Below are 70,457 nucleotides of genomic sequence, written 5' to 3' on the forward strand. Positions count from 1 at the left end.
TGGTTCCATTTGCTTTTCTGTTTATACTTCTTAAAAGAACACAAGGATTATTTACTAACAAACAATGGAGACTCGGAGTGCACTCAGACGGCTATCACTAGGATGATAAGTAGACTCACAGCTTGCCTCCAACAGTCAGCACTCGGATCATGGTAATAGGAGATCTTTCTCCAGCCTTGCTCCACGAAGCTCCGCCCCCGTTGTCAAAGAGACGCGTCCGATGTGTTACTATAGGAACGGACTTGTTTGACAGCCTGAGGGATTGCGTGGTGGAGTCCGTGGGTTAGTTGGTCAGATCTTATCCCAGCGAGGTCCGTCAGGTAAGTGAATGTTTTCTATGCCAACCATTATTGTATTTAATCTCAGAGCAGATATAACGATAATTAATTGGCGGGATAATATTTCTACAATTATTATGATTATTATAAAAGGAGCTGCCAGGCTAGAGAATTAAGGATCTTTCGTGATCTCTTTTGGCTTTTAGGGCCATTAAGGAATTATAACACCCACAGGGGCTAGCATTAATATTCAGGAGCCGGTGTCAGGCCCTTGTTGCTTATCCAGTCCTGTTTGGATGTATATTATACAAATAAACCCTAAACTTATTACATTTCACAAAAACATCTCAACATATTCTCTTTTACAACAAACAAGTACTCACCCCCAGTATACACAGCACCATCCCCTTTAATTTATTAGCTTGTGTTTTAGGACTGAGCTATAATAAAAGCTTAAACAGGGAAAGGGGATTTATCAAGTGGTGTATATATTATTTTGGAACCATTGATACTTATATGATGTAATGTATATAAAAGAAACACAGTTTATATGTACCTTATTGAGACATTGCATGATCCTAGAAAAAAACAGGGACAAAAGAGAGATTCGGGTCCCAAAAAGGGACTGTCACTCCTGAAGAGGGACACTTAGAAGGTATGAAGCTGCACTTTGTGCTTGGTAATGAGTCTTGCCCTTTCGTTTATTGTTTTTTGATCGTTTGACACAAATGCAACCCTTGGAGTCCAGCTAATCCCATTTAAAAGAGTAATACATTCTCAATCCCTTTGCGAGAAAACCAATCTAGCTCTTGTAAGCTTGCGAGCCGCACTCTCGTTACTTAATTTATCAGTTAGTCTTAGTCTGTCTTTAGTCTTTGAATGTATGGACTGTAAGAAGCGTTGCATCTCTGCAAAGCGTCTTCTCACATTGAATTATGCATTATACAGGGCCAGTTAACCCCTCCTTGCTGGAAAAACCTGCCAGCGTCGGCCCTTCATAATAACTAGTGACGTGATGGAGCTGAATCCAAAACAGACCCCAGAGCCACGGGATACTGTAATAAATATATGGAATTAAGGATGCTATTAAATTATACAGCGCTACGGAACTTGATGGCGCTATATAAAACAATAAATAATAATTATTATTATTAACCAATATCTTTTACTTAAACAAAGTTTGGATTACTGACTACTTATCTCTGCTACACATCGCAGTCCTCAGCCGGATCGTGACATTGGCTCACACTGCCTGTCGCCTGTATATAATATGATGTGATGTATACATATGAAGTTATCTTCTTCACGCCCCGCGCCGGTAGACTACAGTATGTATTTATAAACAATACTTTTTCTTTCCATTTCAGGTAGAAAATGGCCAGACTAGTACAACTTCCACCAAAGTTCCTTCCCAATGAGTGGACTCTTGAGAACAAGACCCGCTATACTAACGCTGAGTCTCAGAGGTCCAGGTCGGAAAGACTCATTGCTGAAAGTCAGAGACTAGTTGATGAGATTGAGAAGAGAACTCAAAAGTCTCAGCAGGATGTCAACAAAAAACTAGGTATCCATTGTTTTGTATATCTGAAGGAATGGTTCAGTCAGTAGCCTTTATCAGTCCAAAAGAGGTCTCTTCTTCTATTGCGAACAATCTGACAAAGAGACCTCAGAGGATCCTGAAAGCTTGTAGGACTGTGCATTATTTTCTATGTTGGCTCAATAAAAGGTATTCATTTTGATTAAAGACTCAGTTTTCCCATGGACTAATATCGCTATATCATTTTACTTTATTTATGTATCTAACAATATAATCCACACTGTAACAACAGAGTTGGTAGCAGCGCACCATGCTTTGTTACAGTGAATGTTAAGCTGGTGTGCTGGCGGGCAGGATAAAACTTAACATATATAGCCTGGGAGAAAGATGAGGATATCATAGAAACATTTAAATACATAAAGAGAATCAACACGATAAGGAGTATATTTAAAAGAAAAAAAAAACGACCACAACAAGAAGACAGTCTTAAGTTAGACTAAAATATCAGAAAGTATTACTTTACTGAGATGGTCATGGATGCGTGGAATAGCCTTGCAACAGAAGTAGTAGAGGTTAATATAGTGAAGGAGTTTAAGCATGCATGGGACAGGCATAAGGCTCTCCTAGATATACAATAAGGCCTGGGACTAATTATTATTATTACTTTTATTTATTATGTACCAACAAATTATGCAGCGCTGTACAATTCAAATGGGACAGTTAACATATACATAAGAAATATACATTATACATCTAGACACATCAGGAGCTGAGAACCCTGTCCCTGAGCTGCCATCTAGCCTTATGGTACTTTATATAAAGTTCCACTAATGAAAGGATTCAGAAAATGAGCAGACTAGATGGGCTGAATGGTTCTTACCTGCCGACACATTCTATAAGCAGAAAATTCCCTAAAGGTTTGTTTGGGTTTATTTATTTTTTTGCCAAGTAAGAATATTGTTTTTTATCTGCTGTAAATAAAGATGTTGGGATGTGAATAACAGTACTAGTGATTTGTTACCGAATTTATTGAAATCAATAACACTTCGTTTTAGGATATTGCAGACTTTCTAAAATATGGTTTTCAGAAGCATCAGCAGTACAGATTTCTATGAATGGTTCAACTGAACACTTTGATTTCTTTTGATCTTCTGAGGACCAATTCCAAAAGACAACATGTACTACTGTATAAATTAGAACACTTACCTTCATGGGTGGGTTCAAATTAGGACCACAGATATGGAATACATGGAATGATTTATATGACATATTGCATTTAATGTCGGCATATTTCACGTAGAGCAAAGATTGGAGGACGTTGAGTTCTGGAAAAAAGAGTTGGATATCAAGCTTGAAGAAACGGTTAATGAGATAGAACAGCTGTTGGCATATAAAATCCGGCTGGAGAAAGCTCTGGAGAGCTGCAAGGAACCGTTGTCCATCGCACAGCAGTGTTTAATGGAAAGGTAAGGATACAGAAGATGAATGATATAGATATATATATATATATACTATATATTATAGTGTGTGTATATATATATATATAATCTTATATATATATATATATATATATATATATATATAATCTTTCTTTAAAAAAATCCCTTTGGGTTGGTAGGTGACCATCATCTTCCCTGGTCAGTGTGTTGGGCTACTGCTGTCTACTACTACAGGGTCTCATAATAAGCATCATGCACCCGCAGCACCCCTCCTCTTGATATATTGGTAAAAAAGCTGTTCATTTTACAGAAAAAATAGCTAAAATTAAAACTAATAGTATGTTGAACTTCCACAGTTGGAGCCATTTTGGAAAATCACACCCACAGCATTACTGTGTGGTCTTCTATCATTTTCATAGGTAGGATGGATCCACACTGAGAAAGTAGTTCTAAATTGGCCTCTGAAACTATCACAGAAAAAAAGTTGAAGTGATTAAAATTATTGTACTGGAAATAGCATCAGTTGCAGGTGGTAAATTTCCTTTTAAGAGGGAGTAAGTAAATTATGTTGCCTTAGGGAAGTTATTGATTAAATTGCTATATATTTAGGGTATGGGTTTGAAATACTCCTAGTATTTAAAGTTAAGCATGAGAGATTGAAATTTCGATGAGCATGTTAAGGGTAGGGTAATAAGAGAGAATATGTCTTCTGGGTTACAGAGAGAAGAGAGTTGGGATAGATCTGGTCCATGATGAAGTGGAACGAGAACTCATTAAGGAGGTGGAGGTCGTTCAAGGAGTGATGGCTCTGCTGGAACGCACATTAGAACAAATGACTGAGCAGATCAGGTGAGTGCTACTACAAGGAAGCTCTCTTTCTAGCAACACATCAAAATATTTATTCCGTGGAATCCCTACATCAGTCTTGATGAGGCTTGATGGGGCATGGCTGGTTTGTCTGTCCTGTAACTGCTGTTCTCGGTAACTGCTGGACAGCATGAGATGTTACTCTGTGGCACAGATCTGTTTTTTTTGTTGTTATCTTGTGGACCACTTACACCCACACCATCAGTGACAGCATGTGTAGCCCACAAGGTATCAAAGACAAGAGATATGTGCTATGAAGGTAAAAGTCTCTCGTTCCCTTCATTTGACACAAGACAGAAAAGGGCCTCCTCTTCCCTAGACAGGTTTGTGTGAAGGTCCTAGGGACAGAGACATTTGGCCTGCACGTACCCTCAGCTATGGCTTAGTTACTTAATCTAAATTTAACAATGTACAAGCATATATACTGCAACAACCAGTAATAAAACATACACACATGTGCACATCCATGCTCACACACACAAGTACACATCCATGCTCACATACACAATTACACATCTATGCTCACATACACAATTACACATCTATGCTCACACACACACACCTGGTGCGACCCCTTGTTCCTGTCTGCCCGTACCGGTTCAAAATTGCTGACAGGTAGTGGCGTAACTACAGGGATCCCAGCGGTACCATCTAGTCTGCCCATTTTTTCCTAATTTAAAGGCTCCTCCACAATGTTAACCTCTACCACTTCTGCTGGGAGGCTCTTCCATTTATTTATCTCGTTCTCAGTGAATTAAATGCTTCACAGAACCCTGGATACTTGTCAATTCCATCAGCTGTTATGGCTAACCTTAGAGACCTGCTTTAATTTCCCTCTGGAAAAATAGGCATAACAAGTAATTACTATCTGAATGGAGAACGGTAAATGGGTATTTCACCAACAACCAAATAAAATACATTGCTGCTTTGTAATTCAAAAAGTATCATATATCCGATTTGAACACTTTTTTGAGGCAGAATGTTTGTAATGTTTCTGTATATAATCCTATAAGAATTCCTATTCAGCTCACATTTTCTTTTTTTTGACATTCATAGGTTGAACCGTTCTGCAAAATATGCACTGGAGAAGGATCTGAAAGACAAATTTGATGCCATAAAAATTGATAGCCACTGCAGTACCCTGACAAACAATACTCCAGAGATTGGCTACGCTAATAATGCTGTCAGGATTCAAGGGAAGTAAGTTGACTCTCAGACATGGAATATAGAATTGAATTAGTGGTTTGGGTATTAATAAATCTCAACTTGAGGATACTCAACTTTCAACTCAGATTGAGCCCCTAAATAGAAGCTGTTGTGTTTAAGTAGAATATTTTAAGGCAAAGCTAAATCAGTAGCCGAAGACGATAGGGGAGAAAGATGAATCCATAGTCAAAAATCAGTAAACTTGTAATAATGGCAATTGAGAGTATTGGAATAACCGTACAAGTAACTACAGTGCGCTTTAAATGATTTAAATCCATAATTGGCAATCTGAAAATTTGGAAAAAAAAAGGAATACGTAGAATGAAAGATTAGGAATACTAGCCACATAGGTGTCCCTGAAGAATGGCACTATGAAAGAGGACTAAATGAGTAAAATCCAAAATGGCCCTGGGGGTATTGGATAAATCCCCACTGGGGAGGTGCCCAACAAAGCTCTCGCTTACCATTGTCACTAGCAAAGGTCTAGGTGGGCGCACGTATCCAGCAGGCTGTGCACGTCATTTATCAGCCACCCTAACGAGCCACCTAAATGATCACCTTAGATATGTTCAGGGGAGCACTGACACCTTCTGGTCTTTGTGGACAGGTACAGCCTTTGCCTCCCAGGTAAGTCACACATATTTACACACACACACTTACACAAAGTGCTAACACACATACTGTGTTAACACACGCCCACACACTCATTCTAACACACACATTTATGTTAACACACACTCCCCCTCACACACCCTTTTACAGTCATGCTAACACTCACACATACACATACACATTCATGCTAACAAACACACACATATACACTCTATACATACATATATATTCCCTGACCCCCCTACATCGATTGCAACTTTTTGTCTGGCTGTTCGCACACTGTGAGTAAAAGAGATATTTCACCTTCCTATATAAATGGCTGTATAATGTACTTTTTCTGATAATACTGTGACCACATACTTTTGAGGGCAAATCCTATTTATATAACAAACACAATCACGCTTCCATAGAAAATTTATTGAGCTGCCTTGAATTTCATTTGAAAGATCGGATTTCAAACAGACTTGGCACCATGTCTATTTCTTCTGGATTACTAGATATGGGCTTTTTTGTCATTGCTATGTTCTAACTAGACACTTACAACTATGGGGTCTATTCACTAAATATAATGTTGGCAGGAGAGCTTGCAGGAGAGTCATAGTTTCAATTCCTTCACATCACTGTTCATTGTAGGACATAATTTTCACATTTCTCCAGGAAGAAGGGCTGAAGTGGCCCTCTTTAATATGCAATTAATTGCAATTGAGGAATAATTGAAGCCTCTGATTTAACTATACATTATATAGGGTTACTCAAGCTCCTGCAGCAGAAGATCATTGGGTTGGACCTTCATCATGTAAAGTGAAATCAAGGCATTGAAACCTTTTCGTGTTGTACATCTATTATTGGCGAAATACCTGCTGGGTATCTCCTATATTTAAATGGGGGTTTGATGAGTTGTTAATTAGTGAAGATCTTAGCCAGAATCTAGAAGTTATTCGAAAAGTCAAAATAAAGATTTAACCAGTCTTTTGCATGTTGCTGTCAGTTCTGTAACACCCGATGATTGGGAAGAATTCACCAACACAAACATCTTAAATGCTGAGAAGCAGCGGAATAATGCATTGGCACTGCGAGCATTGACTGACAGCATCTTATCTGAGACGGCCAGTGACATGCGCAAACAGTGTGACACGGTGAATTTTGCCCTAAAAACCCGTGTGGAAGATACTAAGGATGCCAAAAACAAATTGGAAGTGCATCTGGCTAAGGTACGAACGGGAAATATTACCTACAGCCCACATGAACACCACCGATGCAAATAACATGCAAAAGTCTTTCATTACCTGGATCATCTGGTAATTGGCCCACTCCCATGAAATAAGAATCATTCGGCCCATTTAGTCTGCCCATTGTTCCTGATTTAAGGGCTTTAACGCCTATCAGTCCTTGGCAGGTCCCATGCCTGTTTAAATCCCTTTACTGTTTTAGCCTTCAACACGTGTGCTGGAAGACTGTTTATCTACTACCCTCTTGATAAAGTAGAACTCCCTTACGTTACATCTATGCCTCTGACCCTCTAGTATTAGACTATGGCCTCTTGTGCTAACATTGCTCCTGAGTGTATGCCCCCAAGTGCATTATGTTACATTTATCAACATTAAACTCCAGCTGCCCCAGTCTTGACCATTCTAAGTCCTTTGCCATTTGAGTTGTTTCACCGGGAATGTCTGCTCTGTTGCAGATCTTTGTATCATCTGCAAAAAACTTACCTTAGGGTAGACAGGAGGGGTTTATACTGCTATATCTATTTTTTTTTTCACTTTTATACGACACATTGAGAAGAATATTAACTCTTTTTTCTTCTGTCATTATAGAGACAAGGTTAAAAAAATTTAGTTGCATTGAATTTTTTGACTTTTAGGTAATGGATGAAATCAGTTCTCAAGAAGAGAACATAGAACGTTTAAAGAAAGCCATTGCTGATAAGGAGGGACCCATCAAAGTAGCTCATACACGACTAGAAACAAGAACCTTGCGTCCCAACGTGGAACTTTGCCGCGACCCTGCACAGTACAGGCTCATCAGCGAGGTCCAGGAGATCACAGCCAACGTGGAGAGGTAAAAATTACAACAGTTCAGTTCAGTATAGAAGGGAAAATGTGCATTATCCTTGTTGTTGCAAGTACAATTTATATAGTCAAACTTTGCAATGTTAAGCGCTGAAAAGATTAAGGACACATTTTATTTATTTTAAAGAGACACTTCACCCATCATATGCACTTGTATATAGTCTGTTTTGCAAATACATAGGGGTTCTGCATTTGCCCATTTGGACACTCCCAGCTTAATACCATGCAGGGCATGTGGTGTTCACAGTGGTATATTTATCTTTGGGGCTGCCATAGGACCAACCTAGGGCAATGCCCACAGTCTCCTCCACCTCTATGAAGCCTGTACAGCGTGCACAACGTAAATAGGCTGGTTGGAGAGATCAAAGAGCTCCCTTGTAATCAGCCCATTGTGGGTCGGGACAAGAGGGGCATCTGTCCCCCGATTTTGTAACAGGGGGTCGGGATACGTCACTGGGTTTACAGCCGAACACATGCAATACTTGTGATATACTCACCTTCTGCTGCTTTAAGCACGTTCAAGATGGAAGAGAAAGAAGAGGGGGCAGCTGGCCAACACATGGAAACGAAGGGGATGGGACATGGCTAAATGCAAAGGCAGCGTGATGGTGATACGTTTGCTTGTATCCCTTTTAGGTTACATGAAACTCTGAGGCTTGCGGAGAGTGAGCTAAAAGGTCTGGTGCGTAACCAACTGTCTCTAGAAGAGGAGATCCAGGTTAAAGAGAACACATTATACATTGATGAGGTGATATGTATGCAAATGAGAGAAGCCATATCCATCAACAATTTCTAATGTAGCAGCTTCTCCCGTTCAGATTACTGAAATGTATTTGTTGTGATTCCTGTCTCAAAATAAAGTAATGAAAAAGTAAAGTGAATTGTGTGCTGAGTAAACTGGCTTAATTTTATTCCAATTGTTGGAATATTGATGTGCGACGCAGATAGATACAGTCACCACAGCGTGGACGTAGATGCAAGGGTGTATTACTTTATTACCATTTTCATAATTCGGGCATAATCATAGAAACACATAAGACATAATAATTAGTGCTAATATGTAAAGAAAGCTATACCAAAATAGAATTTGTTGTTGGAATTCCTTGTACACATTAGGTCAGGGGCGTCCAAACTGTGGCCCTCCAGCTGCTGCAGGACTACATCTCCTCAGCCAGCCCCTTAGCTGAGGGCCGCAGGTTGGATGTCCCTGCATTAGGTGCTCTTGCAGAACAACAACTCAATTTATGTTCGACAACATTATGTTTTTATGTTATAGACGACCATGCGCATTCTTTAAATATCACCCTTTATTGTAAGTTTTTAATACCAGATTAAGGGCTTTGGGGAGAAGTGAAGTTTTTTGCTTGGCTTTTTAACACTGCAACATTTTTGAGGACATCTCTTATATTTTACCAAGAGAGTGAACCAAAATGATGCAGTCATACATGTCTTTTTTCATAAAAAAACCTCTGCAAGGCTGCTCAGAAACAATTTAGAACAAGGTAGAACAGTAAAGGTAATGTGTTTGTCGGTCACAACTAATAGGCAGTTTTAATGAGAAGACCTAAAAAATAAAATAAAGTGTTATTTTAAGCATTAAATAAAGAGTTGCTTGATTGCTTCACAAGAAGGTATAGTAATCCTCCTTATACCTTAACTGTAGAAGGTTATCTTCTGTATTAAGATATGCATTCCATTCCTTATAACAATGAAGTGTGACAATGACTTGTACAGTAAATCAGATGTAAGTTTTATAGAATAAAGCAAGCATATAACAAAACCTATTGTATAGAACATTTTTAGAATTTAATATTTGCAGTAGGCAGATTATATACGTTATACACTTCAATCAAGAAAGCACACCTTTCACTTAAAAAAATGACCATGACTTTTGGTAAATGCAGCTTCTTAAGAACAGGGAATAAAGCAAATTGTGAATGAGAAACTTAATATGGCGTTGAAAAGTGTTACTGTGTCACCCAGGCCCAATTGTGACAGATGCACATTAAAAACATTAATATAAAGTAAATAAATAAATAGAACAAAAAATACAAATAAATAATATTAAATAACACTGTGTTAACCGTCTTGCCAGCGAAGATATAATAACGAAAGTCAGCATTTGGACCGTAATAATTATTTGATTTCAACACCCAGAGCTAGTTCTTGTGTTTTGTGAATAGATTTAGACCTGGCAGCAGTATTTCAATGCTAGGATGAAGTGCAATTAGGCCCATACTCCCCAACATTTCCAGACCAAGACCCCTCTCTAGCAAGTGAAGCTGAACACCAGGATGTGGCGGGATATGATGTCCTGCAAGAGCTGTGATTAAGGTCTGTTAGGACTGCATCTCAGAAAACGGGACACTTGGGAGGTAAGTGGGACTTATTAAACCTGAAGAGAAAGTCTGGTAGAAGCTTGCCATGCCTAATCCAGTGCCCATATCTATGGTCATATAATTTCATCAGTCTTTTCTTCCCCATTTTAAAAGATTGACTTTATTTTTGCATCACCTGATTGCATAGTAACGGAACCATTTGGCCCATCTGGTCTGCTTTTTCCTGCTATAAAAACATCAAACCTTGATTAGTCTTTGGTCTTGTCTTAAATTTAGGATAGCCTTAAGCTCATGCTATGAATGCTCACTGTATTAACCCCTATCATTTCTGCTGCAAGGTGATTCCACTTATCTACCACCCTCTCAATGATGTAAAACTCCCTTACATTATATTTAAGTCTCTGACGCTCTTGAGTCCTTATTTTTGTTTGTGAATAGACACAATCATTTAAACGTGCCTGCGCAGAATTAACACTGCTTTTAGTTTCCAGGACTTCAGTAAGAGTTTTTTTCAAATGCTTTGTGTCTTATTAGCAAGTAGCAACCAAAGATAAACTACGCAGCTTTGACCGAAATTGATTGAATCAATCAATTCTTTAATCCACTCAAAATGTGTGGGTAGATACCATTTATCCAATTTAATTGTAAGACACCAAATTTTTACTTGGTCCATCTTCTTGAAGTATATATATATATATATATATATAATTAATTTTATTTTTATTATATATATATATATATAAACCCTTTAAATATTTGAACACTATGAATTACTCTTTCCTTAATCTGCAGTTTCCACCAAAGCACTGGCGATTCCTAATCACACACCACCACTTAATTTCAATGCAGGTTCTATATGGCTGAGCTTTATTATTAGTTGGTTCCATTTTCTGGTGCTTGACTCACACCATGGGGTAGGCGATTACGAAATAATTGATCCTCGGAATTATGATGTCCATGTACTTCAGGAAGATGGCATGAAGTGCCCCATCTTCTTCAGCCGTGTCATATCTTTGTGTGTAAACTCTGACCTGTAACATAAACATACAGAAAACGGAACAGAATGTAACGCAATGCAAATGGATTTACATCTAAATCAAAATGTATATGAATATATTAACCCAAGAGAAAAGTGTTTCATTGAAGTTGACACATTTTATTGTGCCAACAGAGAAAAAAGATATTGGAGTTAAGTGAGCTTTCGGGATCTCAATGTAACTTTATATATTTTTATAATTGCCCCTATAAGAGGTCTCTAAGTCAACTAAATGTAATAATGTATACTTAATACTTAATGTATAGAAATACACCAATGTCTGATTTCCATAATTGCACTAAACAGAATTACCACCCTTTATGGATACTTATTTTGCGGATGGAATACCACAACATTGCATGTGGCAGAGTTTTATTGTACAAATATTAATACTTGAGATACGTTACTCTATATGGGTTTTCCGGTTGCCTTTTTTATTCACAAATCTAATTTTTTGTGTGTTTTTTCGCTGTTGCATTCAGAAAAAAAATAATTGCCACTAAACAGTTTATTAATTTAACACATTTTACTTTTTTGTTTAACAGTTTTTGCTCCTTCTTTGTGAAAACCCCTCATTGATCATTACAGTTACACCATGTGACAGTCGTCACATACTCCCTATTGTTTCCACTTTATAAATGTTATAAATGTTGCCTGATGGGTACATGATATGGTGGGCTCTTATGATCAGGGGAGATCATAAGATCCCTTCAAATGGTTCATAATCCCCACTGCCTGAAAATCAGGACTGTCCCTCGAAAACCAGGACACTTAGGATGTATGCAAATGGAATGTATTGTCTCTTATCTTTGTTAAAGTCTAAACTCATTCTGTAGTAGCTATTACTTATTAAAAATTAAGGTCAATAATTTCTAAAAAGTCCCGGTAAAAAAAAAAAATCTTAACTAATATTCACACAAGTTCCTTCGCTAAAACCAATAAGGTGTAAGGGAAGGAACTTTTGTAAATATTAGTTAAGATTTTTTTTAACAGAGAGAACCCCTTTGAGGATTTGATGTTTTTTAGAAATTATTTTCCTTAATTAATTTTTGAACTAAAATAAATACAAAATTCAGAGTAGATGTCATGTGACTGTGATAATGCTTTCCTGTTAAACTCTAATTAATACGCACAAATAAATATTTCTTCCTGACTATATTTAGCACTTAAACCATTATTCCCACCCCCCATATTTACTGCCCACCTAATCATGATTTATCAGCATCTCACCTTGAATGTCGTCAGACAGCATTTGCCTTCCATTTGCTTCTGCAAAATGATTTCCACAAAGCTGACATCTAGAAAGGCCCATACTTTAAGATAATGAAGCTTCTTACATTCAAGAACCAGTTCAATCAGCACCTCGTCCAGAGATTCATGGATGTCATTATACTCCAGAGTCAGCATCTTAAGAACAGAAAATAAAGTACATTTCTTAATATTATGAGTGTGATTTTATGATTTGAGATTTGGGGGACTCCCACATTGAATATCTTATTGTGGAAATGTAGAACATTTTATTACTAAAATATTTTGCTTCAAGTATATAACATTTTTCACCCCTTAGAAGTGGAGAACCAAAGTAGTAACATGAGACAAGTTTAACTCATCCAAATCATGCACCGTTAAAAACATGGATGATTGGCAGCTGTGGGGAACCAACTAACATCTCATCATAAGACCATAGCAAAGTATTGCACCCAGTTCAAATTGAATAACTGTTAAACTCTAGCAGAATTCTACCCTCAATGACCATTTATCTGTTCTGGACATGGAATACAACAAACGGCATAGAGCAGTGTGTACATACACCAGCCTACCTGTATAGTTTACTACATACATTTGTTATTCTGAAATGCATGGTCCATATTACATTCTCTACCTTAGACCATTGGACCTCCTCTTTGTGAGTGATTTTTCTCTTTACATGTCTTCAAATATTTTCAAGATAAGTTAGAACTAATCTATATCTGACTAGCATACAATAGTACTGTGAATAAAATAACTAAACCGTACCTGTAAAGTGTTTCTGTAATTTGGAAGAAGGTCAGTAAGTGTAGGCTTCACAAACCAGTCTGGGTCATGGAAGTAACAGCTTGTTAGGCTAATGCTTCCCATAGGGATCTCTGGAAGGAGTATAGCAGACAGGCGGCTGAATAACAACACTCTTTCAAAAAAAAAGTTGACCTTCAGATCTTTGGCTTCTTTGGCGAGTTTCTTCCAGGAAATACCCTTCACTACATGCATATGTGGGTCATAAATATGGCACTTAATGTTGAGCGATGTCAAAGAATGGCTACAGTTCTCGTGTAGCATGTCTAGCAACTTATCTGAAACACAGTTGTAATTGAGACTGAGAGTTTTTAGATTTTGGAAGGCAGACATGGTTTGTTGGAAGAAATCACTGTTGTAAGCAGATATATGGTGGCTGAATAGATCTTCAATGCTGAGCACAGATGCATAGGCCACATTTCTCGTGGAGCTCAAAGATTTAAGAATGCTGCAACCATGTTCCAAAGTCATTCTGGCTCCTCTTACGTTGAAGCTTTCCAAGTGTCTCCCTTTTTTTCTCAGAAAATGACTAAGGCTGTGGACGAATGCATTCTTAACTTTGGATTTCCAAACCATCCTTTCCAATTCTAGGTGTGGAATTGAGAGAGATTTAAGGCACTTGTTGGTTCTGGATAAACGTAACAATATTGTCTTCATTGCAATCTGGAACTTTCGGGTTAGGAAAAAACTATAGGAGTTCAGAAATCTGATTTCCAGATGTTCCAAAAGTCTCCCAAATTTCTTGATGTACCATATCGCAGACTGGTATTCTGTGGTATGAGACAAAGATGATCTCCCTCTGAAAATGATTGTCCTGGACTTCCAAAGAACAGCAGAGTACATTATTTTATTCCATTTTTTACACACCAAAGCAGCATTAAATCTGTTGCGATCCCCGAGATACATAAACACCTTCTCTAGACACACATCAGGTAAACTGACCCAACAGCTTTCGGAATCCTGATCCATTGGCCTGTGTTACCTATGCATAGAAAATGTGGGTTACTTTAAACACAACCAAATAAAGGGTCCATGGTCAATATATTGCGTCGATTCTGGAGAGTTCCCAGGTACGACATGGGTGGAAAAATGTAATTTGGTTTTATCCCAGTAAATAGGGAGAAGTGAAAGAAAGGTGGGGGATAGATGGGAATAAAAGATGGAATAATGACGGGAAAAGGAAAAAGGACTTTGCAGTAATTTATACTCTTACCTTTGCAGCTCTTCACATCCAGTGACCTTCTCATCTGTTGATTTAAGTGTAAGAGGGTGACTCCACAGTCAAGGTAGCTGCTTTTGTGATGTCACCAGATTCTTACAATGTCAGTTTTATGATCCCCTGTTTCAATTGAACCAGTACTGAACCTACACTGAATAGTTAGTTAGGAGACACCAAGCTTGCCACTTTGGTTATTGATGTGCTGGCATTTGTAGGAAACTTCCCATTATATTTTTATTATTAAAATTGCTTAATAAAACAGGGATATCTAAAGGTTGAATTTAGTACCTCTGAATAAGAGTTGCAGACACTATATACACAATGTAAAAAGGTAAGCTTGACACAGGTATAAAGCTAATAATGCATCAACAAACATGACATCTACATGGTTATCGGTATCACAGTGGTAAGCTCGGTGGGACATCCAGGAGACATTCAAGAGAACTTTGTCAATGGATACCTAACAGTTGTGCTATGGGCCAGGGGCGTAGATGTGCGTCACGGGTACTTACCCTAGTCACTCAGCTGTTTTACTGGGTTTATGTGTTTTCTTTTGTGAACCTGCATGATGTGATATCAAGCTTTGTACTTTTCCCTACCCAAAACTTAATAAAAAAAAATTGATCAGTGTATTTCTTAGTGTTGTCATGCTGCATTAGTTCCAGAAAAGACATAATCTGTAGAACGTAGTGATACTTTTTTAGTGGTTGGGCATATAATAAAACATAACCTTATAGAATAAGGTGGAGGGTTTGTAAGATCTCGGAAGGCCCCCCCCCCGCCACCCCCCCGTTTGCAGCTATAACAGCTCCCACTCTTCTGGTAAGACTTTTCACAAGATTTTGGAGTGTTTCTGTGGGAATTTTTGGCCATTCATCCAGTAAAGCATTTCTGAGGTCAGGCACTGATGTTGGACGAGAAGGTCTGGCTCGCAATCTCCATTCCAGTTCATCCCAAAGGTGTTCGAGGGGGTTGTGGTCAGGGCTCTGTGCGGCCGGTCAAGTTCTTCCACGCCAAACTCATCCAACCATGTTTTTATGGGCCTTGCTTTGTGCGCTGGGGCACAGTCATGGTGGAATTGAAAAGGTTCTTCCTCAAACTGTTCCAACAAAGTTGTCAGCATAGCATTGCCCAAAATGTCTTGGTACATCCCCTTCAGCATACCAAGACAATTTAGACAATGCTATGCTTCTAATTTATCCGGAATATCTACTCATTTTAACAACCTAACAGTATGACAGATCGCACTGTTTTTAGGGCACACCAGCTGTTTGAGACTCTTGCCCTTGGTTACTGTTTGCTCCCATTAGTGCCCTCTGTACCCTTCTGTTTAAAGGGTATTTTAAAAGCAACTCTGCTTTTGCTTTAAACATTATTAAATCGAAAAAGAAAAAAATCATTCTCTCTCACCAGCCAAATAGTTTTATTTAATATAACAGTTTAACAATATATAATTTAATGATGAATCAATGTGTTATAATTGCAAACATTATGTCAATTTGTGAAGATGTAATGTTGTTGTGGTATATATATATATATATATATATATATATATATATATATATATATATATATATATATATATATATATATATATACACCTTAATCTGGCTAGTCTATCATAAATATAATTTAGCTCCTTATTTCCCATTACACCGCAATCTCTAGCAAAAAGAGAGATGTAGTTTCTTCAAATAGAAACAGATACCAGCTATTATCTCTATAGTTCCGCTGGAAATGTAAAATAGTACTCTAAGTAAACTGTGAAAAGTTGATGCTACAGGACGACGGTAGAGGTTCACCGTTATCCCGCCGCGCGTTCTGATTGGCTGTAACACCGCAACGGGCTCTTAGAAACCACGGTAGCCGAACGCACGATCGAAGATGCGTGTCATTTCCGAAGACAGATTGTCGACGGATGTGACGCAGCCTGCTCACGGCTCCCGCAAAAGAGAGTTAAAACCAGAACGGGTTCCAGTGTACATTTAAAAGAGAGGAACAGGCGGGCTTTTTTTGCCCGTTGCCAGGATACACGGGATGTGACGCATCTTGCGTGCGCGGGGCAGGCTGGGTATTTAAGGCCTTGCCGGGCGCGCTGCCGGTCATGTGTCCGTCGGAAGGGCACAGGGGAGGGCTTGGTTACTGGCTTTTGCTGTTGTTCTGGGACCCTTCTCGGCGGAAGCTGCAGCCGGTGGCCAAGCTTCTGGCTGTGTCGTTCTTGCTGTGTGTCTTTGCGTACTGTTTCCCGCTGCTCAGCGCGTGCGGACTGTGTCTGTTTGGGTGTTGGGTATATAAGAGCTCTGGGAGGCAGATATGGAGGCTAGCTAAGTGGAGGCAGCTCTTAGGCATAACTGAAGTTCCCGCTAAACGGTTAAAGCACATTCAGCCCAGAAGGCAGAGAGAGACCGCCGCATTTAAGTGGAGCCCGGCAGACCTCCTCCTACTCATGGGGAGTTATATGGGAAAGCAAGAGCCCCCGCCAAGGGCGCTGGGCAGAGGGGGCAAGGAGATCAAGGCGATGCTGACAAGGCCTAATCCAGATGTGGTTACCCCAGCCAGACGCCTCTCCTTCAGGTAATCGGCAGCACGTTTAAAAGCTGATGCTCCTAATCGTCCTGTATTGTGTAACCACCTTAACTGGCAGCTGCATGGTGCCGAGACCCTGGGATCTCATGTACTCTTTAAAATGTTTCAATTTAATGTATGCCAAAAACCATACAACTCGTGGTTAATGCCATGATTCTCATGGTTCTGCGTATGGTCAGGCTTATAGGCGATGCATGTTGCGTTTCCATATGTGATGCCACCGATTTCCTATCCATGCCGGGGTACATCGAGTACACGATATGTCTGCATAGTGATGAATGAGATATTGGAGCACGATAGAGTTTCATTTTGAAAATGTCTAACTCACGCTTATAGGGACAGCTTAGCCTTAGACAGCCCTTCTAAAGGACAATATGTATTCCAAAAGCTTGGCATCTCTTCTCTCAAACTCCCTGCTTCTCAAGGGAAGAAAAAGGTCTGTGCTCTGTGACCCAGGGGCTGGATGCAGACCCCCCAGATCAGGTAAGTGGCACTCAAGATTCTGTAAGCTTTGCTATGATATGGTTCTGGTACACTGAGCCAGATTATGATATACGTTTAATAAATCAGACCGTTATCATAGCAAAGATTATATAATTTGAGTGCCACGTAACTGTAGCTTATTTATTTATAAAGAAAAAACAAATCTCATACATGGGGTGCTTCTGTAGAATCCCCCACCTCTTTTCAATGGGCCCCACACACTTAAAAAATGATTCTGCTTGTCCCCAGTCTCAGAGAGGACCCCCCCCCCCAAATCAGCTTAAGCAGGCTAGCGGTGAATATGTGTGAATTAGATCAAATGCATATTCTCATATATCGCTGTTTGAATTTGCGAGGGAAAAGGGACAAAAGCCATCCGTGCTTTTAACTTTACTGATGGTAAATGCTAGCAGTTTGTTTTCTATTTATAACCTAATATTTGCATATTGAATGTTAAATGTTAGTGGTAGTATGTAAAAATGACTAATGGGCTGTAATGCCGGAATCATTTCTTATTGTAGGGATTACCAATGGATGTGTATGTAAAATTCCGTCTGTATTCTAGGGAGACGCCTGTTGTGACTAACCGTGCCTATATGAGCCCACGGCGGCGTTACCCTATTCACCAGCCGCAGTACAATATGGCAGGGTCGCTACCCATGGTATGCTTGGATGGCTATCAGCGGAAGACCCTGTTGTCCCCAAGAAATCATGGCTTTCGCAGCCCTGTCACAGTAAAAATAGCCCGTCCGGATGCCAGCACTGCCCACTCTCCTGTGTAAGTAATGTCCTGTTTGCAGTCATTGCTTGCTGTAGCTGAATTATGTGGAAAACATAATATGGAACCCCTCTTCTATTTTCTCAGCCTCAATTTACTTTCTCCAAGCCCAGCGTCGCCTTCTACTCAGTGTCCTCCAGATCCCTGTGCGAAGGAGACCGTGTTGAATGCCATAAGAGAAAGCAAGAAGAGGCTAAACAAAGATGACGACAACACTGTGTTTGGTGGCATAGTGAACAAGAGGAGGTTAGAATTTAACTGTGGAGCAATTACAGTTCGTGCGTATGTGCGTTTGCATGCTGGCATTACCACTGATTGCCATCAAAACATCTTACACCAGACAGGCTTTCCTATAAACTGTTGTATGCAGAAGTTAAAGTGAAATGAGAAACTTTTTTTTTCTTTTTTTTTTTCTTCATGTAGTAAAGTCTAATAAGTATGTGTTGAAATTGGTTAGTTTCAATTCTAGCACTACTGTGCTGTAATCGAGACCTAAAACAGTCCAGTGTGACTTTATAGCGGTTCACGTTGCGGACTCCCAGAGTTCTACTGAGTCACTACTAAGTGAATCACTGTTTAGAACAACTCGATAGTGAATCCTGAGTTTGTCTGCATAAAGCATCTCGTGTGATCCTGTACAGATTTGGGTAAGCGTCCCACCTGCTTTAAGACCCTGTCAAATCACACCTAGTTTATATTTTAGTTGCTCTCTGTATAGCGATAAATGAGCACATCAGATCTGTTTGTATCAGACTATTGAAATCTAGTTAATTATTGCTTAATGTAGCAGTCAAGTGAGGCTTTAATGGCTTTAAATACGTGTTTTGTCTGATGTGGTAGATGGGATATTCATTGGCGCAAAGACTGGGTTCAGTGAATATCTTTAAAAGGCTTTACTGAAATTACTGAATTTCTTCTACAGGAGACACGGCAGCAGAGGGAGTGGTGCTGGATTTGAGCCGCTAGTGACCAATGGACTCCAATCATATCCACTTTCAAAGTAATGCTTCTACTTGGTGCTTTAAACCTCTGCTAGTTAAAGTTGTATAGACACAAAAAATATTGTGAATACCTTGTCCAGGTTCTAAGGGTTTGTCCCTGGCTAATATGATGAAACTGAATTTTGGCAGGCCAGACAGTATGAAGAGAGGGCAAAACATGCAGGCTGTGGATGAGACCGCGAGTAAACGTTCCCGCACATCCTCCAACAGTTCTTTGAGCAACGCCACTATGAGCGGCGTTCCAATGTCTGCCCATAACGCTATTTCCAGCTCCTACAGCTCCACCAAAGACCTTCTGCAGGTACCTTATCAAGTGCAGCTTTTACAGTTATTGTTGGTGATGGCTTTGGCGAGGTTCTTTTATTCTCAAACGTTGAATAATTTCAAGAATTGACACTGATTTATTTGGATGCAATTTAATAGAACGTTAAATATGAATTACCTGTTCCTAATGTTCTGCATGAAAGGGATAGCTTAGTGTCTGACACCCTACCATAGAATAATTCATATTTAAGTACTCGGAGTGCTTTAATATGCCAAAACAGGAAAAACTTCATAGTTGTCTGCATTCAAATATTCACATCTGATTTTTCTGTGGGAGGACTGACCTTTGGTTTGTTGGATAAAATAATTTGCTTATTGGCTTTTAGCAAATCCTTAGAACCTTTTTTTGTATCTCTATTTCAGAAAAGAAAAAGATCAATGCTGAATAACTCTATAGTTTCAAGCACAGCTTCTTCCAGATGCCAGACGCCAGAGTGGCCTGTTAAGAAAGCAAAGTATGTAAATGGCTTCCACTGGGGTGTATTTTATTCTGGCCCTTGTAGTTGATTCTCTGACACAAAGCTGCTGTTCATTGAGTCACGCTCTTGAATACTTGATGGTTTTAGTGATGGCGATATTGCCTGAGTTCTATGCTAAACAAACATTTGGTCTGTCAAACCATTTTAACCCATTAACATGACAGCCAGAACTATTGTCCTGTTGCACACAACTAAAGGATTCAACCCTGCACAAGACAAACCCACACAATTATAGGATTTAACTGGTGATGTTGACTTAAAAATTATAGCCGAAGAGAAGTTAACCCAATATTCTGTTTGCTGGGTGTATGGCTTCGGTTACATATGGGTGATATATATTGTGCTAGATTTTGTTGTCTAATTATTCAATAGCTGTAGGCTTTCAAATTTGTCTTATCTTTCAGGGGGGACATGCATGAAGATACAAGTCAGTCCACTCCTGTGAAGTCTGATAGTAGCAATAACTCATCTGGACAAGGTAAAGCAGTGTTTTATGGTCAAGTTAGTTGTGCTTTTACCTGATCTATGGACCACAGACCAATGCTGTACCGTATATCCACCGTATGACAAGTATGCAATAAACAGAATACAGAAAATATCCCCAAAGTCTTGCGTAAGCCAGCATTATGTACAGGCGAATGTTTTAATGTAATTATAAGATACTTAAAACCTAGGCATTGTCCTTTTTCTATAAGAAGCTACACATAAGGTATTGCATTATAACCTCATTTTTAATCTTAATGTTAGATTTAAATGGAGTTTGTTGTAAATTTAGATGTGGAAATGCTAATGAGCTGTGTGATATTACACTGAAAGTATATGCATGCCCCTGCTGATTGTATTTAGGTGTTTTAGCCACATCTATTTTTAGCAGGTGTATAAACTAAAGCCCCATAGGCCTGCCATCTCCATAGACAAATATTGACAGGGTAAAGAGATCAGTCACTAAGCATGGCACGGTCATAGGTTGCCACCTTTGTCACAATTCAGTATCCATAATTTCTGTCCTAGTCCATTAAGTGCTATTATTGAGATGTGGAAGCATCTAGGAGGAATCCAGAAAGCAGTAGACCACACTTAGAGGCGTGTGCACAAAAATCACCTGTCCCCTGTAGTGTAGCTCACTACAGTGAGTTATTGCTTCTGGAAGGAACGGCACAAGAACTGTCAGGAAGTTCATGAACTGGGTTCCTGTGGCTGAGCAGCTTCATACAAACTGAAGATCATCATGCGTGATGCTGCACATTGGATGGAGGGATGTAAAGCGCACAGCCACTGGAGTAGCGGAAATGTAATCTTTGCGGTGATGAATCACACTTCACTATCTGGGTTGGCCGATGCCAGGAGATCTGGCATGATGGTCAAATAGTGTAAATATGAATAATAAAAATATTCTAATCTTCTCTCAGTTTCTGACACGCCCATCTCCAAATGGTCCTCTGCTATAAATACAACTTCTGAGAGTGGTGGTGTGACTGGCGGCAGGAAATGCAAACTGTTACCTGTCAGTTCAGGGCGAGGCGATCAGTATCAGTTGGTAAGTTTTATATATAATTACTGCTGTAGGGGCTGCCTTCTGCAGAAAAGTCAATCAAGTGTTTGTAATCTGTCTTCAGCTGCCGCCACCTCTTGTAAGATACAACATAAATTCAAAGGAGTTTGATTCTGAGCGACAGACTGCTATTCAGAAGTTGAACAAGGCAGTTGAAGATGAAATGGGTGAGCAAGCATGTTCTAAACTTTACATATAAAATGTGCTTACCTTTTATGTGAAGATCTGCCCATGATGTGTGTGTTTACAGATGGGCCTCCTAGCAGTACGATGCCGGCATCTACAGCTTCCTCTGTATCCTTCACACAACCGACCACACAGATCACTCCCGGATTGCAGAGTATCACTGCCAGCAGCAACTCTCTGCTACAGATGCCTAAGATGCAAAGCCAGAGTCCTCCAGGTAAGATATCGGACCATCCCCACACATGTATTGTACTTCCAGGTCTGCAGGCTGGTATTGACTTTTTTTTCCCCCCTTCTTTTATAGCACCTGCAGCAACTGTTACTCTGGAACAGAGTACAAACAAAGCAACTGCCGCTGTTCCAAATGTTACTCTAACTTTTGGTGTCAATGCAAGCTCTGCTGCATCTCAGTTCTCTTTATCCAATGCTACACCAAGTATTTCTGCTCCTCTAATGTCTACATCCTGTAGCACCACCTTTCCTCAGCCACTGGGGTTAACTCAATCCAAACCCCAATCTCCAAAAAGTGGTCTTCTCCTCCAAATGCTTACAAAGCCAGAGGAAAAGAGCTCCCAGCCTGCTTTTAAACCTATCTTTGGTGCACCACCGACTGTTTCATCCTCTACTGTTCCGCCAGCCACTTCAAGTTCTGAAACTGCTCCGACCTTTAAACCAGTGTTTGGGGAGAGCCTTAACCAGCCTGCTGCTACTTCAGCAGCCATGTTTAAGCCCATATTTGGGGATTCAAGTAGCAAGCCACCCGCCTCGTCTTCTTTTACTTTACAGACGGTATCCAGTAATGCTACCCCAAGCTTTCCCAATCTCAGCAGCACGGGAGCTGCCACAGGGCTTGCAACAGGTAACTCATCAAAATCAATTGCTGCCCTGCCTGTGTCAACAAGCAATACAGTTGTCTCCAATCCAGTTCCCTCATTCCCGTTTGGTGGACCATCTCAGAGCCTTCCTACAGCCACATCCAGCACGTCTTCAGTTTTTGGAGGCAGTATGGTCAATGCCCCCCAAACATCTGCTGCTCAGTTTGTGCAGACTCCTAATTCACAGGCCAGCACTGGCTTCACCATGTTTGGCAGTTCATCAAGCACATCAACCCAACCCAAGTCATCCAACATGTTTGGATCTGCCACCTCTGCTTTCACTGCCACATTTGGTTCAAAAACCAACTCTTTCCCTAGTAACAACGGCACTGCTGCCTTTAATAGTAGTACTGGTGGTGAATTACAGGCAAACAAATCTACAGCCAACCCCACCTTTGGAGGATCAGGTGTTCAATCTGCTTTTGGATCCAGCAGTAGTCAAACCACTTTTGGTAGTACCTCACAGCCAGCGTTTGGGACAACAAATACCACTTTGACTTTTGGAAATGCTACCCCTGCTTCTACAAAAGCTGCTACATTCAGCAATATGAATAGTACACAAACAAGCAGTAGCACACCAAATACTAATGCGTTTGTGAGTAGTAATCCTACCCCATTTGGGTTTGGGAGCACAACAAACAGTGCAGGATCTTTTGGTGGTGGAGGTCAGAGCAGCACGACTGGTAACAATGGCTTCAACTTTGGTGCAGCATCAACAGCGCCTTCTGCATCAGTTTTTGGAAACACTGCTACAAACCAGAATAACATTGCCTCGCCAAACACCACCTTTGCGTTTGGGACCCCTGGTGCAACAGAGCAAAAGATGCCATTTGGTAAGTATTCTATTTCTGTGTTTGAACAAAGATTTCATGTATGGTCCTTTAAAACATCCCAGTGCCTAAACCAAAGCGTGCTCCCCAAATAGTACTTACAATTAAAGTAACTCCCATCCCAACTTGTATGCCCAGGGAGCTCGTATTTCATACTTTGTACTTGGTATGAAAATAACTGAACTTGCACAAATGATATGTGGTATCTGCTTAATGTTGGCCTAGTGCACAAGACTCTGTCCATAGACAGAGGGTGAAACACCCTCTTAATCCACTGAGGACCCCTGGGACAAAGGATTGAATGTTGTAAAAAAAATTTATTTATTTAATTTATTCATTCATTCATTCATTCCTCCCTTCCCATAAAATCTTCCAGGAACATCTACTCCAGCATTTGGCCAGGCTGCTTCTACACCACTTGTACCTTTTGGGTCTCCGGCTCCAGGCTTTCAAAATGCTAATCCCTCATTCAGTAAGTTGACCTGGTTAATGAGTAATTTATTGTAGTCATATAATCAGAGTGCTGTATGAAAATAGTCAAACAATGGCATAATCTTCATTTCAATCTCTTCACTGAATCATGTCTTTCTCTTTAAGGTCCAGCAACTCCCTCCTTCTCGATTGGTTCTGGATCAAAGCCTTCAGCAGTTCGTCAGCGACTTATGGCACGGCGTCAACATACACGCAAGAAGTAACAGTGTTACGGTGCTCCTTATATTGTTTACGCCTCCCATTGTTCAGTCGATAGACATTCTCGCCATTCTGCAGCATCTTCATTGCAGCCAGCGTGATCTGTTAGATTAGCGTGCAATGCTCCAAGCAGCACATTGAATGCTGAAGATTTATTGGATTTTAGACTGCGTTTGGGGGTGTCTAGTTCCACATGGCAGCGTTGGCTTCAGAAAACCTGGAACCCTATATATTGCCAGACTTTTATCTGAGAATCCTCGTCTCTGAATGTTTTGTATTTGGCAATGTGCACTTTCAGATCAGAGAATGTGTTCATATGGCTAGGAGTCAAAAGGTCTCAAGCAAGAACTTTAATGCATACAGCAGGTAAATTACTCATTAGGCATTTATTTAATGGAAGGCAAGTTGCTGTGACATGTGTTTGTCTCAACACTAGCTATGCCTTCTGGGAGGCACTTCGTCTCACCTGCAGCTCCCTGTTTGGACAAGCAGCCCATCAGTATTACGGCAGTTTAGCAGGCAGCTTTGCTTGCCAATGCTGGAGGAGGCCTCCCCATGTTTTGCAATGAGCCACTTGCTGAAGTCATGTGTTCTGCCTGCTTGAGGTACTCGTACTGGATAGACTGCCTTTTGCACAATGGTATTGTACTTGTTTAACACACGTGTGCAACCTATTAAAACTTAATGTCTTCAGAGCTCTAGGCATTGCCTGTCTGCAAAAGTATACGTTCCCAAATTCACTTTATTGGTATCCATAAAGTGGATTGTGTCTTTACAAAAAGTGACTTGGGCACGAGGAGCTAGCAGTCCAATCTCTACTATAAGAAGCCACTGTGCAAACTTGTAATGTAAACTGATCTTAATTTATCAATAGGTGGTGGGGTGACCAATGAGCACCCCGAGGTCTAGAACTGCTACCTTTGCTAAAAGCAGATTCTTTAATGTGAGTAATGCAAACATGAAAGCAAAAGTATCGATGCAGGAAGGCCTGTCTTGATGTATAAAATGTATTTGTAAGCTACCTCTAATGAGAGACTGGTATGCATGGTAGAGTACATCAGGCTGTAGTAAGTAATAAATATTAATGTATATGTGTGGAAACCTGAGTGATGACCATTAGGCTAATGCTGTATATGTAGGCCAGCCTTTCACATTTTCATTGCAGTACAGACACAACTTACAACAGAGTTCTTCTTCATTAGTAAGTAGGGTGAGGACTTTTTTGTGCCACAAAATGCTCTTGGATTACCAAACTTGAATATGGCTAAGAGGAGAGGCTTGTTTTGATGGCCGTTGGTCCTATTTATTGTTCTCTTGCTCGTCTCAAATTATATTTTTTATGATTTTTGAAGAGGTCTAGATGGAGGATAGAAGTATCTGAGCTAAACTCATCTGTACGTCAACACGGCAGTCTGCAGCAATCAGATGGTTAGAATGGGTTTATGTATGTTTGAGTGTGTAGTGGATAACAGTTGACTGGCTGAACTTGGTTTGGGATGTGTTTTCTAAACTTTTTATATATTGTCTTCTGTCTTTAAAATTTGATTTTAAATAAAAAAAAAAAAATCAAGAAACTGCTAAGTGTTGTGTTTTCAAACTACTTTTCACTTTGATTCAGAATAGAGATAATTAACTTGCTACCAGGGGCGTAACTAGAAACCTCAGGGCCCCGGTGCGAGAATCTGTTAAGGGCCTACCCCCCCTTCTCACAATCTACCCTCCCCCTTCTCACGATCTATCCACTCCCTCCCTACCCCCCTTTTGTAGGTCACTTACCTGTGGTGGGGGCATGAGGCCTCTGTCTCACTGTGCACGGCTTCACTGAGCGCCAGCACCCGAGACAGACTCCTCACACTCCCCACACTGCAGTGTGGGCAGCGCTGAGGCCGGCGGGGAGCAGAGGAGTCCTGGAATTCTGTCAGGGGGGCCCAAGAGGTGCCAAGCGGTCGTTTTCAGCAACCGCTCGGCACCCCCTGGGCCCCCCTGACTGGCAGAACGCCAGGGCCCAGTCGCAGTCGCGACCCCGGTAGCTCTGCCATTGCTTGCTACTGGGTAAGCTGTTCCTGACCAGGCAGGTGCCAAAGAAGAAAGGCATGGTAACCCCTGAGGGTATGTGTGTGTTTGGGTGGGGGGCACTGGTGCATTCCTGGGGATACTCCCTACCTGCCCAGTCCCCTCTTATGCCTAAGTAACCCTGTGCTCTTGGGGGGGTGAGAACCCCATCTGGCCAGAACTAGACGGCTATGAGGGGGGCTCTACAATCCAGGAAGTGCTCGATGTGCCGGACTGCGATGATGCCCGCCAACAATTGGAACTGTCGCTACGGATGTGCGTTGTCTTGCCGTGTCGCTCTTTTGGGGTTACATTAAGCTTGTGGTGGTTGTGGAGAGGGAGCCCAAGTTTTATTACAGATCTTTAGGACTGGGGTTTACCCAGCCGTGGCTATGGAACCCTGATCCGGCTACTTCTCGTACTATTCCCGGGGAAGTTTACAACACTGTCGCTCAGGGTCATGTCTCTTTCTGGACCAAAATATCCTCGGACCCTGAGCCCTCCATTGGTACCCTGGGACTGAAGCCGATTCCTCTGGATCACCCAGAAATGGTGACTGTCAGGTGGGCATTAATGGCCACCCTGACAGCCACCACATAACTGTATGGAGGTGCTGGGCTATCTGGTAATCCTATCATGTCTAAATATGTATAGATATGTATTCTGTCTTCCATAAACTGAGTTCTATTTGTACCCTACATTAAGTCTCTGGGAATACAAAGGGTTAATTCCTTGAGCAATTGAGCTTTCAGTGGTAAGGAAGATCTTTACAGGGGAGTAACTCAGTCTGAGTACAGGTCTCCGTCTCAATTACTATGCCGGAATAAGTTTAGAAGAACCTCCTGGAGGTCTCTGTTGAAAGCGTATTGCAAAGTCTATGAGCTGAAACACTTCTCTCCTCTACGTGAACTTTTATTACCGTTGAACTTTTCTAACTGGACCGCGCGTTCTATCTACTCGGGGTGAGTGTGACTCGGTACTGTAGCATCTTAAACAGCAAAAAATGGATGATACGCCATAAATGGTGATTGAGCTGGACCCGCTATGAAGTATTCTGGTGCTTTGCAGCGGTTTCCATAAACATTCATAGTTGGCTATTTCTGCCTAATGTGCAACGCTGCAAAAATAAACAGCATCTTGTAAACTGCCACACAACTTCGTCCCATACAACGGATAACTATTGTGCCCCCTCAGTGTATGTTGTTTACTATAGTAGTCTTCTAGTTCAACTGGGTTCAATATGGGTTTTTGGTTATTCTCCCCCTCCTACATTAACTGATCATAAAACAGAAAGCCCCAATAATGCCTAATTACTACTTTATCCTACACACCATTGTGGTAATCCTATAAACATTCACAAGCAGCATGGAATTTTTTACCAGCCCTGCTGGACATTGGCATGTTCTTGCTTTGCTACTTCATTAGAGCCTTCAAGTATCACCCCGGGTTATTTGCAGAAATTAAAAGAATCTGCTGTAACCTTTTGTACATTTATTTCATATGTACCCATGTAGGGACCACATCAAAGTGCTAAGACTCAAATATTTGGAAAGATGAGTACGTGAAACACCCTTTAAAGTCTTTCATTTTTTTAATTACATAAAACTAGACAAACTTTATTCAAGGAGCATTTTCTTTGCTTTCTCCAGAAGAAACCTATTTTTTTGCAGCATATGCTACAAATAAGGCACAAATTAACACAATTAAAGAATTCATTTTGTTTGGTCATTCAGTAGCAGTAGGAATTGTTTCTATTGCTGATTTCAGTTATAAATCGTTTTAGGAGTAGCGGTACCTTTTAACATCAGGGCTCTCATAACCCCACTATTCTTGCGAGGGAGCTTGTATGAAAGTGCTAAAAAGGCAAAGTTGTAAACTCACAAGAAAAAGTCCTTAACTGCTGTTGGATCTTTGTTTCTTTTTTTTTTTTTTTTTAAATTGTACGGCTCTGCAGAATTTTTGTGTTTAATAAAGAACAATGTTAATTCTATGAATCTCATCTGAATACGTGAATCATTTTGTGAAATGGCCTCCAGGTTCAAGACAAATACCCAGGCAACAAATACAGGAAGAAACGGAATCATAGGAGCAGCTAGCATTCCATAGTGTTCTAGTATGTTAAACACTTCATAGGACTCTTCTGTAAAACACTCCAACATAACCAATGTTACCAAATGAAATGCAAACTGTACTACACTAATTGGCAAGTTCACATTGAAGCCACAGCCACTATTTCAATTCCATGTTTTGTTTCAGATCTTTTACTTGTGTACAGTAATTTCTCTGCATTTTTGGAATCTGCGCAGACTGTTCATAAAGCCAGTCTGGCAATTATCCTACACTACTTTCCATAAGCCATGATTGATGTTGCTGTTGTGAGAAGCATTTGTCATACCATGCATGAGGCATGGTATGACATGACTTGTAAGACAAATGCTTCCAAACATTTTCACTAGGTTCCTAAAGACAAAGAGGGAAGGGTTGTATATGTTTCTTCATTGTTTTTTTTTTAATCTCCCCCATAAAATGTACATAAAGGTAGTAGCACCTTACAAATCCAGACATGTACTCCCTATCATCAGCCCTGCTTTTCTGAAAGACAGCATGGACCGGGTCTGAAGGTGCCGCTGGTCTCCCAATAATGTGGAAAACAAGAAGCTACTTTGGTTCAGCAACTCTTTTACGCACCTAAAGCCTTCAGATGTATCTCAACCTACTCCTAGGGCACCGGCGTTTACTTGCAAAACTCCTTACCAATCTATTACGGTAACTTAAAGAATAAATATTAGGTAAGAAGAAGGAATGAGTTCGATAATTAAAACATTTCAGGTGTTTTATTTACTGAGGAGCAGTCTTATTTTTCTTCTTTCTACGTTTTTTCTTTGCGCAGCTTTCTTGTTGAGTCGTCTGAACCTTCTTTTTTTCCTTCTGCCGTGGGATACTGGGATTGTTTACTAACCCACACTCTGTATTCTCTTCCTCTTCATTTTTTTCTTCTTTAGGGCAACTTTCTCTTGTCATCAAGATGGGGCTGCAAACGTACCAAAGAAATTTGACACATAAAACATACTAGCTATCAACAGCGCTTCAGTTTCTCTCACCCATGTGCTTTTTTTTTTGTGTATATAACTATTGGACACACATTTAATTAGGACTATAACCAAACGGTTTATATGTGCCTGTCTAATTGTATGCTTCAGAAACAAGGTCACCAACCTTTCATTTTGTTGGGGTTTGCGCTCAAAAACAGCTACAAAGAAGCCATTTGTGAGAGTGTCTGACATTGACGCGCGAAGACAGCATCTGGAGTCTGGGAAGGTGTCCAATCCTCGTAATGGCCACAAAGGGAGAGCATTGACCAATCTGCAAGAGAATACAAAGGAACAAGGCAACATCTCATTCTAGATGCACTTGACAAATGCAGCAAGCTACCTAATAACCTCTTACTCCAACATTCTGCGCTAAACATTTGAGATAATATATATATTTAACCTTTTTTTTTTTTTTTTTTTTTTTCTTTTCAAATTTTAACATCAGGTCATCTGGAGCCCATGTTATATTTGGGACATCTTTGAAGCCAGCAAATTCAATTTACCCCCATCAACCTCATTACTTTTGAAAACTAGAATTCCCAGGGTATTTAAATGCTATTTTAACATTTTCTGTGCCAGGAGTTTTGGGAAGATACAGTGACAATTTTAGGACTTTTGTGGAACTGGATGCTTCCCCTTATGATGGTGACATCCCTGGAGCATTGTTTTTAAATGTTACTAAATGTTTATTAATCAACCTGCAAGAGGAGCACAGAGGTCTCAGGATGGTCTTGACCCCAACCCTTTTTTTGCGATGTTGCTGAATGCTGCGATATTTAAGAATTTTAGCAGCACCGGCTGAACGAAGAAAGTGATCTTTGATCTAATTCTAAGCTCGTTTAAACACATAACATGCCAGGCACGTAAATGGTCTCGAACTGCATGCATTTCCATGACATGCCTGGCGCGTCAGTTGTTGTCAAGGAGTTAAAAACACCAGAAAGCTTTCCGCACCTCCGCTTTCTACTCAAGAGATTCAGATAGATAATAAAGTCGTTCCTGATGTTCATACAGAACATGCGTATCATGTTTGGTATGGCATTGGTATTTCTTTATCTCATGCTATATGTTACATATTTTAGCCATGTTGTGTTTAACAAGAGAGACAAGTTCTCAAGAGTTTCCTACCTGAAATCTGGGTTTTGTTCGAGGGTGCTCCACACTACATCTTCATTTTCCTGTTGGTGGACAGAGCAAGTCGAGTACACAACACGCTGCACGGATGGAAAACGAAGGGCATGGGACACAGCACGGCACTGGAATCTTGAAAGAGCCTGCAGACGCATAACCTGATCGGGCTCTGCCTCATCAGTAAGCAACCTCACCAAGTCTGGCATCCCTGGCAAGTGAGATTTACGACAAATCACAAAGCTGTCTCATGAAGCTCCCAAACTAAAGATGTCAGTGCAAACTGTTACAATAATGGTCGTGTTTAGATTCAACAGAGAACTCAATCAAGGAACACATTATATATATTTGGAGCAAAAAACTCGTCCTTGAGGACCAAGGATGTACCCCCCTACGTCATGGGGTTACAGCACTGAGATCACGCTGTCAGATTTGACAGCTGGGGCCAAAATTTGTGGCCCTGAGCTGTCAGATCCAATGTGACAGTGCTCTAATTGAGCACAGTTACGTTCTACAGGGATTCCTTTTGACGCAGCAGGGATTCGTAGGGTCTTCTGCCACAGTATTACACCTACTGATCACACAATGTGTGGTTCCCCTGAGCTAACAGAGATCACATGGGTCATAAAAGAATCTAACAGACAGCAGTGTAGAAAGAGAAAATAATGTAATAGAAAAAGTTTATATATTATAAAAACACACACACATATATATATATATACACATTATATATATATATATATATATATATATATATATATATATATATATATATATATATATATACACACACATATACACACACACACACAAAAAAACTTGAAAATTGCTTTTGTTGTGTACTGTAAAAGTTAATGGGGTTAACGACCAAAACACTAAGGACTGTAATTTTGCAGGGGGGGGCTGTGCACACTTTATTAACAGATGCGTTTTTACACGTTAACCTTGATAGGGCTGCAGGCATTCAGGTGATTGAATATATAATATTAAAAAAAAGACAGAACAGAACATAGTACTGTAATTTTCAGACAAGTGGTAATTCTCCTTGCCCATAGCTAGTGTCCAGGCCACGGGTTCTCCGGTTTACCTGATCCACTACACGATGGGTCTACAAGGATGTGGCTCACTTTCTGAAATTTGGGGTCATCTGGATTGACTGTAAGGAAGTCCTGATTGGCTAGCTCCTGGCACGTTACCCCAGCTCGTAGCAGAAGCGTGCTCATTGTGGCTAAACGTTTGGTGTCCAAGTCAAAGGCAAACACCTTCCTATAAATACGAATGGAACAGGTCAGAGGACTTTCTAGCAATGCATCAACTAAAAAGATAATTTCTTGTTCTGACAATGATTGGAAAAACGAGAGAGAGGCAGAGGGCATCTATTTCAAGTTTACATCATTGTAACAACTGGAGTTTTATGCAACCTGGCATAATCTTGCCGACACATAGGTCTCATTACATGACAACCTCACTATGCATTGTAATGGGCTATCCCTGTAAGGCTTCTGACCTGGTCCTGAATAAAGCAAAAGTTCAATCAATGAGAGGATAGAGGGGATGATTTTCCACTAGACAAATGCCCCAAAAACAACATAAAACACTTTTCACAGGGTAATTATCAATTATCGGAGTGAACTAACATTTATTGACTTGACTTTCCGACCTACAACCCCATGTTATTCTGCATCGCACAAAATCAAGACTATGAAGAAGCAGCACAGTATAATACAATTGGAACAGCACCAAATTTGGAACTAAACCGTTGTATGTCATAAATCATTCCATCAATATGGTGTGCTGCGATGCTTACCCCTTGTTCTGCAAAAAGGAAGCCAGCTGGCTTGTCTTATTCCCAGGAGCAGCGCAGGCATCAATTACAAAGGAACCCACTGGAGGAGCCAAAAGTAAAGCTGGGAGGCAGCTTGCCTACGGAAAATGGAACCACTTCATAAGTATGTAATGCTTTATGGGGATTTGCTCAACATTTGGGAAAAGCTCACTTTGTCCTGCAGTATAAGGTGGCCCGCTGTATATAAGGAATCATTATGGAAATCTGTGTCCGGAGGAAATGCCAGTAGATCTGGAACATGAAGGTCCTGCAGGAACTTCTTCCCTGGTTTCCGCCAAAGTTCTTTAAGCTCTTCTATACTACAACATAAAAGATTGTTTCCTAATAGTGACATCAGCAATTTAAACTGTAACTAAGACCAAATTAATAAAATAGTTACCTGCGTGCTTTGCCTAGGTAGGTGTAGCCTTGACGCTTAAAATAAGCAACAACATCAGAGATGCAAGTCTTCAGCGTGTTGACACGGACATAACGTGGCACCACAGCACCTGAAATCACATGGATGTTAAATGAATCAGGCATCAAGAATCACTAATATTGGATGCACTGTAGTCCATAACACGTACCGACAGCCGCACCGCCTGCAGGAGTCACCAGATCCTTATCGCTGCTGACCTTCTTTTTCACTTTCAGACGTGCAAGTTCTGCCCTCAACCTGGTCCGGTGTGCGAGGACAACCGCTTTCAACCGGCCCCCACACTGCACTCCCTTTCCAAATAGTAAGTCATAAACCACCACCTTAGGGGGCAAAAGACAGGGTTTGGGATGTGCTTGACCTGTAGAACATTTTGTTCTGCCAATGACAGCATGCAATTTCTAGCGATGTACAACAAGCACACACAGGATCTTTTGTCAAAAAATAACTACCGTATTTGCTCGATTATAAGACGAGGTTTTTTTCAGAGCAAATGCTCTGAAAAATACCCCTCGTCTTATAATCGGGGTCATCTTCTAATCAGACCTCAAATAGAGGTCTGATTAGGAGACTAAGATCCAGATCCCCCGCACCGCTGCAGGGGACCTGGATCCTCCTATCGTCGCCCCCCCCCGCACGCACGCACTTACGCACTTACCGGTGCTTCCGGAGGTGAAGTTGGCAGCGGGGGTTTGTATGCGTCCGTCGCAAATACCTTCCCCGACTGTCAGAGATCAGAGTTCCAGAGTTCCTGATCGCTGACAGCCGGGGAAGGTATTTGCGACGGACGCATACAAACCCCCGCTGCCAACTCCACCTCCTCCCGGCTGCCGCGGAATGAGACGTCAACCCGCTGCCCCGGCAATACAGCAGGAAATTGGAAGCACCGGTAAGTAAGTGTGTGTGTGTGTGTGTGTGTGTGTGTGTGTGTGTGTGTGTGTGTGTGTGTGTGTGTGTGTGTGTGTGTGTGTGTAGGGCATTTCTGGAATGCCTTACACCCCTATATGCCACTCTGGCACTTAGGGGGTTAAAAGGCATATTATGGGGCAGAGTGGCATATAGGGAGGTATAAGGCATTTCAGGAGGCAGAGTGGCGTTAAGGGGGCATTTAATAGAGCACTCTGCCTCCTGAAATGCCTTATACCTCCCTATATGCCACTCTGCCCCATAATATGCCTTTTAACCCCCTAAATGCCAGAGTGGCATATAGGGGTATAAGGCATTTCTGGAGGCAGAGTGCTCTATATAATGCCTTTTAACTCCCTTAATGCCACTCTGCCTCCTGGAATGCCTTATACCTCCCTATATGCCACTCTGCCCCATAATATGCATTTTAACCCCCTAAATGCCAGAATGGGATATAGGGGTATAAGGCATTTCTGGAGGCAGAGTGGCACATAGGGGGTCAAAAGGCATACCATGGGGCACAGTGGCATATAGAGGGTTAAAAGGCATATCATGGGCCACAGTGCCATATTGGTGTGGCAAGCCTGGGGGCAGATGTGCGTAACTGGGGGCAGGTTGGAAAATACAAGGAAATAAAAACAAAAAAAATATTTTTCTCAATCATAGCTTTTATTAAAAAAAATAGTTTACATGAATTAACATTTACTGGTAAAACTTTTTTCCTTTAGGGTCGTCTTATATTCAGGCTTTTTCTTTTTTTCCTAAGTTAATATTCAGATTTTGGGGGGTCGTCTTATAATCAGGGTCGTCTTATAATCGAGCAAATACGGTATATTCTGGGAACCAATACATCAACTATTTACACAAAAATATTTTACACCAGAATTTTATAGTTTCATGTAGCTGAACCTCTACATGGCTTACTTCTACTTTGAGTATCAGACATGCGGACACCCATTAAGTGGTTAATTCCCTACTGTCAACGCTGCAACGTGCTAAAGGTTTACGCAGTTCGAGTGAGAGAAACCATAGACGTATAGTATAAGAAATATTGTTGCCCTGCTTACCTTGGCCAGGTTGGGGGTCATCTTCACTTGCCCTCCGAGAAAGCCTGAGCTGGTGATAATTTCCTCCAGTATGGCAGAGTAGCGGAGGGTCTCACAGAGCAGTGCGTACAGCTGACGGACATTCTGAAGACCCCAAAGGAATATATCAATAGCAGAGGTGGCAAAAAAAACCTTAATGCTCAAATTATATATATATATATATATATATATATATATATATATATATATATATATATATATATATATATATATATATATATATATATATAGGCGGGATTATCTATTAATTCTCCACACCCATTATTATTATTAATATGAATGCATACTGTGAGCGGAAGTGACATGCCGCGATTAGGACTGTATGTACACAGTAATCACTATAAAGCCATAACACACACCTTGTATTTGCTGTCATATACAAGCGTCTTCAGAGCCCCCTCCTTTCGATGCAGTTTATCCAGGATCTTGGCCGCCACCAGGTACACCGACATCATCCTCGATAGCTGTTTCCTTTGCCCCGTGCCCACGTGTTTCCCTTCCGGGAGACAGCCGCAAAGCAGAACGCTCACGACACTATGGCCGAGCTCGTTTTACGGTGCGCGTTCTCAGCAATAAAGCGCGAGTTCCGTGTTACATGTAAGGCGAGTGTGGTAAGCTTCGCGCGCTTTTATCCTGAGGGAAGAGTTTTGTTAACGATTTTGGAACGGAATTCAAGCGCGGCTAGAGAAGTGTGGCTAGCGGGATACGGTATTTATCACATACACTGCAGGCTCCCGTATGTCCCATTTACCTGGCTGGAGTTCTAGAATTCATCCTATAGGGTTTACTGCAGCAAAACAAAGCGTATTTTCCGTGGGATTAGTAAAACTATATTTCCAAATTTCTGGCATGGAAGTTATCTGATCGTTTTGTGTTTTTGGCAGAGGCCGCAGTGAGATAGAGGTGATGCTGAACTTACAGCAGCTTCTAACGTCTTAGCCACTGGCTGAAGTTGGCTTCTTACTGATATACTTGGTTATTATATATATAATATTATCAGTCCTACAACACGTCACTGGATACCGAGAAAAAGGCATATGTGACCAAGTAAAAATAAATTTGAATTCTACCAGAATAAGCCAGTATCCAACCTCATTGTGAGTCCCATTAGGTATGAAACGGCAGGTCTGGTTTCCACAACTCTGTTTAAAGGCTGTGGTACAGCGGACATTTGCTCCAGGGGCCATGTATAAAATGGATATTGAGCCAAAAGGTGATGCGCATTAACCTAATTTGCTCTTGCCTACCCAGAATCCCCTGCAGTGATGGCAGCAACACAAGATTTCTGTGGGAAGAGCAAGTCTCGGTTTGTCTGGTGTCTGTAGATGAGTGTTTAATAATACTTCTACTACCCCTTAAATTTAAGTGGAAGGGTTTCCATCACCTTTTACCCACCATAACTTATGTAATGGTATTTCTTAGCTACCTAAAGCCTCAACTATTAAGCCAGTATCACAACCTCATGCTGACGAGTCCCACGAAGGACGAAACAGCTGTCCATGAGTGGTGATCTGGCTATTGTACCTCTTCCCGAGTTTTGTCTAAAGGCTGTCTTGTACAGCGGGCAATTACTTTCAAGGGATCCATGTATAAAGTGGATATAGAGGCAAAGGTGATAATTGTTAACCTTATTTGCATGCGCCTACCCAGAATCCCTTGTGGTTGTGGAAGCACCATGAGATTTCTGAGGGAAAAACAAGCCTTCTGGCTTGTCTGGTGTCTGTAGATGAGTGTTTAATAATACTTCTACTATCTGGTGGTTGTAGATCAGTGTTTAACCCCTTCAGCCCCAAAAGGATGTACCCGTACGTCCAAAAAAAAACGCATCCAAGAATGGTACGTCCTGCCCTTGCAGCGGCAGGGACACATCCCTGGCGCTGCGCGGGAGATCAGGCTGTTTGACAGCCTGGACTCCCCCTGACAGCAGAAGCCAGCATTGATGGCTTTCTGCTGTCTGAACTCTGGAAAACTGTTACATTTTTTAAAAAAAATAGTGATTTAAAAATAAATAAATTACTGAAAAAAAAAAATATATACATAAAAGATAAAAAAAATCAAAAACCCTTACACCTCATTGCACTAACACAACATCTACCCAGTATAACCCTCCTGCCCCCGTTCACAACCCCCAAACCTATTAAGCCATAACCGTAAAAATTCTACAAATAATGTACACCTTATAGTATGTTCCCTATAAGTGCTGGGAAAGTATGGAAATCTATATAAATTATGTATTTCTGAAACCAGGACAGCTGAATTGATAAACTTGGAGGGGATTTTCCATTATTTGACCTCATTTTGTGAGGCTTCAGAGGGAAAATGTATAAATAAAAATAGGTTTTTTTCTAATTTCCGCTAGTTTTTACGAAATTTCTCGTCCTAAATTTTCAGATAATCTAACTATGGTATCAAAAGAAAGCTCTTTCTCTCCTTAAAAAACAATATATAGTTTACATGTTTACACTATTCGCAGGAAAGTGGAATAATCGCTGAACCAACATACCGCAAAGATGGCAAAATTGCTCCAGGATTTGAGGTACCAAAAACCCCTGGGATTGAAGGGGTTAATAATCCCTCTGCTGCCCCCTCTATATAATACAAGTAAATTTGTCTTGAGCCAAATCCGATTTTCAATGAAAAGATGGCAACAAAATACAGATTAATGTGTTTTAATGAGAAGTTCTGAATACATGATCTAGTATTTCCTTTATGAAGACCACCTTGACTATTTTCATTGTTTTTCATCTTTACCTTTTCAAGCTGCAATACTGGAAGTGATCAGTAGGGTGCAGTAAAGGATTTTACAGACTGAGGTCGTTAATTTATGTTCTTTGTACCTCCATAATACTATAGATACAAAATAATCAAAAGTAGAGATATCTCATAGATTTTGCTAAACGGGTGGTCCTGAAGGTGTTTAAATTCATACACTTTGCTGTGTGATTAATCAAAACAAAAAGAAAGCTTAGAAATATACGATTGGAAAATATTTCTATATTTACTTTAATAATATACATCACATAGTATTTATACTAACTTTTTGCAGACTACAATATAATATTTACCTAGAAAATGCTTGTTGTTTACAATATCCTTACAATTAGAGTCAGATCAAAACATCTGATAGCAGGCTTATTAGACTATTTGTCTGGACAATGATCCGCAATGCAGAGTCGATTCCACAGAAACGTAGTGCAGGTGAACAAGGAACAATCGTAGTCAAGTTCTGAAGACATCAGAATACTGGGATATGGCAGGGACGAAGGCCAGTGTCAAGCAGAGGTCTGGTGCCAGTTCAGGATCCAATGGCAGCAGTAAAATAGGACAAGATAACTCATAGGTAAGGCAAGGGCCTTGAAATCGGTGGAGGACAGAACAAGGCAATACCAAACAACACCCAAAGACTAAGGATAGCTCTTGCCTGGGCTATAAGGAAAGTGAGCATATTAAAGGGGAAGGAAGTGCACATAGAGCTGTTCCCCTGTATGAAAATAGGTGTTGCCCTATAAATCCTTGCTGAGTAGTGAGAAGTTCACTCAGCCGGCAGTCACCTGTAGCCGCCGCAGGGGAGGAGGATTGCGTGCCGTGTATCAGCAGCACTGCCATGCATTGCTATATGGCAGGGTCAGCCTGAACATGCCCCCGAGTACGCACAGTTAGTACTCTAGCAATCAGGACTGGAGCTAGGTTGGAACCCGGGGGTGCATGTGATGATTAAAAGATATTCCTCGTTTGGATAAGGAATGTTATTAAAAACATGACACCTGCGGGAGAAAATTTCCGTTGCTCATGGACAAAAACTGTCCAATTATGGATTTACTAATCTGGCGTGAAGACATCATTTTTTTCCAGCTGTTCGCGCACACTGTGAAAACAGCCGTGCATTTACTGCAGGGTCAAGTAATATTGCTTTACGTGACCCTGACGACTCCAAGCCTCTGAGTATGCTGGTCCATTTTTTAAGAAATTTGAAGCAGCCCGGGGCAATTGCCAACCTTCCCCTGAAGACCATGTGCTTCTTTATATATTCTGCTGATTATCACTGATTATCAATAAATAGAGAGGTAAAGTGGGATTGTGTAGCTCTCAAAAAATACAGCTGTGATAAAGCATTGGTAAATATATATTTGCTTATTTGTTTACACACACACACATATATATATATATATATATATATATATAAACATATATATATATATATATATATATATATACACATGAAATTACCACTTAGTTGAATTTTCTTTGTTATAATTAATATATCATGTAAACTGTACAAAAATGACTGTGTACAATAGAAAACAATTCCATTGTATTACATTCTTCATAGAAAAAGAAATTTCACCCTGCTGACATAAACATGAATCTGCTTAAAATCATTTAATATGAGCTCCTATACACTATTGATGTATTAATTACAACAATCCAACTCCTAAACAGTATTTTATTTTCTCTATAAATGTATCTTACGGTACTGCGGAATATGATGGTGCTATGTAAATCAGTTAAAAATAATATAACATGTAAGATTTACTTTACTAAGCGATTTAAAGAATTTACCAAGATTTGACATCCCGAAATAAATCAGTTTAACATTATTCCAAGCTACGCAGAATACAATAACAGTTTGAAACTCACCATCATTTTACTACTTTATAAATCCAAAGTGTCCCTGTGTACTAACTTGATCTGCATTATATTCAGACCCATTTGTACAAAAGAATACCAGGACTGATGCATGTTCCAATGCTTCTATGTTGTCTTGCCAGATAATCATTAGAACAGAACCTGTATAATACATGTTATTCTTGGGATGAAATGATATATGAGTAGATACACACACTCTGGAAACAGCCCTGTATATAGGTATAGGTAGGGGTATGGTCTGGTGGTGTCTCCTTTTAGTAGGCTTGTGGAAGAATGAGAGGCTGAGGATTTGGTCCCCTGACCTGCCAGCAAACATCCAACAGAGGATACAGCTTTCCTTGGAACTCTGTTTGGAATGTGTATAACGGTATCAGTTCATCTGAACTATCTGCATTGTAAAAGGTGAGTTCTCCCTTTTCATAGTTCAGGAAGATACCAATGCGCTGTGGGCGGCTGTTGATGGGAAGCAAGACACTGGGAGATGCGAAGGCTTCATAGATCCGTCCTTCTTTGAGCCCAATAAGCCAGGCACCAGAATCAGGTGCTCGATTCAGCTTGCCTTTGCGGCTAACTGTGCCTTTCACTACACCAATTCTCCACTTTGGCTTGGACCCAACAATTACCTCCCAGTAATGTTTACCTGTGGAAAAACCACGTGTTGCCAGCACACAACTGCTGTGGTCAAAGCCCTCAGGGTTGCTTCCCCTTCGAGTGGCCAGAGAACGGCACTGCACCATAGAATCTCCTTTGGACAGTTCTAAAAGAGGATGTGCAGTGAGGGGGTCCAGCTTCAAAATTTCCGGAGCTTAGGAAAACAGCACAAAACACAATGTTTGAAAGATATACACAACAGCTGAATTCCAGATATAACAAGACAATGGCACTGTAAAGTAAATTCAATGCATAGTTGTATACACTTTCAATTCCAAGGCAGGCAGCAGGTTATTTCAAAGTAACAAGGAATGCCACAGCTCCACAACCACAACTAAGCAGACGAAGGAGCAGGCTGTATTTTATAGGAGAGATCCAGAAATTTGGTCACGTGATATTCTAGCTGTGTTTACTTTTAAGCAATGTGCATGCAGCACACACACACGCGCTGCACAGAAAACCTTCACAAGGAATGCCATCAGCGACTAGGTTTTAGACAGCGGGTGAGTGACTGGCTAAAAGGCTGACGGTGGGGGACATCATTGACAGTCTAGGGAAGAGTGAATGCCGCTTGTCTACTCTTGATGGATTGTTAGGGTTAAAGTGGTATAGTTTCAGATCAATTAGGCATGATTTCTGAATCAAAATGCACATTGTCATTAGGTGCATGAACATAAATCACATGAACATTTATTTTCAACTAGCATATATATATTTGGCTGACTTTATTCCCATTGTAGTCTACAGAGCATGTGCCAGAAGCATACTTAAGTATGTTTCCTGATTTTATTTACTGGTTTAAGTAGAGACAGCCAGGGTACGTGGAAACTTAAAACAAAAAAATGCATGCACCGATTTGGAGGTCATGCAAGATTTTGCAGGTATTTCATTTGGAGATTAGATGGTCCCGTTGTTGACTAGAGGAGGGCAAATACTTTCACCAGTATTCCAAAAATGACAGAAGATGCCACTTTATTCCCTGTGGAGGACTCTGCTCAGACAATGTTTCAAAAAGTAGCCAAGTGTCATTGTAACATCAGTAAGCAGATATTTGCAATTTCCGCACTACTTGCAAAGCTGAAAGATGTGTCGGAGAATAATATGAATATGAGCATAATTGTGTCACCTTAGCAGTAGCTCCCATAGGAACAAAATATCATGTGTGACTTTTAAAATTTATTAATATGTAAAACATATGTTTTGAGGACACTAGGGGAAACCTCTTACTTGGCAGGATCCTTCGATGTAAGCGCTTCCAAACTGTGAGCTTAATGTCATCTTGTCGAAATCCAGGCTTGAAGGAGACAGAGGTGTAAGATGTGTCAGTCGACCGTGGAAAGGGTGTCTGTGGACTGAGAAATAAAAAAAAAAAAAATTCACTATGCAATAAATTTTGCAACATTTTGCTGTGAAATGTTCCATTTCTGCCTTTCATACCTGGAAGTTACCATGGTGTAATGCTGTAAACAAAAGCAAATGACAGGAGTTAGGAGAAGGAAACTGCAACGCGTTATTTTCAAAATAAAACGGTAATAGTGGCTATTTTTACTTAATGCATAGTGACACCAGGGAGTAGAAACATTCAACTCTACTACTAATTCTCATTTAGTGGATACAGTCTGATAATTTTTATAGTTTTTGATATCATTAATACAAGCGTAAAAAATTCTTATCCTCCAACATCCTAAAAGTAGTATCAGATAGAAGATATTCTATTGGTTGGAATAGAGCTGTCTTCTTTGACTGAACATATTGAAATGCGAGAGTCTGGCAGGCAATAGGCAAATCAGTAAATATCATTTACAGAAACCTTTCTTGGACATTGGTGAGGCCAGTGTATTCTTTGGACAGTAACAAAGAGACGCCTGCGAGAATGGTTGATTTATCTCAAATTGCAAAGGTTGGAATGGTGAGCAGTCATTTCAGGTTTTAATCAATATATTTCAAAAGTTCGATAGTTTCTCATAAGGAGAACCCATCTGCATGGCGTCTAGACCTCACTGGCATTAACAGTGCTGTCTTACCCGAATGAAATGTAAGTGGTTCTCATTGCCCAAGCTTTGTAGATCTCTCTCTCGTTCGCATACTGCGCTCAAGATCTCCCTTTTCTGTCTCAGCTGAGTCTCAATGGAGCTGATGAGCTCTGCAGCCTTCCTCGCTATGACCTTCAGAAAGTGAGACTCCTCTTCTGCAATGTATCTTTGCAGCTCGCGAAACTCCTTGCAAATTAAACGCTGGAACACGTCTGATTCATTCTGTAACATAAGAAACACATTTTTTTTTACAACCAAAAAGTAGTTTGTGGGAGAGGTTCCTTGGTGAACACAGCAGGACAAAAAAAGCGCTAAATAATCTTCAGAATTGGAGACAGACAGACACCCCAGAGATGAGGCATGCATGCCTGCCTCATGAACAGAAAAGTCTGTATTGAACGGGGATTAAATAAAAAAAAAAATCTAAAACTGATGCACCTTGTGATTCTGTAGCATGTCCTATTCTGAAGAACGGTCACAAGAATCACTGAGGGAGATTTTGCCTCTCGCAAGATGGCGGCTCTCTTTATAAAAATCAACACGTTTCCAACAGAGTCTCTCCAGACCTTCCTGGGAACTCTGGGCAGGTACTGCATTCAACTATGCAAGTCAATTGCGTCCAGGGCCGGCCCTACAATGGAGCCGACTGGGGCAATTGCCCCAGGCGGCACTTTTTAAGGGGCGGCACTTTGCCGCCCCAAGCGCTTTTTTTTAAGCGGAGGAGAGAGAGGGGCGCCGAGTGGTTTTCGCCTACCCGCTCAGCTCCCCTCTCTCTCTCTCCTCTGCGCCGGGTCTCCGTGCTCTGCCACGGTGCCGGCTTGTAATGCTGAACGCCGGAAGTGACGTCAATTTACGGCGCTCAGCATTACAAGCCGGCACCGTGGCAGAGCAGGGAGACTCGCCACAGGACTGTTTAAAGGTAAGTCCCGGGGGGGGGTTAGGGTAGATAATGGCGTCGGCGAAGTTTAAAATGCCGCCCCCCCCGGCGTCGGCGGGGGGGCGGCATTTTAAACTTCGCCCCAGGCGGCATTAAGTCTTGGGCCGGCCCTGATTGCGTCCAGCTTTCTAATCACAATGTGATTAGTAATGTTTTGTTTTTTAAAAAGGAAAACAATCAAAAAATAAAAATGTGGTAACATTTAAAATTAAAGGGTTTTATGTGGTAAATTGAAGTGACCGGGTTCAAAGACGTCCCAAATAGGGCATAGGCTCGCACTGGCCAGATGTCAAAATGAGAAAAAAAGCACACTTCCCATATGTAGCCGGGAGATGTTGCAGAACATTTATTGGGGTATTGTTTGGCAGTTACATATACCAAGGGCTGTAAATTCATACATAAATTACAATGTGTGTGAAACACAGTAGAACACAAAAAATTACTAAATACAACCACCACAAAAGTGTTAAAACAGCCTGGGTCACGAAATGTACAAATAAAAAAAAAAGCCTGGTCCCTAAGGGGTTAAATCATATCCTACATTATGCATATATTCATATAAACATACAATAGAGTTATTTCATTTTATGAGATGAAAGGATATTAAACCCAGGGTACATTAATGTAAATGGTGAAAGCTCCCTGTTTACCTTCTAAGTATAGTCATCTTATCTAGGATTTGTACTGACTTTGTATGAGGGACTGTTGAAACAGAATATGATTCATCCACAATGTTAACTTTTCCCTACTGTGGGTTTCCTGTATTTTAGACCCACCTATACAACTATGTTTCCTGCATCGAAGCCAACAAAACTTTATCTGAAATCTTATGAAGGACAAGCCACAAGGACATCAGACTACCTATGTGTGACTGACTCCCTAATCACTATGTGTTAAGGGACATGTGGGTGTGCGTAAATAAATATTAGGTACACAATGATCTAACTAGTTAGTCACAAACTCAAGGTATTTCTTTGATAAACAGAAATCCGTGTGTCATCTGGTTTACATAGAGAGTTTCAGCTATAAAGAAATAACCTGTTAGGTGACAGATCTTGGTCTACCATATCAAAACATTCTTTGGTTAATCACAGATCAAATTCCCTACTCATCCGATACAGTGGACACAATGATATTATAAATATCATCATGATATATGATATCACTCAGCCATTTACTTATAGTGATACATAAGATCACTCAGGCAAGATGACTGTAAGTGACAAGCAGGAGCATCTTTTTTTTACAAGACACAGAGGCCGCTGCCCAGTGCTCAAGAATCCTGTACTGTTTAAAAAAAACACCATATATGATAGCAAAATGCAACTGGTATACAGACACACACATAAATATATACAAACGTAAAGAAGCAAATTCTGGCCTAGCCCCAGAGTTGTGATCTGTAAGGATTGCGGCAGGGAAAAGGGGATGCAGGTGCTGCATAAATCACTATACATATATTTACACAATTGTGTAACTATTACATGCACCCCTGTAATAACAATAGTGTTACAAATGAGTTTACCCATTCAGTCACTTACTGTAATGCGTGTCTTGTTGTTGATGAGTTTACTGATTGCCTCCTCTAGGTTCCTCCTTTCCTTCTGCACTTCTGTGATCAACGTAGACACCTCCTCCTGAAACACAGCAAAGTCCAGTATACCCATGTTTATAATACACTGAACGTCAGCAGCTGTATTACAGCTTCATTACATCTCTCACATACACACAGCATGCAGTCATTTGGACACCTCTTAAGTAATGAGAGTGATGTGTGATAGGTGTGAGGGAGTGAGGTGCTTTGTGTGATAGGTATGGAGAGTGAGGTCCCTTTAAACTAAAAGACCTTAAAGTTAACACCCCTTCTGTCATGTGAGAGATTGGTAGTCAGAGCAGATGCTTTCAACAAAAAAATAAATTATAAGGAATACATTTATGTAAGACGATTCCACTGTAGTACATGATAATATAGGAATCTAGGAAAGTTGGGAAAAAACATCTATGTGGAACATTTTAGCTAACTGCTTCACCTCTCGAAAACATGTTTACCTTCATTCTGCTATATACACTAGCCAGTGGAGTGATCTGGTGGTGGTGATGGTCTCCAATAATACCACAGAGACCACAAATAACCTCCTGGTCTTGTTCACAATACAAGCTCAGTGGGTCATGGTGTTCAGGGCAAGTCTCTGCCCCTGTTTCTTGCTCATTCAACATCTTCAGGGTCTCAATGAGATGTTTAACTGTAACATTAGGGGGAAACGTGCAGTCGTCAATCTCATTGCGACACACAGGACACAGTAGATTGATTTTAGATTCCTTCAACAGACCCCACAAGCAGTCCCTGCAGAAGGAGTGTCCGCACTGTAACATAAGAGGGTCCTTGAACACTTCCAGACAGATTGGACATGTCAGTTGGTTCTGTAAAAGAGGGAGTGTAATGTTACAAGCCATCTCCCTCTGACAATCTGCAAAACATGAATATGAGAACATCAGTTTACAGTGTGCAAATTTATTGAGCTAAAAAATGAAATGTGCTCTACAGTGATATGTATAATAACACAGGCAAGCATGATCCGAAACAGAAACCTCTTGTTATTATATAATCCTTATGAAATAACAAATAAAGCAAGATGATTGCTTCTGCTTCTTTGAATCTGAATTGTTAATCCTCTTCATGCTATTTTTTTATATTCCCTTTACCTTTATCTCTCCTTTTGAATTTCAAAAAAAAATCATGTGCACAGTTTTGACAGCTGGAAGGTGGGAAAATCCAAGGATGGTGCACAAATAACTTGCTTTTTTACTTTCCGTTCCCTAAGCCTGGTCTCCCTATACTATCTCAGTGCTCCTTCGCTCTAACACCCCCTATCTCACTGTCCTTCTGTTCCCTCCAACTATATCCTTCTACAGGTGTGTTCCCCCTTTCTATAAGCACATCCATTCTAATCTTCTACTCCCACAAATCCGCATGCTTGGTTGAAAGCTCTGTCCTTGAGGGGCAGAACAAGCAGGTCAGGTCTTCAAATGCAGATGTTTTACCTGATAATATTTAGGAAATACTTAGGGGCTGCGATAGGCTATGGGGACCCAGCAGTGGAAGCGAGCATCACATACATGTATAACAATGTTACAATGCTGTAATATGTTAAAGAATGATTATGTGCACCAGGTTGTGCATAATTAGATCCATCATTTGTGTAAGACATACGTGCTAATGTCCTTTAAGGTAGGGGCCACAAAAAAAAAAAAAATTCTGACCAATGTTCTACCTCAATTTGATCAAACTCTGTACATATTTGGAGATGATCCATCAAATTCCAGTCTAATTCAAAAGTCCAGCAACTGTTTTTTGAGTAGTCTGGAATGTAAATCCTGATGGCCAGTGGCTCAGAGCATATAGATACAACTCCCCAAATACAAACAAGCACAGTACCTGTGTATAATATATATATATATATATATATATATATATATATATATTATACACGCACACACATACAACCTGTGTTGACATGTGTAGGGTAGCGCTCATATGACCAAGTAGCAAGTCATATAGGGAGTGGCCTCCGGGGGACAGAATATATTCAAGATTGGATCATACTATTGTCAATCACAAAGTACAAGATGACTAAGCCCATGAAAAGTTAAGTATATGCTGCTAAATAGTGTTCAGTTTGCTTTAGGATTTACTGTTAATGTTTATTTGCTATTTACATTGTAAATAAGCCATTAGAAAATGAGAAAATAAAATATATAAGAGTTCCTGGTATCTCAAACATGATTTAGACATTTAAAAAATATATATTTGTAGTATTAAAATTTAGTTTCTCAAATTCCTCAGATTACATTACTCAATATATTATTAACTCCTGTTAACTGGCCAATGTATACTATTTATAGTTAAACAATATTCTAAAGATTAAGGTACATCAAAAATAATCATAATTAGTAACCAGCAATTCCATTATTGCCACAGACACACAAAAAAGAAACAAGGACATAAGTGTGACTTAATTAAATTAATGGTGTTATGTAGAAAAAGTGTTCTTATCAGCATAGCATTAAATAGTCATCTAAGATCCGATACCATTCTACTAGTGCTTTGGTGACAAGGCCACTTTTCAACATGAGTGCAGACAGTTTTAATGAAATAACACAAAACAAAATCAATCCACAAGACAAATGCATTGATTATAGCAATCTGATGTCTAGATTAATAAATTGCATACAGAGCCACACATAGTGTAAGTAACAGGAGTAAGATCAGTGAGAAAATACATTTAGAAATTATGAAACAAACGGTAGATCTATATACAGACCTGTTGTTTTTCTTTCTTGCTAGCACAACTGCTTAGTTGGATAGTGTGTCCTATAGTGCCCTACCTTGTGCCTTATCTGCTAAACATGTGATATGGATGAGAATGAGGTGTTCTGTGTACCTATACCAAGAGGCAGAGCCATGCAGAGAACAATAGGGCTTGATGTTTCAAAAACCATGTTAACCCTATCACTTCCAAGAAAAAAATCATACACCTATTACTTTAGTAGACTTACATTTAGGGCCAGCCCTAGACCAAATGGCACCCCAGGAAAAATATTCTCCCCCCTTTCATTCTTTTACATAGCTAAGGGACAAGATTAGGAAGCAATTCAATTGAGGAATTAGGGCTGATAAAAAAGTGAATGTTTTTGAATTGACTAAGGAGGCTGTTAAAGCTAAAGGGTATAAATAAGAGAAATGTGATGTGAAGGAGTAAAAGTCACATGTAGATTTGGTTGTTGAACTGTACCTGATGTATGGAGGTTCTATATGGTGTGAATACTATATATATATATATATATATATATATGGACAAATGTAGTTTCCCTTAGGACCAGTCAGACCATGAGTGCTAATAGACAGACCCCTGGCAATAGCGCCTTTTATGCTGGTCGCATTACTGGAGGAGGCGTTGCAAAGGGTCCAACTCTAAATTCAAATACAATTGCAGGGCGTGTGGTGGTGGGGGTCACTCAGTGGCCGATTGTCAATTACAGGATAAGCAAGCAGCTCAAGTTCAGGTGTCTACTGCCACCTAGATAAATCCACTATAACCACAAACTAAAAGACAATCAATGCCTAAGTGTAAAGTGGTATCAACTTTTACAGTTGAACCATGAAGGTGCACCTCATGATTTTAAGGGTAAAACTTCCCTGTCACCCCCAAATAACTCCCACAAAATATATATTTCTTGAAAGAACATACCTGAGGATTTTAAAAGCACTCTGCATACCTGTTTATGTGGCCCACAACAAACACAATTTTAACAGGAACACACATTTTGGAAAGAAAGAAATGTCAAAACAATCTCCTGCTTCTTCTGAGCACACAGATACCACACATGTCATATACAAGCTTTACACAGCCACACATGGCCACCAAATCATGAACATGTTTTTTGCTTTTTTCTGCACGTTATGGAGCAATAAGTACCAGTAGCGTTTTGTCCCCAAAGCTTGTCATTCTGTCCCATGTGCTATTTCAGGTATCTTTGAAGCCGGCCAATGCAATTTACCCCATAAAACCATATATTTTTTAAAATTAGACATCCCAAGACATTTCAAATGCTGGTATTTTATCCCTTTCCATGAACTAATTCTACCACCAGCCTTTATCAAACTTTACGGTAGTAAATTATTTTTGTATTTTTTTCACACACATACTTCAGGTATGAATTTATCGCTTCTGGTATATGTCCCTGTCAAACCCCACCCCAATATGTGTTCAGTAGCATCTCCTGAATACAGGGATACCCCACATGCATAGGTTTGTCAGATTGTCTGGCTGGTAAAGGCTACTTTTGGGACATGCGTAATACAGGTTTTCAACACGGACTTTTAGCATCTGGTCATTCTGCCTCCATCTCCTCTTTGGAACATCTTTGAAGCCGGTTAACTCAACTTATCCCCATGAAACCATATATATATGAAACCCATATATTTTTTTAAAAGAAGACACTCCAAGGTTTTTCAAATTCTGGTATTTTAACCCTTGTCATGCACTAATTATACAACCACACTCTGTCAAACATTGTAATAGTAATTTATTTGTATTATGCTCACACACATATAAATATACAGGTCCTGGTATGTGTCACTGTAAAACAACCATATGTGTTCAGCAACATCTCCTGAGTACAGTGATACCCCACATGCATGGTTTGTCAGGTTGTGTGGGGGCTAAAAGGTAACATTTGGAACATGCGTAATTCACTTTTCAATTTGGAATTTTGACATTCAAAACTTTTTTTTGTACCCAACTTTCAGAAGGGGCAGGCTACAAGAAAGCCTGGCCTTTCTCCAAGAAGGGATTTGATCTAGCACTGTTAAGTGAACCCTCAGCCACAGAATAGACACAGGGGACACTTGTCAGTGCAAATAAAGGTTCATAAAAATGGTGCAGCAAAAAAAGCAGTATATATATACAAAAGTGGAGCAGGAACAAAAAATAAATAAAAATGGGCAGCTGTGTGGTACAGCTTGAAGAATTTACCAGGGCAGGTTTTCCAGGACAATCTGGACAGTAGAACATGGTGTTCTTTCTTTGCCCCCCTGCTGTAGCATACCCTGCATCTTTTTGGGGGATTCTGCTTCTTCTTTGTAGGAGGAAGTCTAAAAATAAAATGGGTAGCCCCAATTCTGCTAGACTCAATCACCGCCCAGGGGCCAGGTGCATCTTGGTACAAGATACCTGAAATGAGGAAGGGCTGTAGGAGCTTACAGATCAACCCCACCCATGTTCTTGTTATAGGCCTTGATGCACACTGGCTTTCTAGTGACCCCAGCTCTGCCACGGACAGAAACCTCCACAGTTCTCTCATTGTGGATGGTGCTCAGCATGCACACTTCTTTTCTGTCCCTGAACTTCAATGCCAAGAGCTCCTATTTACGTAGAGCTGAGGACTCCCCCTTTCGTAGTCGGGTTTGTGCCAGCTTTGTATTGGAGTGAATGCTGCATGGTGGAGTCTCTGCTAGTTCTCTTTTTTCTTGTAAGCATAGCATTCCTCTTTGGTGGAGTTCCTTATCTGGGTTTGAGGCCAAGTTTTTGGGCGTCTCTCCTTCGTCAATGGAGACGCAAGGGAATACACCTATTTCTCACAGGTCCACCACTCTGCTGCCAGGATAGACTACCTTCTCACATCCCCTAGCATCCTGCCCCATGTTTCCCATGCGCAGATTTACCACATAATACTTTCAGACTTATTGTTCTCATCAGTCCCAGACAATCCTGAAAATGGAGTAGCCTTCCTCCAATAGGCCAAACTATCAAAACTCTCAAATGGTCATGCAGCCACAGAGAACTAGGATAGTGTGCCCGCTAAAATGTTATACTTAAATATCTTACTGTTGTTCTAGGTTTTAGAGTGCCCTAAGTAAAGAAAGGGTTAATGCATGGCAGTGTTTTACTGTGTCTGATCACACGTAGAACACAATCTGGCAGTAGAGGGGTTACAGCTGCACAATCAGTGTATACAGCGACCATGCGGCGTAAAGGTAAAATAATGTAATTCGGTCTCCAGTGTGAGGGGAGGCTTTCCCTACAATCAGTGATATATCACCGCCTAGGCTAACTAGGCCCAGGCCTAGGAGGGCAGTAGTCACCCTGGTATAAACCTAGGTGACAGTCTGCCCTTTCAGTCAATCAAGCCACACAATTGGCCGGTCGCAAGGCAGAACTTTGATCTCCCAACCAGCCTATTTATGCCGCTATGTGCCTTTAAGATATGGAGAGGTGGGATATGATGTCAACCATCACCTCCATTTCTTAAAAGCGATGGGCACCTTTTATTGTACCGGAGAAGCTGACCACAGAGGTGGAGGGGATTGGCCGGCCACAAAGCTAAATACACCACTGACTACATTAAGGGCACAATTTAAATGAGTGGACCCAATGGTTCTTATCTATGTTTCAGTGTCTTTCCAAAACTGCATCCATTCAAGTAATGACAATACTCTGCTGTCTATTGAATCACTTAGTAGTGATTTCACCGTGGTTGTTTTTTGCACTCACGGTCTAGCGTCCACAGCCAGTGTTAGTGATTTAGGAAGGGAGCTGAAGAGAAAACTATGCACACCTTTAACGTTAGACTCATCGATTTGAACCTCTGACTCTAACCTTCAATATCAAACCTTCTCAATAATCAATTATCTGACACATCCATTTCTAACTCCTCACTCATGTTTTCTCTTCAGTTCTGGGTCTTATCCCTGGCCTTCTCAAAATAAAAAACCCCATCATCTAGAAATGTAGGAAGGACAACACATAACACATGGAGACAGACCTTTACAGGCACCATCTTTGCCAGTTTTTTTTTTTTTCTTCACACAATTGTCATATGTAAACTATATTCACAGACAGGAATACACAAATCATAATACCCCCAAGCGCTCAGAATGTTTAATCAAAGTGTGTCACAGGGTTCCTGGCCTGAATATTACAATAATCTGTACAAAAACAGCAGAAAAGTATATAACTGGCTCATAAAGTCACATAAAAAAACTATTACTAAAGCCAAACCCCATGAAATAATCTGTCGTTATTATCAGCCAAAGTGTGCTCTGAGTTTTTGGAGAAGCCTACTCTGTATCTGAATTTTAAATATTTCAGTCAGCATTTACTGCAAAGTAAAATGGAGGCATTGACTTAATGCAGTCAAATCCCCCTCACCGCTTCGAACCCGCGCATATTGTTAAATACGCAACAAGCACGGTACCTGTCGGTCATTTTGATTGACAGCAGGCCGTCACCGGAAGGTTGCAGGCGCTCTGATTGGCCGAAGAGCGAGCTCGTTAGGCGGGGGAAGAGTAGCACGCTCAGTTTGATGGTAGTGAAGCGCGCCTAAAATGGAGGAAACTCTTGGAGCGGTTAATGGCCTTAGAAGCCATATGTCAGCACCGCGGGGCTGGCCGCCCGAGGGAATGGTGAGGCGGATCCATATAAAATCATATTTTATATAGCGGAGGGATATTTTCGCCCCTGTAGCCTGTATTGGGGCTTCAGGCCGGTGCTTAAAAAGTAAACTATTGAATTGTGTATATTTTTGGCGTAAGGATGATACATTCATCGTATTACAGGGATCCATTGAATAAAACGCTCGATATTCTCATGCTGCCCTCGGCCCCCAAAGAGCCACATGGGTCTAACTAACTAACTGAGTGGATTGCTGTGGCAATAAATGAAATAAACAATTTGGCGGCAATATTTTGTCATTAACCCTTTGAGTGACAGTTGTCCAGAAATATCTTCCCTTTGAGAGGCCGTTCCAGTTGACCTGGTTAAGTTCAGGTGACAGATAACATTTTGCCAGGTACAACCCATATATTTTGCCAAGGAAGGGTTAAGAGATTCAGAAATGCATTGTTTAGGGTAAATATGCTGTATGGCAAACCCGGTAGTAAAAGTACTTAAAATCTGTTCTTTTTTTTAAAGCTTGCAGTTCCCATACATACTTTATTACCCTTTAGTAAATGTATGCAGTACATGAAGTTGTGCAGACTGCGCACAAAGCCCATGTTGGTGATGGAATGTACCATATTGCAGGGCGTAAATACCATAAACTTAATAGACTTTCTAAGGATAAAATTACACATCTTAGACAAACCGCTACATTTGGTATAAAGGGCCTGCTTGCAAGCTTACAATTTAGTGGGCAATTCTTCCTAACCGCAGAGTAGCACGCAATGATTATTAGACAAGGGCGACCTCCGACAAAACAAATGAAAATTAGTTGCAAAAATGACAGAAATTTGTTAGATTCGTCGCCACCATTACAAACTTGTTTTGGTGCTCCTTGATGAGGTAAAGTCGGAGGGGCTCTGTGTAGGAGGGTACATAGCAATGACTGATCGGTAGAAGTTGCCAAAAATGGGTGTGGTCTCGTTGATTGTTCTGGCTGAGATTGATGGGTCCAAGTGTTCGTTATATAAATGTGCTGATGCCATTGTAACTTGTTAGTAGCAGCAGTTACAGACTGATGGGAGTTGGAGTGTGAGACAGTAAAAGTTAGGTTAGCAGAGGCTGAGGTTGTTGCTCTTTGCTCACCCGCCATACTGCAAGTTAATACCGTTTTGCTCGATTATAAGAGCAATATATATTATTATATAAGCGAATGCGCTGAAAAATACCCCTCTTATTATATTTGAGGCCGTTTTATAATCAGACCTCAAATAGAGGTCAGACTACAAGACTAAGATCCAGGTCCCCCGCAGCGCTGCAGGAGACCTCGATCCTCCTCTCCAGCAGTCTGTGGAGGTTGATGCGATGCGTGCAGACAACCTCTGCTGCTGCCGACACTTCCTCTGGGGCTTCTGTGATGGAGGGCTGGCATCACATGACCTTCCGGTGTTCCACCATAGAAGCCCCAGCGGAGGTTGTCTGTTTGCGTCCCGCAAACGTTCACCGGCTGCCAGAGAGGAGTATCTCCCGCAGCCGGTGAATGTTTGCGGGATGTGCACAGACAACCTCCGCTGCTGCCGGGCCTCTATGACAGAGCATCGGTGTGACATGACCTTCCGGTGCCCAGTCATAGAAGCCCTGATGCATCGCACAGACCTCGACCCGCTGCCCCTGCTAGACACCAGGGAATCTGAAGCATGGGGTGTAAGTCTAGAGATGCACTGGTAGGTTGGATTTCTGGGGGGCTGATGTGCATAATTGGGGGCAGGGCAATTTTTTTTTGTCAATCATAGTTTTTATTAAATATGAAAAAATAGTTTACATGTGAATTCATTAAAAAAAATTCTTTTTCCTTAATTACCGTATTGGCTCGATTATAAGACAAGTTTTTTTCAGAGCAAGAGATCTGTCTACAAGACTAAGATCCATATCCCCCGCAGCCCTGCAGGGGACCTGGATCCTCCCGACAGCAGCATAGGCTGCCAGAGAGCACTTCCTTTGGGGGCTTCTATGACGGAGCGCCGGCGTGACATAATCTTCATGACTGCTCCACCCTAGAAACCCCGGTAGAAGTACTTGCCGGCAGCAGCGGAGATTGTCAACGTGCATCACGCAGACGTTCACTGGCTGCCAGAGAGGAGGATCCCCCGCAGCGCTGCAGGAGACCTGGATCCTCCTCTCTGGCAGCCGGTGAACGTCTGTGCAATGCTCGCAGACAACCTCTGCTGCTGTTTTGGCAGGGTGGTGGGAGTTAAGTTGACACTCCAGCTATCTTGTTTTTTTTTTATTATTAATCCATGTTAAGGTTCTTATTACAAGAACTTCATACCCTTTTGCAGGTAGCTAACATGTATAGATTATTTTTGTTATTTTATTTAGTGTATTCTATTGAAGTCAGTGTGTACCCAGCTCAATAACTCCCATGGCTACTTCAGTCAGGTGTCATCTGTGCGCTTGCTAAATTATTGGAGCAGCTGGCATCATCTATAAAATACATTTTTCTTCTCAGAGTCACATAATTCCTATTTTTAAAATTATGATTGTGAATAAAGTAGTTTATTATTTTCAAGGCTGTCCGAAGGGATGAATTTAAAGAGACAATTCAGTCTCTCCACACACTCCAACTTTGGCTCAGGGAACCCCATGCCCAGAAGTAGTTCTGTTGATTTCAGCAGAGCACTTTCTGCCGCTGGCTGCATCAAGCAGCAAGTAAATGGAAAGAGGTGTTGGATCACAGAGAAGGGTGGCAGCTGCAGCAACAGGGCTAAGTCCTCTAAGCCAGGTGTTATTTTGTCTTTTCATTGTGAAGAGTGCATATAATAAGGGTAATAAGGGTATTTAACTGTTCCTTTAAGGCAGAGGTTGCAAACAGACACTGTGAGGCTTCAGAGCACCTGAAATAAAGCATGTTGATGATCTTTCCCCGTATAACTAATTTACAAAGTTCTCATGAATCACCATTATAACATATTTGATTTCTCTAGTCTGTGTATAAAGCGTTATTGCATTTTTATTTCTCTAGTCTGTGTACCAGCACCTGGCACAACACATGCAAGACATTTCTGGAGACAGGGGGGTATTAAAAGAAGTGATCCGTTCTGGAAGTGGGGAGACAGTTCCCTGTGATGCAACAGTGATCGGTATGTGCCAGCTCTGTCCTGTCTTCACCAGGGCTCCGTAAAATACCAAAGAAAGACTAGTAGAATAAGCAGCCATTGTGCGTTCTTGTCACATTACAGAGAATCCAAATATCTGTTTTTGTTACATTTGTTTTGGTAGCGCTGTCACAGCATTTGCCAATTATTTTGCTTTATTCTTATTAATAAATCTTGTTAAGTCAGGAACTGCATTTGGAAGACTTTTTTTTTGCAGAGCTATCCTTAGGTAATGGCATGTACTGCAGCATCTCCAGTAAACCATTCCACTTTTAAAACTAAGTCAAAGAACTAGACGTGTATGGAAATTGCAATATTATAATAATAAAAAGCAATAGGAATATATGTCTCAACTCTGAACCTTGAATCCAGCAAAAGAGTTTTAAGAAACATCTCGTAAAAGGCTGAAATACCTGAAAGCCTGGGAACAGCAGCAAAGCCTTTCTCTTCCCCAGTGGTTTGAGGCAAAGTATAATATGTAGGGAGTAGCTCGGTGTACAAACAATATGGAATTGCGCCGACTCCTGCACAGTTGGCACATCTGTCCCCGGATGCATGCTTCCGTTGTTGGAGGCATTGTGGAGCTAGGGGCAGCATACCTCACGTTTTGTGGATGTGCCTGCTTATCCATCCATCCATCCATTATGAGCTAATATCTTCAAGCTGATGCTCCAGGTGTTCATTCTGCAAAAGCCAGCAGTAGCCCTTTTGTATTTTTTTTTCTTGGAAGGCTTTTAGGGTCCCCAAAAATATCAGAATACATTTCTTTATTGCAACCAAGTAAGGCATTGTGAGAAACTAGATTAAGGTGAGCCCTCCTTCATCGGAGGATATTTTGGGTACACCGGAGAGTTAAAAGGCCCTAGAAGAAATGTCATACTATATTTAATGTGTGAGTGGTACTTACACCTTTACACTTGTAAATGTATTATTTACTTTATTACACTATTTTATATTTTTTTCCCCTTTATGTCATTGCGCCCCAACTCTGGATATACTGAGGATAACTTCTATATTACAATTCTGTTAGCTGTAACATGTGTTAGTCTGTGAATGGCTGTTGCAAACACTATAAAAAGCTATGTTTTGTGCAAGGAGTGTCGGGCTTAAGGGAAAACTTGTGATGGTCTTCGTGCAGTGCCAGCAATGAGGTTTGTATGTGATGACCACCTTGTGACAACTAGTTTGCCAAGCTTTTTCAGTGGGTTTTTTCTTTCTTGCGCCCTTCCAGTATAACCATGTACAGTACAATGGCCATCGGTTTACTGAAAGAGCTTCTAACAAGTCTTGTGTCCCCGCAGTGAGGTATTCTGGCTACCTGGAGCATGCTGACAAACCTTTTGACACCAATTGTTATCGACGTAACCCAAGGCTCATGAAACTTGGTGCAGGTGAGGGGAAAAAAGGAACGTAATTATACACTCCGGCCCTTGGTCACTTTAATGCATACGATGACCCTTACTCCGGTATTGCTCCAAAAGGAAAGAGGGATTCACCAGAGCATTTAGTTTGTTTCCCTGCCCCCAGCTCCCTTGCCTTGCTTCGCTGAAAGCATCTCCTTCCCAGCAGATCATAAAATTAAATTTCCAGTGAGTCTTAACGAGACCTTATCTTATAATTTGACGACAGATAAGAACCATTAGGCCAATCTAGTCCTGATGTAAAGCTCAAACCTTAATCAGTCCTTAATCTCGTCTTAGATTCTGGAAAGCCGTATGCCACGTTTAAATTCTCTCACTATGTTAGAGTCTACCACTTCTGGGAAAATATTCATTTTATCTAACACTGTCGTAGTAAAGTGACCTTACATTACTTTTAAGCTTCAGGTTTAGAATATGACCTCTCATCCCAAAGTTTCTCCTTTTGAAATAAACATTCGCTGTGTACTTTTGTCATATATTCCTTTTGTCTTTCCTGATAATGTTTATTATGCAAACAATTCACCATTTTAGTAGCCCTCCTCCGAACTTGTTCCGGGAATATCAATACCTTTCTGGAGACCTCATCTCTCTAACTTTATCCAATGTTCTAGATGTGGTTTGATCACAGACGTGTAAAGAGACATAACTACCATCTTAAAGCCACTAATGCCTCTAGTTCTACATCCCAGCACTCTGCTTGGTTTTTTATTGTATTACTTACTCACCTTTATGGCCTCAGAAATGGTTATACCCAAGACCCTCTCTGGTTTTAATGACAGAACAGTACCCTAATTCCATTTTTTTAAAACTGTTGGGCCCCCACTCTTTTAATTTACTTACATTTCTGGCCATTTAGCTTTTTCCGCCGGGAATGTCTACCCTGTTGCAGACCTATGTATTGTCTGCAAAAAGACATACCTTACTATTAAGACCTATTGTGATATTGCAGATATAAATATTAAATTGTATGGGACCTGGTACTGGTCCCTCTATGTGTTTGTGTAAAATATATAAGGACAACTGAAACCGTGGCCGCAATACTTGCTTCATGTGTCACATTGACTTGTTTAATGCTATATGGCATCACTCAAGCGAATAGTTTGCCAATCGCTGGTAGGTTTGTCTACTGCTGGGTTGCTCCCAAGCAACTGTCACCTTCCATGTCTGGAAGTGGGGTTTGGTGGGTGTATAGGATCTAGCACAACTGAACCTTAGAAATAAAATGAAAGATACAAATAAATTGTGTGTGTATATTAGGGATGCCCCGAAATGAAAATTCTGCACCGAAATCAAAAATGAAAATTCAGCATTCACTTTCCGAAACCGAAAATGGTGTTACTTTGGACAAAAAAAATCAATAACGATATATATATAGGGCTGCAACTAACGATTATTTTAATAATCGATTAGTTGGCCGATTATTTTTTCGATTAATCGATTAATCGGATAAAAAAAAAATGAATGTAAATTTTTCATTTATTTAAAATAATTTACTAAACAAATGATGTTAAATACAAACAGCAGAATAAAAAAACTTTGATAATACATTTCTTGTCTTTATTTCCCAACCAGCCCCCCAATATATGCACATTTGAGCCCAGGCTTGCTACGTTGCCTCCCAGACATGCCATGCTGCCCCCCCACATATGCCACGCTGCCTACCACAGCACTCCACGCTGCCTCCCACATCTGCCACTCCACGCTGCCTCCCACATCTGCCACTCCACGCTGCCTCCCACATCTGCCACTCCACGCTGCCTCCCACATCTGCCACACCACGCTGCCTCCCACATCTGCCACACCACGCTGCCTCCCACATCTGCCACACCACGCTGCCTCCCACATCTGCCACTCCACGCTGCCTCCCACATCTGCCACTCCACTCTACCCCCCACATGCCACTGTGCCTGATACGCCTTATACCCCCTGAAACACCACTCCATCCTCCCCAGACATGCCACCCTGCCCTCCCCACATATGCCACGCCATGCTGCCTCCCACATCTGCCACTCCACAATGCCTCCCACATATGCCACGCTGCCTCCCACATCTGCCACTCCACGCTGCCTCCCACATCTGCCACTGTGCCTGATACGCCCTATATCCCCTGATACCCCACTCCATCCTCCCCAGACATGCCGCCCTGCCTCCCAGACATGCCACTTCTCTACCCCAGATATGCCACTCTACCCCCAGATATGCCTTATACACTCTGATACACCACTCTGTCCTCCCCAGACATGCCACACTGCCCTCCCCACATATGCCTTATATACTGTATATGCCTTATACCCCCAGATATGTCACTTCACTGCCCCCAGGATTTAGATTCCCCTAAATTAACCCTAAACTCCCCATTAACCATAACTGCCCCTAAATTAACCCTTAACACCCCCTTAACCACAGCATCCCCTAAATTAACCCTAAAGACCCCATCAACCACAGCATCCCCTAAATTAACCCTAAACACACCATTAACCACAACTGCCTCAAATTAACCCCAAACACCCCATTAACCACAGCTGCTCCTAAATTAACCCTAACACCCTATTAACATAACTGCCCCTAAATTAACCCTAAACACCCAATTAACCATAACTGCCCCTAAATTAACCCTAAACACCCCACTAACCATAACTGCCCCTAAATTAACCCCCACCTCCCCTAACTTTCAGTAGCCCAAATATATATATATATATTACATACATATATACACATATATATATATATATATATATATATATATACACATACACATATATATATACATATACTTACAGTTAGATGAGTGTCACAGCCATGTGGTTCTGGCCTTCTGGGAGAAGGAAGGGGCGGGGCCAGTTGTCACAGTGATTACAGGGAGGGGGAGTAAGTAGGAGCTGCTGCTGTGAGACGGTGAGTCAGACTAAACGGATTATATAATGAGGGGGATTTTTCAGAGCGTTTGCTCTGAAAAAACCCTCATTTTGTAATCGATAATAATCGATTCAACTAATCGATAATGAAATTCGTTGCCAACGAATTTCATTATCGATTATTATCAATTTTATCGATTAGTTGTTGCAGCCCTATATATATATATATCGACAACCAGTACATGCTGGAATTTGGGTATGTCTGGGCATGATAGGAGTGTGATTGTTAGAAATCCTATATATTTAATATAGCGATCACTCCTATCATGCACAAGCAGCCAATACATGCTGAAACCTGGCTAGCTGCCCCCTTGTGTATTGATGCTGCCTGCACTATGAGGTCTGCACATCACTTACAGCCTCCCTCCCCACTTACACATCAGTGCTATCACACACGCTCATTCATTAACTCATTCACAAACATTCATATACGCCATTCATTCATTCACAGGTACTCATTCCCTCAATCATGCATACCCGTTCATAACCCTCCCCCACCCCCTTACCTGAACTGCAGATCTCTCGCTCGCAGACTTCCGCAGGGGCCCGGCTGCTGGAACGGAGCAGGTTCAAGTGATGTGCATTTATGTGACTCCACTGGTTTCCTGCTTCCCTTGGGCAGGACAAGAGGCACTGCTGCCACTTATTTTCAGGCTTTTTATTTTATTTCGGTGTTCACAGATACGATATGTCGGTGCACCCCTAGTGTGTGTCTATGTATATATATATATGTGTGTGTGTATATGTATATATATATATATAAAGGTTTCTTAAGGCTTTGTTTCCTGCAGACATTACTCTTTTGGGAATGGAAGTCGGATTGCTGACTATGCAGAGGGGTGAACTGTCAAGGTTTCTTTTCTCACCAAAGTATGCCTTTGGAACCTTGGGCTGCCCACCGCTCATCCCTCCCTCAGCCACTCTGCTCTTTGAAATCGAGCTGTTGGACTTTCTAGATACGGCTGAATCAGATTCCTTCTGTAACCTGACTCTGGTAAGAGGTAGCATTGATCTTCACTTGTATGTACAGTTGAGAAAGTGTTTCGTGGAGTACTGTTCTTGGAAATAATTAATGCCTTTGGGGTGCAGGAGCAGCAATCGACATTTCCACTGGATACAGTACTCAAGATCGCCAACACTGAGAGGGAGTTTGGGAACTACCTCTTCAAGAGAAACCGATATGAAGATGCTAAGGATAGATATAAGCGGGTAGGCAGTCCCTCAGCAATTATCCAACAATGCTTTTTTTTTCTCAGGGCAAGGCTGCCATGCATCTGTCTCACCTTTTCAGTTATGATCATATGATGTGATGTCCGTGTTTAGCTGCCATACATGTAATTGGTTGCTATTACCCCCTTTTGATTTTAGTAGGAACTCGGCTCCCGTCGAGTAGAATGAGAGTGTCACAGAGTACGTACAAATGCTTCCTAGTTTCAGTAGAGGCAGACAAGGGTGCACTTAATGAGACAGTCTAACTGCCAAATTGCCTGAATGGATTTAAATGCAGGAAAGTGCACTGGAGTTCATGGAAGATGGATTCCAATATGTATTGTTTTATATAGCGCCACCCTATTCCGTAGCAATTTACTATGGGTAGACAGTACATTACAAGTAGTATATAGCATAAGTTTGACTTACAGAAATAGGTGAGGAGGACCCTGCTCAAACGAGCTTACAATTTAGATGATTTACATGATGCTCCTTTAGAAAAGGCTGTGTTCCATCTCTATATGGGCACCATCTAATCCAATATAAATTTGTTAAATTAGTAGCCCAAATTCACTTAATTTTTGCAATGAATTGCAGAAAGTTACAGGCAAGGTCAGAAGAACTATTCGTATGATGAAACATCAGGTACCTCCAGAAATGTCCTAGTGGGGCGGCACTTAGGGAAAAGTATTTCTATTTCAATCAAAGCTTTTTTCCCCTTTCATCTGTGCATCTAGATGATAGGGTTCTAATGGAAGTTATGTTGGTGAAGCATGTCAGTAGGGGTGAATGCACCTTATGCTTGCGAATAAAGATTGGAAGCTAGAATAAGCCATTCCCAAGTGTATTTTCCTTAAATTTGTGATTTACTTGTAGCCAAAACTTATTTCTATATGTGCCTTTGATTAACCTTTTGGTAACTTGAAGATAATGTCTCACTGATGTTATATGACAACAAAATAGGTAATGTTCTTGGAATTTGCACAATATACATTCAGGGACCATTAAGTGCTTAGAGGAAACCCAGTAGTGGATTCACCTAAGCAGGTAATTGACTTATCCTGTAGTTGTTTAATGTAAGAAAGCATTCCTAGGACAGGTACTTCTTGAAAAAAAGATGGTTCCTGAAACAGGTAAAGGAGTCGTAGTCTAGCATTGTGGCAAGAAGCAAGATGTTTAGGTTTGGGATTTATGTGGACATGGAAAACAATTTAACTTTGGTTGTCCCAACATCTAGACTAAACCTACAGTCTCTCTCTGTTCTAGGCCTATTCAGTGCTGGCTCGCCTACCCTCTTGTGAGGAGGATTGTAGGCCCTTAGATTCAGCTCGTTTGTTTGTGAATTTAAATTTGTCAATTACTTATCTGAAGCTGGAACGTCCTCCTCGTGCCCTTAAATGGGGAGAAAAAGCACTGGCCATTGACAGCAAGAACACCAAGGCATTGTACCGCTGTGGGCAGGTTAGAGAATTTATGTGTATGTAACAGAGGCTAGATTACACGTTTACTGGGTTATGCGTTTTAATACAAGAACATTATTTTGTGTGTTTCTCCAACTGCTTTGCATGTTTCTTCTCACTGCTCTATTTGTCTAGAAGTAAAAAAGTCCTTGCCAACCCTGTAATATCTTACAAATGTCAGTGGCTAATTTAAAGGCCAACGGGAGAGGGTTGATGCCGTTCAGCACTTGGCACCGGTGTATGCACCAAATAGTATATGTGTATGCACCAAAAGGCTGGATTAATAGTAAACAAAATAGAGAATGTGTCCAGGGGGAAGTGGGCATTGGCAAGTAAGTAAGGGGTCTCTGTCTTTAAAGACACAATTGTGCAAACATTTTAATAAGGTTTGCGTAATCATTTTCTTAAGTCACATTTAAAAAAAAAAGAAAAAATTACGATTTGGGGTAAATATGTGCACTTTAATATTTGCCCTACAACTGTCAAAATAAATTAAATTCCCAGGCACAAGGTGTATCCCAAAACTCAGGACAGGTATATCAATACATTTTGGGCTATTATTTGCACATGCTGTGTACAATTTATAAGATCTTAAACTGTAAAAAAACAAAACATTTTTTTCATACCAAATAATGGAGTATACAGAAGAATATGGTTCAAAAAGAAAAGTCCTACCTGCGCACTCAATGAGCAGCGCTGCAGGGGACCTGGATCTTACTTTCCGGCAGCCGGTGGGCGTCTGTGTGATGCGCACAGACATCCTCCGCTACTGCCCTCCACTTCCGCCGGGGGGTCTATGGTGGAGCACCAGCGTCACATGATCTTCCGGTGCTCATAGAAGCTCCAGCGCAAGTGCCGGCCACCAGCAGAGGTTTATCTATGCCCATCGCGCAGACGTTCACCCACTAGACACCAGGGAGTCTGGAGCACGGGGGGCAAGTCCGGAGAGGGGGGGTCATAGTGGCAATTCTGGGGGTATAATGCATATCTGGGAGGCAGAGTGGCAAGCCGGGGGCCGGATGTGCATAACTGGTTGGAAAGTAAAAGAAAATAAGCACAAGAAATGCATTTTTCTCAATCGTAGTTTTTATTAAATATGAAAACATAGTTTACATGTCAGTTAATATTTACTAGTAAAAATTTTTTAGGTAATAAAACCTAGTTTGAGAAATATTATGTTCTTGTACCTTTTAAAATATAATGTATTATTATGTCGGTAAAATAGGAAGTTGATTAGAGAAATGCCATGGTGATAATGAGATACAATGACACACGTTGATGTCAATTTTAAGTTTTTAATTCTGATGTTTGTTTTTAACACCCAGTTTGTTCATGAAATTATTTGAAATAAACAAAAAAATGCATATTGTTTTTTTTATTATCCGATTAATCGAAAAAATAATCGGCCAACTAATCAATTATGAAAATAATTGTTAGTTGCAGCCCTACTTGAAAGGGTTAATATTTGGCTATTTCATGGTTCTCATTAAATTACATGGGAGCACAGTTGTATTGATTAACTTGTTTCTTCTACCACTAAGGCCTATCTGGAAATGAGAGAATATGAGAAGGCCAAAGAGTTTTTATTGGCCGCACAGAAGATGGAGCCATTCAATCTCGAGATTAACAGCGAACTGAAGAGGCTGGCAAGGTGCGTGTCCCAATGTTAATAATAGGTAGCGTTGGTGAAGTTTGTGTCTTCATAATAACGTATATAGCTGTGTGAAGAAGTATTGCCCCTCTGCAAAGAAATACCCAATTGTGTTACTTGGAATCAATAACTTTAGTCAAGCACTTCTTGTAGTTATCAATCAGACTCTCACACTTCTTATGAGGGATTTTGGACACCTCAACATGCAGAAGTACTTTAACTCTGGGGCATTTTAGAGGTTAATACTCCTTTTTTACGGGACTCTGCTGCTGCAACAGCAAAAAAAATTAATTCCTGGAAGTGGACTAGAATATAAAAACCCTTTTATATGCACCTCTGTGTCATAAGGTCTGGCACGTTTTTAACGTTCCGACTGAAAACCCACGCAAAGATAGCGTGGTTGGTGCAGATCCTGAAGTACCGAAGTCTAGCAGGCTAATCTGCAGTAGGTGCATTTCGCCCAATAAGACTTAAGAGAAAATATTTCTGTAAAATAATCCGTGTTTCTCTGTTTTATGCTTTTAAAAGTCTTTTTGTGTTTTGTAAGCAGCTGCTACGAGGACTACAAGGCTGAGCAGAGATTGATGTGCTACCGCATGTTTGCTCAACAATCCTCTGCAGCTACATCAGGATAAAGGTAATCTGAATTCACAACTTACTTAATTGTCAATAGACAGCCTTCTCCTTGTGATCCCCAGATCGATCAGAGCTGCAGCACCAGTTTTAACCCATGATGTACCAGGTATGTTACTGTTTTTTTAGCGACATTTTTGTGATGTACCTGTTATGTCATTGGTTATCAAGGAGGTTAGAATGTTGTATTAAACACATTAGACCTTTAAGGACTTTAAAAAGAAGAAAAAATATATAGCCGGTATAGATGGGGGGGAAAACATATAATCATGTACATCCAATTTTTTGTTTATTTGTATCCTAAATATGTGCTTCTGTATTAAGAAATTTCCCCCCAACCCGAAATGTTAAAAAAGAAGCATATGTGCAAAGGCTTTGCTCTATAATAGTGATCAAGCAACTAAAAAAACAAACTGATTTTCTAGTCATCATAGTACCGTTCTTTGCCTCTCTGTCTCAGTGAGGCAGAGAGGGACAATGATCGCTCCCAAGGGCAATATTGACAGTACTAACAGTCACAAATGCATTGAAGTGGCTCCCACTGGAGACGTTACATCCTTCCTCCTTAGGGGTTATGTATTTTCACATATTGATATTTAACTAGGTTTTTGTGCACATTTGATATAAGTGAGTGTAAGATTCAGTTCTAAATCAACTTAGTCTGCACCCACTAAAAGGATCTTTCACCATCCTCTACTGTCCACTGATTAATATAAAGCAACATAAATATGTTTAGTGTAGTAGTGGGCTTAAATTTGCCCATTTAATTAAATTTTTCATTCTCTAGTTTCCATCGAAGTGCTGCTTTGGTATGTTACCACTGACTATATCTAGAGTTCTGGATTGAAAATACAATATGAACAGCCAGTTTGTCATATAATGCATGTAATATTTGTAAATAAGCAGTGAGATTTTCTGTGTATTCTGAGTGTCGTGTTATAATAATTTAATTCTCCTTTTTTGTTTTTCTTCTATAGCCAACAGTGATTGTAACATTGGTGTTTATCCATGGCACCTTGTGTCACTGAGTTACAGCCTACAAAGTAGAGAGTCGAGTGCTATACAGGTTCCAGTAGTTCTCACATAATTCAGACGTGGATGGCTGGGGCAGCGTATGTAGAAAACAAAAAACATGTTTCCCTAGTGCTTGTTTTGTTATATGCATAACATATGTGCATGTCATTCTTGTTTCTTTTGTAGGGTATTTTACCCTTAGTGTGCTACATGGTTGTAGCAAAATATTCTGTGTATTGTAATCATAAGATTGATCCTCTCAAGTGTTTTTTTTTCTGTATATTTCTTTGATTGAAGAATATTCAGCATCTGTGTACCTGGGGTTGGGAGCACATGCTGTACCTTGCCTGTGACCACTAATCCCACTCTTGTCTCCCTATTGTGGGTGGCCATAGGATCAAGAATATTATGAGACGTTTTGTTATTAAACATATCATTTATGCAACTAACTTGTTTCCCGGGTTCTCGATTTTATTATATACATAATGCATACGTTTAAAGAACAGTCTAATTGTGTCACACAGCCCCACCAACATAGAATGCATATTTAAATACTTACCGTATTTTCCGGCGTATAAGACGACTTTTTAACCCGTGAAAATCTTCTCAAAAGTCGGGGGTCGTTTTATATGCCGGGTACTGAAACTTACCGAGCCAGAGAATCACGATTCCCCACGAAGCCACCTATCTCTAGGGGAGGGGCGAGCGGAGAAGCCACCTCCCCAGGGCCGGTCTTCAGGGCCCCGCCGAGGTAGGTGCAAGATCGTGATCTCCCCAACTAGCCCTGATCAGCGGGCACCCGATGAGCAGGGCTGGTTGGGGAGATCACGACCTCCCTCTAACTAGCCCAACATTAGGGAGCTCGAGGTCTGGCACTTCAGACCTCGGCTTCCGTGCTCCCTAATCACTACGTGCCGGCTATTGATGCCGAGCGCGGGGATGACATCATATCCCGGTGCTCGGCATCAATTGTCGGTGCGTAGTGATGAGGGAGCAGTAAAGCAGAGGTCTGAAATGACAGACCTCACGCTCCCACAACTGGATGGAAGATAGAAGATGAGAAAGGTAAGAGATGGGGAGAAAGGAGTGTAAGTGCAGTGTATGTGTATATATGTGTGTGTAAGGTATTTGTAAGTTGGTGTGTGTATATGTGTGTATGTATATATATATGTATGTATGTGTGTGTGTAGAGGCAGGGGTGTGTGGTGAGGGCAGTGTATCAATGTTAGCATGTGTATATATACCGTATTGGCTCGAATATAGGCCGCACTTTTTTCCCCCACTTTAAGTTTTTAAAGTGGGGGTGCGGCCTATATTCGGGGTCTAGCGCCCGACGCCCGGGACATGCAGTCCCGGGCGCCGGGCAGGCAGCGGGGTTAAGATACAGATCCCCCGCAGCGGTGCAGGGGACCTGCATCCTTCTCCCCGATACGCTCAGACAGCCTCCCCTGCCAGCACTTCCCACGGGGGGGGGGGTGCCGGCACGGGAGGTTATCTAAGCGTTTTACCTCTGCCCACCCCCGACTTACCGGAGCAGACTCCCGGGTGTCTTGCGGGGCCGGCGGGAGACATTTACGCAATACGCAAATGCAACTTCCGGTAACGGTACCGGAAGTTGCATACGCGTATTGCGTAGATGTCCCTCGCCGGCCCTGAAGACACCCGGGAGTCTGCTCCGGTAAGTCGAGGAGGGGGGGCAGAGGAGGACAGCGGCAGCGGATCTCGGGGAGGGAGGGCAGCGGATCTCGGGGAGGGAGGGCAGCGGATCTCGGGGAGGGAGGGCAGCGGATCTCGGGGAGGGAGGGCAGCGGATCTCGGGGAGGGAGGGCAGCGGATCGCGGGGAGGGAGGGCAGCGGATCGCGGGGAGGGAGCGCAGCGGATCGCGGGGAGGGAGGACAGCGGCAGCGTATCGCGGGGAGGGAGGACAGCGGCAGCGTATCGCGGGGAGGGAGGACAGCGGCAGCGTATCTCGGGGGGGAGGACAGTGGTAGCATTTCTCGGGGAGGGAGGACAGTGGCAGCATGTTTTTTTTGGTGCTTTTTTAAAGAAAAAAAACTTTTTCTTTAAAAAAGCACCAAACTTTTAGGGTGCGGCCTATATACGGGGGCGGCCTATATCCGAGCCAATACGGTATGTGTATGTGTGTGTGTTTGTGTCAGGACCCTGGTAAGCAGGTCGGGTAGGAGCCCAGTAGCAGGGGATACAAGGGGTTCTGTTTGCACCCCACGATGCATGGCGGTAAGTGATGTGGTACGGACAGGCGAAATAACACACGGCACAACAGAATACGAGGAAAGGTACTGTATTGATGTAGGATATCACCAGCAAGTAAAGGCAGTAGTCTCTATGCAGGATGCCCACTGGCAGGGCTGACGGTTATGGAGGCCCACTGGGTGGGCTGACGGGTACGGAGGCCCACTGGGTGGGCTGACGGCAGGAAGCCCACTGGCAGGGCTGACGGGTACGGAGGCCCACTGGGTGGGCTGACGGCAGGAAGCCCACTGGCAGGGCTGACTGGTACGGTGGCCCACTGGGTGAGCTGACGGCAGGAAGCCACTGGCAGGGCTGACGGGTACGGAGGCCCACTGGGTGGGCTGACTGGTACGGAGGCCCACTGGGTGGGCTGACGGCAGGAAGCCCACTGGCAGGGCTGACGGGTACGCAGGCCCACTGGGTGGGCTGACTGGTACGGAGGCCCACTGGGTGGGCTGACGGCAGGAAGCCCACTGGCAGGGCTGACGGGTACGCAGGCCCACTGGGTGGGCTGACGGCAGGAAGCCCACTGGCAGGGCTGACGGGTACGCAGGCCCACTGGGTGGGCTGACGACAGGAAGCCCACTGGCAGGGCTGACGGGTACGGAGGCCCACTGGGTGGGCTGACGGCAGGAAGCCCACTGGCAGGGCTGACGGGTACGGAGGCCCACTGGGTGGGCTGACTGGTACGGAGGCCCACTGGGTGGGCTGACGGCAGGAAGCCCACTGGCAGGGCTGACTGGTACGGAGGCCCACTGGGTGAGCTGACGGCAGGAAGCCCACTGGCAGGGCTGACTGGTACAGAGGCCCACTGGGTGAGCTGACGGCAGGAAGCCCACTGGCAGGGCTGGTGGTAGCTCAGGTACAGGCAGGTAGCTCAGGAACAAGCCACGGGTAGTTCACGGTACAGGGCCAAAGCAGAGCGGTCCATGCACTTCAATGCAAAGGCCCTGACTACAGGGCAGGGCAGGTTAATAAAGGCAGGTTCCACTCAGGTGATCAGACCCAGCTGACCTGGTAATCTGATCCTGAGCACTCCAGAGGGAGGGGGAGGGTGGCCACTAGTGGAAGCAGCAGGACATTACAGCAAAATAAATCATCCATGGTCCAGGCTAGTAGGGTGGAACCCTGACATATCCCCACCGCAAGGAGCAACCTCTGGGTGCTCGTAGGACTGCGTATGGCTGTAGCGTCACCGTCTGTGGCGGGACAGCCTAGTTCTGGCACGTAGCGCTTCCTCAAACACATGCTGATCTTCACGGCGTATGACAGTTCCATTGGAAGCCACTACACGGTCTGGTGGCAGCGCCTCAGGTGTGCTGGCCTGGGTGTTCCGGACCTTAGCCACTGGTGGCACAGATGCGAACGTCGTGGTAAGTACAGAAGTCGGGCAAGGCAAGCATTCACCAGGGGATAGGAATACCCCCTGTACACTGTATCCCTCTGAGTGGTGTTGACTAATACCGGGACTGGACTGTGTGGAGGCAGGAATGGAGGAACGCCTACCAGCTGTTTGATCACGAAGATGTTGCTCATAATATTTCAGCACCTTTCTGTGCACGATTGTCCCATTGGTTGCTAGGACATAACCAGGAGCCCCAAGGGAGTGTCTTGCGGTTTGGAGTCTCCCGTTCTTACTCCTGTGAGTGATGGGAGTGGTGGTCCCAACCGCACCAACAGACATGGTGTTCTCGTTCTCGGGTTTGTCCGTTATAACAGCCTCAGAAGAAGCATCGTCCATGTCAGACCAGTCAGGGTCGTCAGACATGGTCTGGAGGTCATCTGACATGACTTCAGACGACGTAGGTAGTTCAGGTACCGGGAGTTGGTTAACCCTTGGATCGCCATTCGGGGGAAGCGACAGGGTGTGCTCCAGCTTTGCTGCATTCTCTTTACATGCAGGTTCCTGGGCACGGGGTTTGTCTGAATGGGTTGCAGATGGTTTGGCTGGTTTCAACGGACAATACATAATCCTATGACCAGCCTCTCCACAATAATAGCATAGGTTGTCCTCTCGTCTTTTCTGTTTTTCCTCCTTGGTAAGTGGCTCACGCTTGAAGCTCTTCTTTGGAGCTTTCTTACCTGTGGTCACAGTCTTTGGCTTCGGTTTGGTGCTATCAGATTCTAACACAGTCCGTACAGATTTACAGATCTGGAGAAGACACTCCGCCAGTACTTCCAGAACTGCGGTAATCCCCGCGGACTCCTTGGTATGGCCTTTGCATTCTGTCAGGACCCTGGTAAGCAGGTCGGGTAGGAGCCCAGTAGCAGGGGATACAAGGGGTTCTGTTTGCACCCCACGATGCATGGCGGTAAGTGATGTGGTACGGACAGGCGAAATAACACACGGCACAACAGAATACGAGGAAAGGTACTGTATTGATGTAGGATATCACCAGCAAGTAAAGGCAGTAGTCTCTATGCAGGATGCCCACTGGCAGGGCTGACGGTTATGGAGGCCCACTGGGTGGGCTGACGGGTACGGAGGCCCACTGGGTGGGCTGACGGCAGGAAGCCCACTGGCAGGGCTGACGGGTACGGAGGCCCACTGG

The 70,457-nt window shown here is 41.7% G+C and overlaps 6 protein-coding genes and 1 non-coding gene across 8 annotated transcripts; 3 read left to right on the forward strand and 4 right to left on the reverse strand.

Annotated features, from left to right (window-relative positions):
- Positions 1-223: 223 nt before the first annotated feature.
- On the forward strand, positions 224-8,892 carry TEKT1 (tektin 1). The gene is made up of 8 exons (XM_053455524.1): positions 224-320; positions 1,646-1,842; positions 3,116-3,281; positions 3,975-4,103; positions 5,178-5,321; positions 6,928-7,150; positions 7,804-8,000; positions 8,648-8,892. The coding sequence occupies exons 2-8, from the start codon at positions 1,653-1,655 to the stop codon at positions 8,805-8,807; spliced, it is 1,209 nt and encodes a 402-aa protein (XP_053311499.1). The 5' UTR covers positions 224-320; positions 1,646-1,652; the 3' UTR covers positions 8,808-8,892.
- A 2,302-nt stretch (positions 8,893-11,194) lies between these two features.
- On the reverse strand, positions 11,195-14,407 carry FBXO39 (F-box protein 39). The gene is made up of 3 exons (XM_053457517.1): positions 13,403-14,407; positions 12,617-12,793; positions 11,195-11,381 (listed from the first exon to the last, which is right to left on the reverse strand). The coding sequence occupies exons 1-3, from the start codon at positions 14,405-14,407 to the stop codon at positions 11,253-11,255; spliced, it is 1,311 nt and encodes a 436-aa protein (XP_053313492.1). The 3' UTR covers positions 11,195-11,252.
- A 2,329-nt stretch (positions 14,408-16,736) lies between these two features.
- POM121 (POM121 transmembrane nucleoporin) lies at positions 16,737-24,612 on the forward strand. Its single transcript, XM_053457377.1, has 13 exons — positions 16,737-17,231; positions 18,292-18,504; positions 18,592-18,750; positions 19,427-19,504; positions 19,635-19,806; positions 20,193-20,284; positions 20,713-20,786; positions 21,718-21,845; positions 21,925-22,027; positions 22,111-22,263; positions 22,351-23,754; positions 24,128-24,223; positions 24,349-24,612. Exons 1-13 carry the CDS (start codon positions 16,762-16,764, stop codon positions 24,444-24,446), a joined length of 3,240 nt encoding a protein of 1,079 aa, XP_053313352.1. The 5' UTR covers positions 16,737-16,761; the 3' UTR covers positions 24,447-24,612.
- Positions 24,613-29,308: 4,696 nt separating this feature from the next.
- NSUN5 (NOP2/Sun RNA methyltransferase 5) lies at positions 29,309-35,504 on the reverse strand. Its single transcript, XM_053457230.1, has 10 exons — positions 35,346-35,504; positions 34,948-35,070; positions 33,126-33,297; positions 32,939-33,047; positions 32,711-32,858; positions 32,521-32,636; positions 31,801-31,979; positions 30,714-30,924; positions 29,710-29,856; positions 29,309-29,524 (listed from the first exon to the last, which is right to left on the reverse strand). Exons 1-10 carry the CDS (start codon positions 35,439-35,441, stop codon positions 29,332-29,334), a joined length of 1,494 nt encoding a protein of 497 aa, XP_053313205.1. The 5' UTR covers positions 35,442-35,504; the 3' UTR covers positions 29,309-29,331.
- Positions 35,505-39,503: 3,999 nt separating this feature from the next.
- TRIM50 (tripartite motif containing 50) lies at positions 39,504-47,650 on the reverse strand. Of its 2 annotated transcripts, XM_053457232.1 has the most exons (8): positions 47,577-47,650; positions 45,585-45,722; positions 45,304-45,497; positions 44,796-44,891; positions 42,309-42,539; positions 41,722-41,744; positions 41,512-41,636; positions 39,504-40,438 (listed from the first exon to the last, which is right to left on the reverse strand). In XM_053457232.1, the coding sequence occupies exons 2-8, from the start codon at positions 45,706-45,708 to the stop codon at positions 39,888-39,890; spliced, it is 1,344 nt and encodes a 447-aa protein (XP_053313207.1). In that variant the 5' UTR covers positions 45,709-45,722; positions 47,577-47,650; the 3' UTR covers positions 39,504-39,887. The 2 variants fall into 2 exon arrangements, with proteins under 2 accessions (XP_053313207.1, XP_053313206.1); XM_053457231.1 differs by having other exon boundaries at positions 45,304-45,722.
- A 1,895-nt stretch (positions 47,651-49,545) lies between these two features.
- LOC128476058 (small nucleolar RNA SNORA35) lies at positions 49,546-49,675 on the reverse strand. Its single transcript, XR_008347085.1, has one exon. It is a non-coding gene; the product is annotated as a small nucleolar RNA SNORA35 (small nucleolar RNA).
- A 2,459-nt stretch (positions 49,676-52,134) lies between these two features.
- Positions 52,135-64,732, forward strand: FKBP6 (FKBP prolyl isomerase family member 6 (inactive)). Its single transcript, XM_053457112.1, has 8 exons — positions 52,135-52,219; positions 55,216-55,333; positions 56,650-56,739; positions 60,476-60,678; positions 60,774-60,893; positions 62,160-62,354; positions 63,895-64,004; positions 64,555-64,732. The coding sequence occupies exons 1-8, from the start codon at positions 52,142-52,144 to the stop codon at positions 64,637-64,639; spliced, it is 999 nt and encodes a 332-aa protein (XP_053313087.1). The 5' UTR covers positions 52,135-52,141; the 3' UTR covers positions 64,640-64,732.
- Positions 64,733-70,457: the final 5,725 nt, after the last annotated feature.

Source organism: Spea bombifrons, chromosome 2 (assembly GCF_027358695.1).
Source record: "Spea bombifrons isolate aSpeBom1 chromosome 2, aSpeBom1.2.pri, whole genome shotgun sequence".
Classification (NCBI taxonomy): Eukaryota; Metazoa; Chordata; class Amphibia; order Anura; family Pelobatidae; genus Spea; species Spea bombifrons.

Excerpts from the sequence above, each read along its gene's own strand:
- FBXO39 (XM_053457517.1), bottom strand. The coding sequence starts at position 14,407 with ATGGATCAGGATTCCGAAAGCTGTTGGGTCAGTTTACCTGATGTGTGT. Across the intron at positions 12,794-13,402 it reads ATTACAGAAACACTTTACAG|ATGCTGACTCTGGAGTATAA; the intron begins GTACGGTTTAGT and ends TCTGTTCTTAAG. Across the intron at positions 11,382-12,616 it reads GCTGTCTGACGACATTCAAG|GTCAGAGTTTACACACAAAG; the intron begins GTGAGATGCTGA and ends TTTATGTTACAG.
- POM121 (XM_053457377.1), top strand. The coding sequence starts at position 16,762 with ATGTGTCCGTCGGAAGGGCACAGGGGAGGGCTTGGTTACTGGCTTTTG. Across the intron at positions 18,505-18,591 it reads AGCACTGCCCACTCTCCTGT|CCTCAATTTACTTTCTCCAA; the intron begins GTAAGTAATGTC and ends CTATTTTCTCAG. Across the intron at positions 22,028-22,110 it reads GGCAGTTGAAGATGAAATGG|ATGGGCCTCCTAGCAGTACG; the intron begins GTGAGCAAGCAT and ends GTGTGTTTACAG.
- NSUN5 (XM_053457230.1), bottom strand. The coding sequence starts at position 35,441 with ATGATGTCGGTGTACCTGGTGGCGGCCAAGATCCTGGATAAACTGCAT. Across the intron at positions 35,071-35,345 it reads TATATGACAGCAAATACAAG|AATGTCCGTCAGCTGTACGC; the intron begins GTGTGTGTTATG and ends TGGGGTCTTCAG. Across the intron at positions 29,857-30,713 it reads GAACAAAACCCAGATTTCAG|ATTGGTCAATGCTCTCCCTT; the intron begins GTAGGAAACTCT and ends ATTCTCTTGCAG.
- FKBP6 (XM_053457112.1), top strand. The coding sequence starts at position 52,142 with ATGGAGGAAACTCTTGGAGCGGTTAATGGCCTTAGAAGCCATATGTCA. Across the intron at positions 52,220-55,215 it reads GCTGGCCGCCCGAGGGAATG|TCTGTGTACCAGCACCTGGC; the intron begins GTGAGGCGGATC and ends TTATTTCTCTAG. Across the intron at positions 55,334-56,649 it reads CTGTGATGCAACAGTGATCG|TGAGGTATTCTGGCTACCTG; the intron begins GTATGTGCCAGC and ends GTGTCCCCGCAG.
- TRIM50 (XM_053457231.1), bottom strand. The coding sequence starts at position 45,708 with ATGGCTTGTAACATTACACTCCCTCTTTTACAGAACCAACTGACATGT. Across the intron at positions 42,540-44,795 it reads ACAACAAGACACGCATTACA|AATGAATCAGACGTGTTCCA; the intron begins GTAAGTGACTGA and ends CTTATGTTACAG. Across the intron at positions 40,439-41,511 it reads ACATCGAAGGATCCTGCCAA|CTCCGGAAATTTTGAAGCTG; the intron begins GTAAGAGGTTTC and ends TGTTTTCCTAAG.
- TEKT1 (XM_053455524.1), top strand. The coding sequence starts at position 1,653 with ATGGCCAGACTAGTACAACTTCCACCAAAGTTCCTTCCCAATGAGTGG. Across the intron at positions 1,843-3,115 it reads GGATGTCAACAAAAAACTAG|AGCAAAGATTGGAGGACGTT; the intron begins GTATCCATTGTT and ends TATTTCACGTAG. Across the intron at positions 4,104-5,177 it reads CAAATGACTGAGCAGATCAG|GTTGAACCGTTCTGCAAAAT; the intron begins GTGAGTGCTACT and ends TGACATTCATAG.